Source organism: Psammomys obesus, unplaced genomic scaffold (genome assembly GCF_907164565.1).
Source record: "Psammomys obesus unplaced genomic scaffold, mPsaObe1.curated_primary_1811, whole genome shotgun sequence".
Classification (NCBI taxonomy): Eukaryota; Metazoa; Chordata; class Mammalia; order Rodentia; family Muridae; genus Psammomys; species Psammomys obesus.
The window spans coordinates 2,375,308-2,440,663 of NW_026591711.1; the positions used below are offsets into that span (position 1 = coordinate 2,375,308).

At 46.2% G+C, this 65,356-nt stretch overlaps 1 long non-coding RNA gene and 1 pseudogene across 1 annotated transcript; both read left to right on the top strand.

The window, feature by feature from the left end:
- Positions 1-2,628: 2,628 nt before the first annotated feature.
- LOC129680306 (small nucleolar RNA SNORA17) lies at positions 2,629-2,754 on the top strand (annotated as a pseudogene).
- Positions 2,755-45,920: 43,166 nt separating this feature from the next.
- LOC129680206 (uncharacterized) lies at positions 45,921-51,051 on the top strand. The gene is made up of 3 exons (XR_008720657.1): positions 45,921-46,171; positions 47,096-47,212; positions 50,216-51,051. It is a non-coding gene; the product is annotated as an uncharacterized LOC129680206 (long non-coding RNA).
- The last annotated feature ends 14,305 nt before the right edge of the window (positions 51,052-65,356 follow it).

The window sequence follows — 65,356 nt, forward strand, 5'->3', positions numbered from 1 at the left end:
GTGTGTGTGTGTGTGTGTGTGTGTGTGTGTGTGTGTGTGTGTGTGTGTTATTTTGGCTCATAGCTCTGGCCCAGGACTGGGGCATCTGGTGATGGCCTTTTTCCTGACTGAGTCCTGAGGTGCTACACTGTATTCCATGGCAAGAAAGTGTGAGAGACCTTGCCAAACTCGTTCATAGAAGACACACGCTCAATATAACATTTTACTCTCTTAAACATAGAGCCACTCACTCACGAATACAGAGCCCTCCTCACCGCTGATGGTTCCTGACTCTTAGAATCTTTTCATGGGGATTAAATTTCAACACATTCCTTTCAGAAGGAGCATAGTCAAACCACAGCAGTGATTCATAAATAGGGTCTAAGCCCACATTAAGTAACATTTTATACAGTGGATAAATTTCTAATGTGATGGTTGAGTAGATTAATGCAGCTGCCTTTATCATCCAAGGTCTGATTCTGATACAGTCGTTTATTCTCCATAAAACCTAAGTAATTTCATCTCCTCTCTCTGCTTTGGTTTAAGGTGTAGAGGAGGGTCTGCCTCAGTTGGTTTTGCAGGGCAATAAAAATAACTGTAAAGCACATTTCCAGCACACAGTGCTGTGTAAATGCTTAATGATTTTCTATAATGACAGCGTGGGCCGGGACATTGTACTTTTAGGGGAAATATTTTCACTTGAGTTATAGCACGTAATACTCTAGAGGATCTTGATGGATAGCTGAAATGAAGATCTTTCTTTCTTTTTTTTTTTCTGGACCGGGTAACTTAATATTTTGCCTTCATTTCCAAAAATTACATCTAATTAAATATATTAAAAACTCACAGAAGAGGCCAGTGATGGGCGAGGAATCTTGAGGTCATCATCAGTTTTGCTTATGAATTCGGCTTTGGAGGGAAAATGCTCAGTTGGACTTTTGTTTTTCCAATTCAATTTGACTTATAAAACTCATAGCTTTCCATTACATGGAGTCCTGGCTGGAGTCTCAAGGGTTAGGGGTGGGGATTTACCCTGTGGCACAGGCAGGCCCTTTGCTCTCTGAAGCAGACAAGAGGTTTGGTCAAATGCACCCATCGCCTATGAAGAGGCCTCGTTCTTCATAATAACTGTGGCTAGCGAGTAGCAAGGGAAAGGTGGGGGACAATTTAAGACGAAATGTCTTCAACTTGTTTTGCTGTTATGAGAAGGTGACCATGGCAAACACATCCTAAAATAAGTGCATTTGAGGTGTGCCCTGCTGGGCAGTTCCATAGCTCTCTGCACGTTCCACATGGAAGGTCCTCCCAGGAGCTTTTCCTAGACTCGGGCGCCAACAGTCGGCACCCCCCTACCCCTGGCCCTCACACGACAGTTACACCGTGTGGGGTGCCATCGGATGCGAGCTCATATCCAGGTAGGCCAGCTCGCGCTGGAATCATTTGCTCGGGTGACCAGATGAGGTGTGCGCTCAGTGGAGTTGTCACTGACCCTAAGCCACACTTCGGGACCACCCACGCCCACACTTTCCAGGAAACAGTTTGCTCAGACGAGTGAACTGCTTCCACCAGCACCCAGAGCCCCCGCAGTGTGGCCTGGCTGGGCCTGGCTGCCAGGATTTCCAGTTCTCAGCTGTGCTCTCTCCGCTGCAGACCCTCCTCCAGCTTCAAACATTTTTTTTAAAAGATTCATTTATTGTATGTATACGTGTTCGCCTGCATGTATGGCTGTGCACCCCATTTGTGCCTGGTGCCCGCAGAGACCAGAAGAGCGTGTCAGATCCCCTGGAACTGGAGCCTCGATTGTAAGCCGACGAATAAGTGCTGAAAGCTGAACCCTGGTCCTCTGCAGGACTTCTGCAGGAGTTGCACCCGCTCTAATCACTGCGCTCCAGCTCCGGTCACACTCACAGTCTTTGTTTTAACTTTTTAAATGTTTGTTTGTTTGTGTTTTGGAGACAGGGTCTCACTCTGTAGCCCTGGCTATCCAGGAATTCACTCTGCAGACCAGATGGCTTTGAACTCACAGAGATGCGCCTGCCTCTGCCCCCAAATGCTAGGATCAAATACGTGCGCCGCAACCACCAACTAATTTTTGTTATTTTACATGTATGAATGCTGTGACTGCATGTCCGTGTACAGGTGTAGTGCATTTGTACCCCATGCATGCAGTGCCAGTGGAGGCCTGTAGAGGGTGCCGGATTCCCCTGCACAGACACTGATGGTTTTAAGCCACCCAGTGGGTACTGGGAACGGAAGCCCAGGCCTCTGAAAGAGCAGCCAGTACTCTTGAGTGCTGATCCATGTCTTCGCCCCCCCCAACTCCCAGTCTTTAAAAAATAGCCCACAATCATTAACGTTGCTCTAGGTAATCCGATACACGGATAATTTTAAAATGTGTCAATAAGCTGAAATGGCCGAGTGTTCAGACAGCAAGGCCAGCCCTTGAGTGTATCATTGTGTACTCCATGGAGGGTGAAGAATATCTGCATTTTACAGGGCTGTGTCAGGGTCAACGCTCAGTGCCGAACTGGCCTGACTGGTTCCCGTAAACACTGCATGGTTTCCTGCCTGAGGAGCCTAATAACCTAGTGGATTTTTAGTCTCCTATCCCATATTATTAGGTCAAGGAGGAGAAAAAAAAATTTAAAAAATGCCCCTGGAAGTAATGCAGGTGCGCTGTGTCACATATGTGTCAGTAGGTGGCAGAGGAGAGAGGCTCTGCCTGTGCTCGGTGTCCTGACCCGTGAGCATCTGAATGATTACTAGCCTACCGTTCCCTGAAGAAAAGCTGGCCTGAAACGGCCACCAGTCTGGTGCTACAGAGGCCGAGGCCGCAGTGGCTCCCAGGACCAGGAGCAAGCTGGAGACTAAAAACCACTTCCTGGAACTGAGCCTTGCATGGGGACACTTGGGTGGGCCGTGTGAGGAGTGAGCCGCCAGACTGACCGCACGGGAGCCACCCCGAGACCGCCACTAGCTGGGAGCCACACAGGCCTGGGGTGGGGGGTAGACAGTAACTGAGATGACCCCTGCCCCTCGTCATAATGCATGAGTGGGGAATGGCACTCCTGAGACCACTCCTGAGACGACCCCAGACACTCAGAGACCCCGAACACCACTAAGAGGAACAAGTAGCTGATGGTGCCACCTGGGACCATGGGAGGGTCTTGGCTTGTGCTGCCACTAGGGGCCGTGTCTGGGTCTATGGTCCTGCAGTAGCAGGAGTCTATTACCATCAAAGGCTAGGTGGAACTCCCTGGTCTGAGCTGCCACCCTCACCTGGGCATTGTGGGAAAGCTGGCCCTGGTTCATGAGAGCAGGGGAGCTGACCACACCCCTATCCAGCTGCAGTTCTCAGCAGAGCAGGCCCCTGCACACTGCAGGACTTGCAGGGGAGCCAGCCCCAGAAGGTACAGGTGTGGGAAAGCCGGCCCTACCGCTGGTCTCCCATTCAGTGGCATGAATGAGGGAGAGATGGCCTCCCCCTCTCGCCCCTTGTCACCTATGGTAGGCAGGAGAGCTGGCCCTGCCCCTCACCTAGACAGCACAGTAGAACTGGCCCTAGATGTGAGGCTTGTGGGAGAGCCAGCCCTGTCTCTTGTCTGCTGGGTGGTGGCACAAACAAGGAAGAGATGCCTTCCTTCCCTCCCTGTCCCTTGCTATCTGTGGCAGCCAGGAGACCTAGCCCCGAGGTCATAAGAGTGGGAGAACTGGCCGTGTCCCTCACTGGCTGCAGCACGTCAGAGAGGAGACCAGGCACCGAGCCTGGGCAGCAGGGTAGAGCTGGTTTTGATATTGGGAGTTGCTGGTGAGCTGACACCAAGGGCATGAGAGTGGGAGAGCCGGTGGGCTGACCAGCTTAGATACCTCTCTGGCCCAGATCCAGGAATTTGGATTGGCCCACCCCAACATCTACCCCACTGATGAACTGCTGGAGTGCATGAAGGGGCCGGTCCTTCAGATCCTAAACTATAGGATCTCCACAACACAGGACAACAACAGGATATCTGAGAGGAGTCCAGTGAGGTTCCAGTATTGATAGAGTAGCCGAAGCCAGAGGGCTTGTACCAGACCAGGGAATCATTGCAATGAACATTTGCAAGCAAAGTGTGGACAAAGGGTTGCTTTGGGACCCACTGTGACACACTACAGCTTTCAAAATGAGATTTTTTTCCCCCTCTGTTGAGGGAGAGGTTGCAGTGGTGGAGGGTAGGTATGGGGGGAGGGGGAGGTGAGTGGGATTGAGGTGTATGATGTGAAATTCACAAAGAACCAAGAAAAGGGTCGAAAAGCATTTTAATAAAAAGGGAAATTGATCAAAGACATTGATTCTTCTAATAATATCTTTTCTCTACTCGAATTCTTCATTTGTTCAACATTTTTCCGTGTAACGAAGGACATTTTATTCACTCATCAAATTCATACACCAACTCTTGGCAAAAACACCTCCCATCTATATACACCTATATACACCTCTATAAACGTGGAACACATCACCAAAGCAAATAGACAACCATGGCGGCTCTCACAGAGCTCCCCTTCCAGCTGGGACAGACAGACCACAAATAATAACCACAGTGAATAAGTAAATTACGTATTTGTATTAGGAGAAGATGTGGGTGAGAGGAACACAGAGAGTGAGCATTTGGAGGGGATGGTCACTTTAAAAGGCTAGCCAGAGCTAGCCTCATTGAGCAGGTGAGGGAGCTAGCCCATGACAGGCACAGATGCCAGCACTGTGTGGCCAGTTCTGGAACAGAGGACCAGCACTGCGGATGCAGAGAGAACAGGAGGGAGACTCAGAATGAGTGGCAACTCACAGAGGAGAGGCTCACATCGTGTAGGGCCTTGATATGGAACCTTGTACTCGGAACCTTGTACTCAAGAGTTTTGGTTTCTTAAAAAAAAAAAAAAAACCAACTATGTTGGGAATGTGCTTTTGTTTCAATCCCAGGTGTGGGATACAGCAGCTGGCTTTGATTTATCTCGTGCTCTAGGAGGGGTGTGATTTTGCCAGCTGAAAATAGTTTACATTTGAAATTCTGGAGATTCTTGAGAGGGTATGTGAGTGTGTGTGATCGTGAGCCTTGAGGGATTATAATCCCAGCACTCAGGGAGCCAGAGGAAGGCGGATTGATGTTTGAGGCCAGCCTGGTCTACAAAGCAAGTTCAGGATAGCCCAAGGCTACACAGAGAAACCCTATCTTAAAAAACAAAACAAAACAAGCTGGTGGTTCTTGCTGCTGCTTTTGCTCGTTGGTGATTGCTTTGCCATTCACCCTTTACTGGACTGCTGGTTGCTGGTTGGAGATATTCTGACTCTGAAGGCAGAACTTGTCTCAAGGAATCTGATGCCCCTAATCAGCAGGAAGTAGTCTAAAGAGATCTATGCCCTCTGTCCCCTCTATCCTCCTTTCTCTCCTACCTGATGTTGGGGGGTTGGAAGGGATTGGATGGAGAAGAGTGGTGGGAGAAAGAGTCCAATAAAGTAGCCAAAAGTCTGGCTACAGAGCCTCCTAAATCCCTGTTCAGAAGAAATGGAAGGGCTCTGGCTTTGCTCAAATTAAAATGGAAAGCCCTGAAATGACCTTGGGTGGAAGGATATGGTGGGATTTAGGCTGTAAATGGATCATTTCAACTTTTGGGTTGTGAACATACCTTGGATGTCATGGCAGGAGGCAAAAGAACAATCAGGAAATGCTGAAGTAATTCAGGTGTGAGACGGCAGGCACCCAGACCTTGGCAGAAACAGCCAGTTGGGATAAACAGTTGCCTCATGGGATTATGGGTATCAGAGCTTTCTGAATTAGGGTGGTGGGGAGTGCAGGGTAATGAGTGTAGTGAGCAAAAGTGAAAGGTCTGGGGTGAATCTAAGGTTCTAGTTTGGGACTGCAAGGATGGGGAATTATAGGTTCAGTTCGTACACTGCAGTAAAGTCAGGAGATCAGGTGTGGCCAGGTTTAACGAAAGCAGCCAGGAAATGGAACTGGAGACGTAATTCAAAGCTCTGGCTGCTCTTGCCGAGGACTCTGGTTCGACTCCCAGCACACACAGAGTGGCTGGCAACCATCCTTAACTCCAGTTCCGGGAATCCAGCGCCCTCTTCCGACTTCCATGGGTATTGCATGTGTGGGTGCTCCAGGAGCCATCTCAGCAGGTGGGTAGAGATGGAGGCTTGGAGTCTCAATGTAAGGCCGGGGCTGGAGGGGGAACTTGGGGATTTGCCTTCTCTTAGAAGCCATAAGACTGACAGCGACCATTCTGTGGTCCCGTTCGCTGGCAAAAGTTGGTGGAAACGGTCCACTTACCCAGACAATCTCGTTTTCTCAAAGATGTGCCAAGATAAAATTGCTACAAGTAAAGGGGCTGTTTGAAAAGTATATTTTTAAAGGTCTCAAAACTTTTTTTTTTTTAACTCAAGGAATCAAATTACACTTTTAAATGTTTTATTTCACAAGATGACATGAGCTTCCGTTCAGGAGACTCTCTGTACAGAGAACTCACAAATGCCTAAGTCAGCGGCAAGCACAGACATTCCTGTGTGAGTGACTATAAACACGTTCAAAAAACAAAAACAAAAAACCCCAATCCTCCCCCCTCACAAAAAAAAAAAAAATGAAGAACCCCAAAGGAGTGTCAGAATCCTAAGGTCACAGTCGTCAGGACCGCCTCTGGAAGCCAGCTCTCGGATCCGCAGGACTGGCCCCGTGTCCGTTAAGGGAAGAGGAGGAAGTATGGTGAGAGGGACCCTCACTAACCCCGTGTAACCTTGATGGCACCGGCAGACCTTGGCGTTGCACCGTCAGGCCATCACCTTTGAGGCTGAGGCCTGCCCGCTACACTGACCTCACGATGGAAAAGGTGTTGGGATTGCAGGAGAGCGGGGTCAGACGCGGCGGCACCCTTCCATTAAGCTGTGGAAGGTCATGGCAGCCCCATCCATACTTAAGGGGGACGGCAGCTTGCCCCGCAGGAGGCGGCAGGTTGGAGGTTTCTGGACAACTCCCACCTCTTTGCTCCGGGGCCGAGGCTCCTTCCTCCGCCCTCTGCAGCCCTGACCAATAGGAAGGTTTTGGCGGAGAGTCCAGCAGCTTCAGTGTGCCCCCCGGAAAGTAAACATTCGCAGAGGAATTTGCTCTGCTGCGCCGTTGGTCTGCCGCTGCAGCCGCTGGGCACGGTTGCCCTACTCCCGAGGCTTACAGAGTGAAGTGGTCTAAAGCTTCCTCCAGCACCGCGGGCCTCCTGGTGAGAAACCTGCCCTCTCAAGCTTGTACTGGGCCCTTTGTTCTTCAAGGCTGTCCTTGGGGCCCCAACATCCCAACAGCACACTCTGTGACGTCACAGATGCTGTGTAATGGTGGACCAGTTGCTCCCTGACTTCAGATTCTCTTACAAGCACACGTGGCGGCCCTCTGTGCCACACTCCCATCTTTTTGAGCAGTCCTCCAGGCGTCCGTGCCACTGCCATGACTGCTCACAAAGCCACCCATGGGTGCCTTCTCCAAGCTCCGTAGTTAGTTCCCGGAAAGCCAGAGAGGGCCTTGTTCAGAGCACTGTTAAACCACTGCAGGCTCCCTGCTGGCCTGCTCTGATGCAGCCCTGAGAGTGTGTAGCACATAGTGAGCCAGGCACAAGAAAGCGCCCCGGAGCCGGGCGCGGTGGCACACACCAGTAATCCTGCGAGTTCAAAGCCAGCCTGCTTTACAAAGTAATTCCAAGACAGCCAGGGCTACACAGAGAAACCCTGTCTCCAAAAATAAAACAAAGCAAAAAAGTGCCCAGGAACATACGAGGGACAGATAGCAGGCATGGACTAACACAGGTGCACGGGCCACTGTTCTGTGACAGGGAGACTTGGGACAGGAGCTTCAACTCCTACTGGTCAAGACTGCTTTGCTCCACTTGGTCTTCATCAACTCTCACGTTGGCTGGCTTGTTCCCACAAACACATTTCAGAAAGGTGTGACCAACACATCATGAAACCAGGGGAAGACTCGTCAGGTTGGCGGATGAGCCCTGTTTTCTATGCCCACGAGTAGTTGGAATAATAATGGTAACAGTGACAACGGTTTCAGTAGGGCTTGGCCATTTTGCACGTATTCTCCCAAGAACTCGAAAGGAACAGAGTGATTAAAGAGCCCACTGTTGGGATGTCCCTACATGCCAGGGTGGTAAGCCATGCCTCTCTCTATGTCCAAGTAAAGCTGCGTCTATAAAAGCATGCTGCCTTATATTCAGCAAAGACTAAATGTAGGTGACTATTGACCAGTGAAAGGAACATGTCATTTCCTTATAGTGGACACATTTTGCACACTCTGGAGACATTTTTGTCACCATTCAGGAAGCAGGCGTGTGCTGCTGGCTTGCATCTCATGTGCAGAGGCCGAAGATTCAGCTATACCTCCTACAGTATGACAAACAGCAGCTTGACTTCAAGAAAACATCGCTCATCTCAAAATGTTAACTATGTGAGGCGGAGAAAACCTGTGCCTTGCATGGTGAAGGCCAACAAATAGATCGTTGTTTGCTGGGTGACATTTGTTTAAAAAAAGTGAGCTCATAAAAGAAAGTAGCCAATCCCACAGGACGTGATAGTAGATTGCACATGAGAGTTGGCAGAAATGTGTTTAGTGCGTTCCCGAATCCAGATGAGCCTAGCACTAGAACTAATACCACATACCTTGACGCAGGAGGCCTGGGAAAGCCCGGGCTCATGACATTAAAATGAGAATCAGCTAGCTGCCCCTTCATGTTGAGGGGCATCCCAGTTAACTTCCCAGTATAAAGTCTCAGAGCACAGAACACGGCCCTCCAGGAGCTGACGCTCCTGTAAGGTGCATCCACATGTGGGTCCACATGAGTTTGTCACATGCCAAGAAAGAGATCCTAAGCTCAGATGCAAAGACCCTCATCAAAGAGAGAATGTAGAGAGGACGGACACACGTACAGAAAAGCTGGGCTCGGGTTGGCCACATTCACTCTGCTGGAGGGCACCAACAACCTAACCTGGGTGGTCAGAGCATTTACTGTGTGCAGCACCGGGAGAGGAGAGGTCTGGCTAGTATTGGCTAGTATTGGTAGGTAATCAGGTTGTAGCCATTGGAAGAGGGAGCACGGCTGCTTGCTTTTGCACACACTAGTCAGTTTTCGGTAAACACTTGTACTTGGACCAGAGGAATGCTTTGCCAGCTTCCTGAGCCTGATCAAGGGAAGGCTTTGTCATTTCCATGGGCCTGAGGCACTGGGGTTCTTGATATGGCCAAGATGATGTCAAGAATACATGCACTCATGTTGGCATAATGTTTTTGTGCACTATGTACAGTTTACCCTTGATCATTCAAATGCTTATTTCTCTACCCCACTGTCTGGTTTCAATCCAGACACTGCACTGTGATGTTTATTCTAAGTACCTCCTGTCTCAAGTTTGTGTAAACATGCCCACCATTTTTTCTCTGTATTGCCAATAAAAAGCCAACCAGCCAATGCTGAGCAATACAGAGAATAGGCTTGGACATTCTACTCTTCTGTTCTATTCATCCTATTCTCCTTTCCATCCCCCAAAAGGGGAGGAGAAATAGAGGAAGTGGGAGATGGAGCCATGAGGAGAGGACCGGGAGACATCAGGAGAAATGAACCAGACCTAGGATATGATTAAAAAGCAAGTATAATGTGGGAAATCTGAATGGGAGAAAGGTAGACTGGTTTGGAGGTTTAGGATGGAGTAACTATTGTGCAGCATTGTGCTCTAGGCTGATTCAATAAATCCTAGCCTCTGTGTGGTTATTTGGGTAAGTACCTGGTTTAAGAGCAGCCAGCAGATTACTCAATATATTACTGTATATGACTCAATATTCAATAAAAATAATCTTTCAACATACCCAGGACTTCATCCACTCCCCAGATACAGTGTATGTACACACACTTATGTGAGTCCACATGGAAATGACAATCTAGAGATGTCTATACATGTGTACACACGTGCATATTGTATTTTAGTACTGTTGTTTGCATTACCATCATCAGGCACCAAATTAACAGAGGCTGTATGTCTCTCTCACAAGGAAACTTTAAACCGGTACCAACGACAGAAGAAATTTTAACAAGTTTCCAAGAATTAATAACATATAGAACATGCTCAATGTGCACAACATAAAACTTATTCAACAGTAGAAAAAAATGAGAGCAATTAGAAATAAAAGAATATATAATAACTCACATATTAGAGAATAGTTCATATTACATTACTTGCTTTTAATAGTTTAATCAGCATTTCTCCCTTATCATTTATTCATTCATTCATTCATTCATTCATTCATTCATTCATTCATTCATCTATTATTTGAGACAGCCCTGTCTGTCCTGGAACTCATTCTATAGACCAGGCTGGCCCCAAACTCAGAGATCCACCTGTCTCTGCCTCCCAAGTTCTGGGTCTCTAATATCTCTAAACATGATACTATTTTTAATTTTTGAGAAGCCTCCCACTGATTTTCATGGTAGCTGAACTGGTTTATAGTCGTGTGTTGTGTGTGTGTGTGTGTGTGTGTGTGTGTGTGTGTGTGTGTGTGTCCCGGTCATAAATAAGGCTCTTCCTTTCCTGTGTCCTCAACAGCGTTTATTAGCCTTTGTTTTCTCTAATTTGCATTTTCTTGATGGCTAGACCTGCTCAGCACATTACCCTGTAGCCCTCAGGGCCTAGGTCCTAGAACCCTGACTGGTGGTAATGAGGGAATTAAGAAAGGACAGACACACACACAAACAGCTGGGGGAGGGGTCGTGCATGCACTCTGCTGGCCTAGTACCAGCTACAGCAGCAACCTGCAACCTCACCATGTTTATTATATACGAGGGGCGGGGGGGGGTGTAGCTGGTCTTGGTAGTAGGTGTCGGTAGGCGAGTTGTCTCAGGTTGTAAACATCCAGGGCAAGGAAGCGACAGTTGCTTGTTCTTGTACACACTGGTCAGTCTTTATTCACCTGAGGAAGGCTTCACCATCCTTCTGGGCCTTCCCTGGAGGAGGCTTTGCCATTCCCAAGGGCTGAGGCATTGGGGTCCCTAACAACTGGAGTGAGGACCTCGCTCACTCGAGAGTCCACTTGTTCAGGGCTCCACTGGCTCCCTACAACTCTAAAAAGCATCTATTGGCCACTCTATTTCCACTTTTGAGAACCACCTGTTTAATTCATTGAATTCGATCTGTTGTTTGGCAGCTTTGTTTTCTTCTTTGTGTCAGCAGCTCTAGAGCTCCTGGGCGTATATCCACAGACTCTTGGGTCATCACTGACACTTGCAAATCCATGTTCATTGCTGCTGTTTCCATAAGAGCCAGTAAATTGTATTGATATAAACTTCTATCGGTTGATGAATGGGCAGTGAAAATGGGTACATAGACACAATAAAAATTTATATATTGATAAAGAAAACTGAAATCTGCAGGGAAATGAAACAACCCAGAATATTACATTAAGCAAAGTAATCAGGATTATACTGACAAAATTTCCATGTTCTCTCAAATACATACATACATATATATATATATCATGATATATATAGTAATACACTAGTATATATAATATATTTATGTATAGTATAATACATACTAATCTGTAGTATAGATAATATACTATGTTATATAATATAGTAATTATATATTATTACTATGTGTACGCATTTAGGTGGGAATAAGTGTGGGTAGAGACCAGGAAATCAGGTAGGGACCATCGGGAGAGGGGAAAAGGAACTTTAAGGGACAGGGCTGCAGAGGTCAATAGAACAATGTGATATGAGAGTAGAAAGGGAAACTCTGGCAGTAGAAGGGTACATACGGTAGGGATAGAAGCCAAGGAGCTGGGAGAGGGGGAGCAACCAAACCTAAGTATGTATAAAAACTACATAAAACTGTTACTTTGTATGCTAATTGGAAATTAAATAAATTTGTTTTTAAATGAGACTAGCCATTTTTGCTACCCTTACGTATTTCTTGTTTGTTTGTTTGTTTGTTTTAAACTATACAAATGCTACAACGAACATAAGCATTCCTGTTTCCCCCTCCCTCCCTCCCCTCCCTCCGTTCCTTTCTTCTGTTGCAGGCTGGGACCTGAGCCCAGGCGAGCACCCTGCCACTGACCTTCAGACTCATGTGTGCTGTGAGCAGCACTGGGACTACTGTTTCTTAGTTAGAATGTTCCAAGTCAGAACCCAGTTGTATGTTCCATCTGGAGGAAGAACACTCATTTAAAAAGCAAGTCAGGGAGATGCTGGATCTGAATCTTTCTAGAAATATCGGCTTGCTCCAGGAAAAATCAAGTCGCATGATACAGGTTTGCATCACCTTTTCAGAAATAACGGGGGGAAATTACAGTATCTGCAATCTCCATGCCGGGTTATCTAACTCCACCGCTGCCGCTCTCGATCTCACACGTGGATGAAAATAGCAGGTTGTCTCTGAAACTGAAGTACACGCTGTCTGTAGAGAGCTGGGAGACAAAGACAAGAAATCACATGACACATGTTTCATTTAACACTGAGAAAACGAGAGTGTTTTCAGATAGCTACACATCATGCAAGATAAATGGTGCTATAAATGGAGAGTGGATGAGTGAAATAAGACTCAAAGGAAGAAAACAGGGCGGTGTTTATCAGGACTGAAAATACTAGCGGTGCCAGGTCAGGGGGCATCAGCTGAGGAACACAGTGAGCTGCTGTGGGCTCTGGGCAGGTCTGCCTGAGGACGGGCCTCTGTGGAGACAGCAGGAGTGCTGGCAGCCTAACCTGGCCGGAAACTGCCTTTGATGGAGCTGGCAGAGCTGAATGGTCTTAGCCAAGTTCTCTTAGGATTAATTTGCTCACCTTGAAGATGACGACAATATGATGGGCTGTTACATACAATACGCTTTTGTTTGCTTTCTGTCGCTGGGATAAACAATGACCAAATGCAACTTCAGAAGGAAAGAGTTTATTTCACCCTGCAGGTGACATTACAGAAAGAAACCAGGGCAAGAACTCAGGGCAGGAGCTTGAAGCAGAAACCGTGGAGGGAACGCTTTTTACTGGCTTGTTCCCAGGCTCATGTCCAGTTACCTTTGTCATACAGGCCAAATATACCTGCCTAGGGATGGCATCACCCATGGTGAGCCTGTTCCTTCTACATCAATAAACAACCAAGAAAATGCCCCACGGACATATCCATGGGGCAGTTTGATGGAGCTAATTCTTCAGCTGAGGTTCACTCTTCCCAGGTGTGTCAAATTGACCAAGATGAGCCAACATAAATATATGTTACATATCCAGAATATATATCCTAAATACATATATAATGGATATAATGTACTCTCAGTAAGCTTCTACCTCGTTAGGATGCTTTAAAAATTAACTGTAAAAACTAATGTAAATAAAAAGTTTTTCATGGGCTGACAATATGGCCCAGTAGGTGTGCTGGCTAGATTTTGGGTTTTGGTTTTTGGGGTGTTGTTTTGTTTGTTTGTTTGTTTTTGTATTTTGGGTTTTTGTTTTGTTTTGTTTTTGTCAATTTGACACTAGCTGAAGTAATCTGAGAGAAGGGAACCTCACTGACAGAATGAGATAAGAGCAGGCTTTGGGCCAGGCTGTAGAATATTTTCTTAATGAGTGATTGATGGGGGAGGGCGCGGGCCATTGTGGGTGCTGCCATCCCTGGGCTGGGGGTTCTGGGTCCTATACAAAAGCAGGCTCAGCAAGCCACAAGGAGCAAGCCACAAACGGAGTTCCTCCATGGCCTCTGCATCAGCTCCTAGCTCCGGGTTCCTGTCCTGACGTCCCTGGATGACGGACTCTGATGAGCTTAGTTGCTTTTGGTCATGTTTTTTAATTATTATTTTATTTTTTTCCACACCAACAGAAACCTAAGACTAAGTGTAAATGTGTTTGCCACCAAGCCTGACAGCCAATATTTTAGCATCTTGCCTTTATTAGTTACTTTTGAATAGTTCTGACCAGACAACTTACAAAGAAGGTTTGTCTTGACTTGTGTTTTCAAAGGATTCCCTTCCCTTCTGGAGAAGATTCACTGAGCAAAGACCTGCCCTGAATACCTGTGGGACCATTTCATGCAGTAGGGACCCAGAAAGAGCAGACGGCAAACATGGAGAAGACAGTTTGTTTCCAGCACTCTGCATGAGGAGACTGGGTGCTCTCCTCCAAGCCAAGTCCACCGTGAACCATCTGAAGCCACGAGTCAAAATAAATACTGCCCCCTTGGAAGCTGCTCTGTCTGAGGTTTTGATCAGAGCCACGCAAAAGTAACCAATACAGCGTGCATACTAAAATATTGCTTCCTGGTTTGTTTATTTTTAATAAGAATTTTTGGCTTTAGAATATGGAAATCCCCATGATGATAGTCTACTTGGCAAGAACTCAATAGTTATCCACCCCAAAAAATCCCCTCCCCCACTGTATCCATAAACCCTTTCAATTAGAGATGGCTTCCATAGTCATCCAGTCAAAATTCTGTCTGTTAGTGAACGACCTCCACCATTTCTACTGGTTATCTTTTAACAGAGCCGATAGATTCATCTTTCCATGCTTGAAACAAGCCTTGCCTCTTTGTTCTCAGATTCCAAATTCATTCTACAAGTCTATGAAACAATGCAAGCAGCTATTGTCAAGCAAGGGGAGGTACCTGGCTCCCAATGCTGCTCCTGGAGACATCTCCTTGGAGAAGGAGACTCTTCTGGAGGACACAGTGAGGCAGGGGCTCTGCGGCTTCCTTCAGCCATTCCTGTGCTAAGATCTGGTTAGACTCTCTGCCTGGGCAGAGAACAGCATCATCTGCTCTAATGCTGACCTGTGGTATCTTGTTCACATTTTAAATCTTTTATCCTCTGTGGCTCCAATGAGGTTTTCTCCTTCTGTTCCTCTATACCCCCTCAAGTATTGATTCTGTATTTTGCCAAAAGGTGAGGAGCCCTCCCTCTCCTTTGACACGGTTGCAGAGAATCTGACTGTCATTTTCCTTCCCACAAAAGAGTTATCTATAGCCATTTAATTATGTAGTTTATTTTTAAATGGCGACTAAAAGAACCAGGGATCATCGTTTGCTTAAATTAAGCTTAGCGTGCTCTCAGAGCGTCCGCCTTTCCCATCCCTTCAGTTACTGCAATGGGCGGCCTCATCGCAGAGAAATGAATGCACTTGGTTTTCCCCAACATAATGTCACAGATCTTATGGTGCACTGTTTTCTTTTGTCAGACAGAAATAGAGTCCATAACCTCAAACGCTGTCAAAAGGAAATAAATATGCTCTGTGGGAAAAATAGCAACCCTCAGACAGTCCAGCTGCCGAATAAATTCTATATCTTCCACCAGACACAGCCTGTACGTACAAGGCGCCCAGCACTGCCTCGATGCCCTAACAGACGCTGCTCTTGAGTTTATGTTTAGAAGAAACAGAAGCATCCTCTGACAAGTGACTTTTGGTGCAATAGAAAAAAAAAATTACTTATTGGTAAGATTTTTAAAAAAAAAAAACATAGGAAGGAATGTATGTAACAATTTATGTTGCCAAAAGCCGAAGTAAATGTGTGTATCCAGAGAAAATGGGCATCTAGATAGGAAAGAAATGCTTCTTGAAGTGGAGGGCCTGTCCTGAACATCCAGAGGCTCGGAGCTCATCGTGCCTTTCGCTCCACAGCCATCCTCTGTACACTCAAGAAACACATATATGGACAGACAGACACACACACACACACATACACACACACCCTTGAGGACTTGATCCCCCAGGCGCCCCCAGTCGCTAGGTGAATGCACAGAGCTTCGACATACAGCGGCTGATTTAAAAGCGGTCTACAACTGCAGAGGGAGGCTGAATCCTGCTGGAGGGGTGCTCCCATCCCACACAATGAAAGGATGGTGTCAGTCTGGCCTTCTCTCATTCTGCACTACCCCAAGGATGTCTGCGGATCTTGAAGTTTTTGGAAATGCCGGAAATTTTACACTATGACCAATGCAACCTCAGTTCTTCTGGGTCGCCCACACACCCACACTTTCCATTGTATAAAGCCACACAAAGAAATGGGGGTTTGAGGCGCACGCTGGCTGTGGACAGTGTCTCCTCAGATGCCCGCTCCACATCCCAGTACTGTCTGAATGGCAGCAAATGCCAGTTTAAAAGACCCCCACCCCCACCTGAAGGGAAAAGAATGTGCGTGATTTAGAGACACACGGCTAGGACAGAGCCAGCAAAACAGCAAGACATCTGTCCTTAGGATAGCCAGGCAGAAGTGGTTCCAGATGTAGACTCCAGCATGAAAGTGCTGGGCCCAGGGAATGGTGAGGTCTTCCTGCTGGTTTGAGAGGTTCTTGGTAATGATAGTAATTTAATTACAGGTTGACAGACACCAGGGGCAGTCACTATGCTGGGCAGCCTGTCTCAGTGGAGGTTCTCAGGCCTTCCTGCCTCTCAGGTTATTTCTGGAAAGCCCCAGTGAGCGTCACATTTACCAGGTACAAGTTCTTGTGGGAGCCAGGGAGCCACTGAGAACAGGCCACACCTCACTCTGGGTTTCTGTGAGCTGGAGGGCGAAAACTTTTTCTGTCGTGCATGGTGGGTGCCACTGCTTTTCTTCACTCTGCCAGAGGCTGACCATGTCTCCCTCACAGAAACAGAGATGCCATTTCCGCCTAGGACTTAACCCTCACGAGGAGCCGCATGGACAAATGGGCCTCTCATATCTGCAAGCACCATCTTTCTCAAAGAGTCTCTGTCCTTAAGGGTCTTCTGGAACAGGAATCGCCTATGGATCTTGTAAGAGAACAGGTCCAGGGCCTGGGAAATGGCTCAGCTGGAAAAGTGTTTCCAATGCATGAAGACCTGAGTATGATCCCCAACACACACACACACACACACACACACACACACACACACACACACACGATAAAGCCCCAAGAGATGCTGATTCATAGCTTTGATGAAAGGCTGTTGAGTCTTCCTTGAAACATACTCCTTGAATGATCCTGAAGCAGGTGGCTTGGATGACACTCTGAAAAAATGAAAAGAGACCACAAATGATTGGGAAAATCCATAGTGAAGAATGCCATGTATAAAACCTGTTGTGCATATAGGGCCAAGACAATGGGGGGGGGGGGGAGTGTTAAAATGGCAACAGAAAGAACAAAACAATTAAGATCATAGCAAAGGGACAAAAGAGTGACTAGAAAGCCTGGAAAAATCAGTGGAACTATGCACTCTTCCCAACAGTTGGCCATAAGTCTCAGTGTCTGCTTTGATAGTCTGCAGGGCAGAGCCTTTTAGAGGCCCTATGTGGCAGGTTTCTAGGTTGTTTCCTGTTTTCTTCTTCTTCTGATGTCCATCCTCTTTGCCTTTCAGTATGGGGATTGAGCATTTTAGTCAGGGTCCTCTCTCTTAATTAATTTCTTTAGATGTACAGATTTTAGTAGGTTTATCCTATGTTATATGTCTATATGAGTGAGGGGCATCTGGGCTGTTTCCAGCTTCTGGCTATTACAAATAAAGCTGCTACAAACATGGTTGAGCAAATGTCCTTATTGTGTACTTGAGCCTCTTTTGGATATATGCCTAAGAATGGTATGGCTGGATCTTGAGGAAGCGCTATTCCTAGTTGTCTGAGAAAGCACCAGATTGATTTCCAGAGTGGTTGTAAAAGTTTACATTCCCACCAGCAGTGGAGGAGGGTTCCCCTTTCTTCACAACCTCTCCAGCATGTGTTGTCACTTGAGTTTTTCATCTTGGCCATTCTGATGTGTGTAAGGTGAAATCTCAGGGTCATTTTGATTTGCATTTCTCTAATGGCTATTGACGTTGAGCATTTTTTTAAGTGTTTCTCTGCCATTCAATATTCCTCTACAGAGTATTCTCTGTTTAGCTCTGTCCCCCGTTTTTTAATTGGATTATTTGGTTTGCTGCTGGAAATAGTAAGATCTGGAGAGGACAGGAACCCCACAAGGAGAGCAATAGAACCAGAAAATTTGAGCACAGGGGTCTTCCCAGAGACTCATACTCCAACCGAATACCAGGCATGGAGATAACCTAAAACCCCTGCACAGATGTAGCCCATGGCAGTTCGGTGTCCAAGTGGGTTACATAGTAATGGCAAGAGGGACTGTCTCTGACATGAACTGATTGGCCTGTTCTTTGATCACCTCCCCCTGAGGGGGGAGCAGCCTTACCAGGCCACAGAAGATGACAATGCAGCCACTCCTGATGTGATCTGATAGACTAAGATCAGAAGGAAGGAGAGGAGGACCTCCCCTATCAATGGACTTGGGGAGGGGCATGCGTGAAGAAGGGGGGAGGGAAGGGACTGGGAGGGGAGGAGAGAGGGGCTTATGGGGGGGATACAAAGTGAATAAAGTGTAATTAATAAAATAAAATAAAATTTAAAAAAATCAGTGGAAGCAAAATGACAATATCAACAAAACTGGTGAAATTTCAGCTTGTTTGGAAACAAATTAAATTTGTTTGGACAACTGGAATCCACATGAGGGTAGAGTATAAGTGATTTTCCAGAAATATGAAGGATTGTAAGAGTGCTGAGAACAACTGCACAGCAACAAATGAATTGGCCGGATAAAGTGAAATAGATCTCAGTAGGACCATACAAGCTGCTGAGCTTGGAGGAGATGACCTTGGCAGGGCTGTAACTCGGAAGGAGAGTGGTGGGGTGCTCAAAGGCCTCCCGATAAAGAAGAACCCCGGACCTTCTATGGCTTTACTGGTAAATTCTACCAAACAGCAGGGAAAGGACCGACGACAGTTTTTAAACTTCCAGAACTTGCGTAAGAGCGATCACGTCCAAGTCATTCCAGGATGCACAGGCCAGCCAGACAAATGTAACTGAACTGCAGAAGGGATGAACTACAGTGACAAAGATTAGAGAGACAAAGCTATAGGCCGACACCCGTGACGGACATACATGCAAATCCTAAAAGCAATGCTGGAAAACTCCTCAGCAGTGCCTTTAAAGACTGCACTAACACAAGGAAGCAGAATTTATTCCTTCGATGCACAGATGGTTCAATGTATGAAAATCAAATAATACACTACAATACATCAATCACATAAACAGACTGAAGTAAAAAAAAATTCATTTTTATCTCAGTTGACATCGAAAAATCATTTAACAAAATTCAACACATTTTCTTTATTATTTTTAAAAGATTTATTTATTTATTATGTATACAATGTTCTGCCTGCATGTGTGCCTGCATGCATGTGAGATCTGCATGCGCCAGATCTCATTACAGATGGTTGGGAACCACCCTGTGGTTGCTGGGAACTGAACTCAGGACCTCTGGAAGAGGCAGCCAGTACTCTTAACCTCTGAGCCATTTCTCTAGCCCTCAACGCATTTTCAATTTCAAAAATTATCAACAAACTACAAACTGAAGACAACATAGGAAATATTTAGAGCCAAGACCATGCTCAATGGGGAAAGACCGAAGCTTTTCCTCAGAAAGGGGTGTCTCTGAGGTGATCCTAAAATCTAATCCAGTTGACAATAAGGATTAGCCTCACACGGCAGAAGCAACCCATGTCCATCAACAGATAGGCCATGGTGAATACAAAGAACATAACAGAGATCAGCCTTAGAAAGAAAGGTCGTTTCGACTCGCTCCCACTTGGATGAGTTCAGCAAGCCACACACAAAAGGACAAACGCTTTGGAATCCCATGCACATGAGGTACCCCAAGGATTCAAGTTTATAGGCAGGAAGCAGAATGGTGGTTGCCATGGGCAAAAGAGAATCAATCGGAAAGGATCATCTAATAGTTAATGGAGTCTGAGTTTTTCATGATGGAAAGAGTTCCAGAGGTGGATATTATGGTGAGATGTACACAGCTCTGTGGATGTACTTCATGCCACTAAGTTACACTCTTAGCAGTAAAAAGCTAATTCTCATGTTTTTTTCACCACAATCATTTTAAGTGCAGAACACGGATGGCTCTAATTTGTGTCAAGTTGACATAAATTGAGCCAGCACACACCCATACCCTGTGAGGCAGAATTTTGCAAGTTCTGGCTAAATCACATTAAATAGGGGGCCAATGTGGCAGTTCTACACTTGTCAGCTCTAAGACAAGAACACGTTTAAGTCGAGGATGAATGGTTCATGTTGAAACTGACTCCTAATGCTTGCATCCACAGTACCTTGTGTGCCAAGAACCCAGCACACACGCACATATTTTACCTTGTGGCCTATTCAGCAACCTAGCAAAGTAGGCATGTTTATTCCTGTTTAAGATGAGAAAAGAGGTACCACAAATTTCCAAGTAATTAACCCGAGATCACAAAGTGAAAAGGAAGTGAGGACAGAGCAGGACTCCCCCTTACATCATAGTGCCCTGGCATGCGACAGTCATCACACAGGGGGCATTATTTATACTACTTTGTCTTGCACTTACACTAGAGATGGTAGAGGAGCCAATAAATTACTTCAAAAATATAAGAATATTCATAATTAAAAAAAATAGAGGATAAAGAGAGATAGCCACAAATTTTGAAGCCATTAGAAGCAGAAACTAAAAAAAAAAAAAAAAAAGTTCAGTCAGTGGAAGGTCTCATGAGATGAGTTAACCACGGATTCTGAAGGCACCTGATGGGCTCAGAAAAGTTATCTTAGTTATGGTTACTATTTCTGTGACAAGACAGCAATAAGGATCTGACGTCACCTTTAATGTCAACATCTCTTTCTTGTGTACCCAGCCAGTGGGACACAGCCTCCTTGCTAGTGTTAAGCACTTGAAAGTAGGGGATCCCTTTTGGCCAAAAAAGAAAAGCCACCGAAGGCTCTCAGTAGCTGCGGGTGATTGTTTTTACCAGGGCTCGAATGAAGTTGCCTGTGGCTCAGTCCTCAGGGGAGAATTCTCCTTGGATGGAGACCACTGTTTCATCCACCTTCTCTAAGTGTGTATTTCAATACACTTTGGGATGTTGGCGTAAGAACGGCCCACATGGGCTCATCTATGCTTGCTCAGTCACCAGGGAGGGGAGCTCTTTGCAAGGATTAACAGGGTTGGGGGGTGTGGCCTTGTTGGAGAAAGTGTGTAACTGGGGGTGGGCTCTGAGGTTTCAGAAGCCCATGCCAGGCCCAGGGTCCCTCTCTGCCTATGTACGGCTGAGGATTGCCTGCATGTTGCCATGCTCTCCATCCTGATAGGGGATGAGCCGTCTGAAACTGCAAGCAAGCCCTCAATTAAGTGACCTTTTATGGGAGTTGCCTTGGCTGTGGTGTCTCTTCACGGCAATAGGACAGTGACTAAGACACCTGTCTTCTTGTAATCTTTCTTTATGACTTGTTTATTACGGTCGGGTTATTTTACGATTCTTTGTGTGTGTATGTGTCCACATGTGTGTTTGCATGCGTGTGTACGTGTGTTTGGATGTGGGGCTGCCCATGTGTATATGTGTGTACAAGTACTTACGCACATGTGCCTGTGGGGGTCAGAGGACAACCTCAAATGTCCTCGGTGCCTTTGATCTTTTTGCTCGAGCTGGAATCAGTTATAGCTTATCTTCCTGGAACTACACAAAGCACACTAGGCCAGATGGACAGCACAGTCCAGAGATCTGCCTGTCTCCACCTTCAGTTTCTGATTATGCGTATGCCAACATGCCAATATTGTCACAGGGATTTGGGGGATGCAAACCCATGGTCCCAGGCTTGCAACAAGACAATAGCTTTACTGACAGAGCCACCTCTCCAGCTTCTGTTTATAATTCTCAAAATACTTGCCATGTACTGCCAAAGAGGACTTAATCAATATAAAACCCCGAGTTGTTTCCAGGAGGTCTTAAAATCTCCATCCTAGCTAAGTATTTAGCACCACAAATAAGTAAAGGCACCTCTCAACATCTTTTGGTATGAAGGAGTTAATGTGGATTTGGCAAGACTGCAACACAACTCATATTATTTTTCCCTCAGGGTTTCAAGAGTGAATACTTTCCACTACCAAGATCTGTAGTTACAAATGAAATCCAGGAGTCACTAAATCCTCGTTTCAAAGCTGATTACAACACACCAGTGAAAGAAGGAAGTGGATTTTGTTGCAGAGATGTGAATGTTTTACAAAATACAGAAGTCAAGATGATAAGTGGGAGTTTTCGTGTTCATGCTAAACCCAGCTGAGCTTAGGGTAGGTGGGTTCTCACAGGAGGTACCATGGACTGAGACAAGAAAGCTCGGCTCTGGTCCCCACTCTACCTCTTCTAGTCTGTGTGGCTTTGGATTCTGTTCAGTAAAACTGAGATGACTGCATTTTTGCCTTCCACTTTGTTGAACTGTTATGAAGAGAAGACAAAATATTGCAATATTATATGCCCAGGAAACAACATTCTGCCCTGTCAAAGGCAGAACTGGCCTTGCAAAGGCTGCTAGCGTTTACATTGCAGTAAGGGATGGCAGAACTTTATCCACTCAGTTAATCCTTTAATCACTTGCTATCAGGTCCCCATTTCTATCTTCCACACCATTCAGAAGACTGTCTCAACTCAGACGTTGAGAGACTATGGAAGTAAAGTCACAAATTAACCAAAAATTAAACTTCCATGTTCGCATGGATTCAGGACCTACTCCCGCCCCCAAATGCCCATGGAATATGTGTTTTAAAATTCAAATAATTTTTATTTATTCATGTGTGTGTATGTATGTGCATACATGTGTGGACATGCATGCAATGCATACCACAGAATGTGTTGAAGTCAGAGGGCAGCTTTCAGGAGTTAGTTACCTACTTCCAGGGACTGAACTCAGGTCTGGGTTATCAGATTTATACAGGCTGAGTCATCTCGCCATCCTGAAACCATATTTTAAATATATAGTGTACATTCTAATTTATGTTTGTTGCTGTGATAAACCATCATAACAAAAGCGACTTATAGAATAAAGAGTTTGTGTTGGCTCACAGTTATAAAGGGAGAATCCGTAATGGTGGCATATATGGCAGCAGATGGCCAGAGCAGGAAGCTGAGAGATCCTATCGCCATTCATACATAGGAAGCAGAGAGAATGAACTGGACGTGGGCGAGGATATAAATTCTCAAAGTTCTGCCTCAATGATACTTCCTCCCGCATGTCTTCACATCCTGAAAGTTCCATAACTGTAGGCTTAGATTTTTCACCAAACCTACTTTATTTAGGGTTTTCAAACACCTTTCCTCCCTTCCAACAACCGCCCCCTCCCCATTCTTAGATAGAAGATTAGTCGGGAAAAGTGCTGTAGACTTCTTTCATTTACTTCCTGCTGATTAGGGTCGATGGGTCTTTAGGGGATTACCAAACTCAATTGTCAGGATACCAACAGTCCAGTCCAAAATGCCAACACCAAGCAGCAACATGAATCAGCATGACAAGTCAAGCAAAGCCACAAGACTCAGAAGGATTGTCCTGGGAAGTTCTCTGGAACATTTCTCTCTGTGAAGTCAAGTGTTGAAGCACGAAGATCACTTCAGTGATGTCGATCCAAAAAACAATGTCTCACTGTGCATGGACCTCTATATAACTCTTCTTTGTATTTTTCTGGAGTAATCTGTAGCCCCCCAATTTGGCAGAATTTTTTTGTGATTTCTTAAACATTTTCTCTAAAGTATCTACATCAGAATCGGCCAACAAAATATCATGATATATGATAGATTGAGGAAATTGCCTACAAATTACTTCTAACAGTTGTTGCACAAAATATTAACATAAAGTTGGACTATTTAACATTACCTGTGGTAGTCCCTTCCAATAGTATCTTTTTATGGGACCACTATTCTTCAGATGAGTTACTGAGAAAGCAAACCTTTCTCTCATGCAAGGGTATTGTGAAAAGGCAATCTTTCACGTAAATTATTATATCATACACCATGATCTAGGTAACAAAGAAGGTAAAGAAAGTCCAGGCTGTAAAGGACCCATGGATTAAATTACTATATTGACTGCTCTTAAATCCCCAAGCAGCATCACCAACTGACGTGGGAGGAGGATCACCAAGTGTTCAAACACATGAGCCTATGGAGGGACATTCCTCATTCAGACCACCACATTGGGCTAGTTTACTTTAAAGGGGCACACAGTGGTCAGTCCTGGAAAATGAATCTTCATCCTTATCTTCTGTGTAATGCAGACCTCCGTATCCTGTGTCTACCTGAACTCTAGACATATTTGAACTAAGTAAGCCCCAGAAGTCAGTTACCTCTCACCTTCAGCTAGTACACCATGGTTCTCAATGGACAATACTTCTCCAGCAGTAGTTGCCAACAAAGAAGGCAGTGGATCAGGTCCTACGCTTCAGGGGTAACGGGCACACAAGAGGAGTGGACTTTTAGAGCTCTAACACTCATGAAGATGTTGTGTCCCTAAAGCTTTGTAACTGCCCAGGGTACTGTATTTTAATTCTAACAGTTTTTTTTTAAACTGTAGGTGTATAGGGGCAGAAGTTTTATTTTCTAGTAAGTATATAATTTACCTGTGTAAAAGTACTCTATAAATGCTACACAAGCATGAGCTGCTAGACCAAATTTTCAGAGAAAGGAAGCAATACATCTGTCTAAGTTAGGGTTTCCACTGCGGTAAACCGTAACCAAAGCAATTTAGGGAGTAAAAGGTTGATTTCATCTCAGACCTCTCAAGTAACACTCTATCACTGGAGGAAGAGGGGCCAGAAATTCAAGTATCTTCCAACGGTATCTTTTTACGGGACCACTATTGTTCAGATTAGGTGGGAAATGAAGCAAAGTCCATAAAGGAACACTGCTTTCCAGCTTGTTCTTCATGACTCTCAGCCTCATTTTTTCATGCATCTTAGGACTACCCGCCCACTCACATAAATCAGTAATCAACACAGTACCCCACAGACTTGCCTCTATACCATTTTCTTCTTTTATTGAAAATAGATTTTTTTCAAACAATATATTCTGATTACAGTTTCCCCTCTCAGCTCTCCCTCATCCTTTCTGACTCTTGTTAGAAAACAAACAGGCATCTAAGGAATAATACTAAAATACAATAAGATAAAACAAAAACAAATTAGAATAGGATAAAACATCCAGACATAAAAAAGAGCCAAGTAAAAAGCACAAGAAACCTAAATAAACACAGGGACACATAAGTTTGCACTTATGGGAATTCTATAAAAACACAAAAGTGGAAGCCAAAGTATATACTCAAAGGACCTGCAAGGTTTAAAAAAAAAAGTGCCCTGACAACATTATGAAACAAGGAACTTCCAAAGATGCTATAGAGTAATTCATTTTGTGTTGGCCATATACTCGTTAGCATCCAGTGGTAGTTATTTTCCCAATGAGACTCCACTGGAGAAAGCTAATTTTTTGTTTGCAAGGGGCTATCAAATGGAGATAGCTTTGGGTTAGGGATGAGGGCTTAACCACTTCTCCTTTCAGTATGAGGACTCAGCTTGGTACAGACCCATGCAAGCCCTATGTGTGCTGCTACAGTCTCTGCCAGACTATGTGTGCCAGTCCTTTGTGTTTAAAAGGCCTTATTCCTTGATGTGCTCAACCCTTCTACCTCTTACACTCCTTATGCCTCCTCTTCCAGGGTTCCCTGAGTCCCAAGGGGAGGGATTTTATAAAGACATTCCCACTGAGAGCTGAGTATTACAAAGTCTCTCATTCTGTGCATATTGTCTTGTTGTGGGTTTTGTTCCCATCTGCTGGAACAGATTATTCTCTGATAATGGCTGAGTGAGGCACTCATCTGCGATTATAGCAGAATGTCATTAGGAGTCATTTCATTGCTGTGTTCCTTTAACAGAATAACAGTATTTGGTTTTCCCCTAGGTCTCTGACTGAATCATCACTTTGGTAAATAAAATGCCATGGATATGAATAAAGACCATTATACGGGGTCCTCTTTCCTCCTGCATCTTTCTCCATTCCAAATTACTTTGCCATCAGTCCTCTTCCTCCTCCTTCTCGTCAACAGAATCTGGCTGCATTATCTAAGCTGTCCTCAAACTCGCAACCTCCTACTTCACCCTTTGAGTTCTGGCATTGCAGGCATATGCCACAGCCTTCAGTTTATCAGCATTGCTTCTGCAGAATTGCCCGTTGGTCTGTCAGCCTCAGGAATAGCGACCAATACTGGTTTAAAATAACCTGGGATTTGTTTCAGTCAAACACAATAAGAAATGTGGGCATGGCTGTTATAAAGGAAGTCTTTTTAAAAATATTCTTACATATCTTTAGGAACAGGAGGCATGGAACACCATGCAGGGCTGCCTGGGAAACACAAGAGTTAGTCAGGAACCAGCAGGAATGAAAAAAAAAAAAAAAAACATGGGCCTTGATTGTGCTTTTCACAGGAAGATATGAGCAGGGCAGAAAGGTTCAAATTTGGCTAGCTGAAATAATCTTTGTGGGCTCTGGAGAGTAGGGCTGTCCCTAGCTGTCTTATATTTAGTTGGTGACTAAGACAGGGAACAGTTGGCCATAATGCAAGAGGTCAATAGAGGAGGTGGTTGAGTTTCTTGATTGGCCAGTTGCCTGTGGAAGGTACTCTCAAGATGAGCTGTTTGTTATGCGTAGAAGTTAGCCAGCCGTTGTAAAGGCAGCCTATCTTTGGTTAGTATTATGATTTGTATATCAATGTCCTCCAGACTCATGTACATGAATATCTGTGCCCCAGATGCTGGTGCTGTTTTGGGACATGTGCAGCCTTTGAGAATGGAGCCTTGTATAAACATACGCCGATAGGGGTAGGACTCCAAAGGTTGTACCCATCTCTGGGTCTGGGTAGCACTCTGCTCCCTGAGCCACTATGAGTTAAATATGAACACTGCAAGTTCCAGCTGCCAGGGACTGAGCCACTCCAGACACTGCTTCCTCCAGCATAGCGGACTGAACATTCTGAACTGTGAGCCAAAATAAACCTTTCTCCCCTGAAGTTCTGGCAGGCTGTTTGTCACAACAGCACGAAGAGAAACTCTGCAGCCAACAAAACACAAACGGTCAAAGCAGCAAAAATACAGGATTAAAAGACATGACTAGTCAACACACCAACTATAACGCTCTAGAATCGTATGGGAAGTCAAGGGTTGGATCCAAACTCTCCACATCGGTCACTTCACCTGTCCAAGAGTCTTCCCAAGAACTTGCTGGGAATCATTGAAGTCATGGAATTCACTAAGACCTTTCATTCTTTAGAACCACTCATGTGAATGATAATGCTAAGAAGTTCCCAAAAATAAAGATTTACCAACCCCAAAGCAAAGTTGTCAGTTAATGAAACTAAGCTCAGACACACATCTGTAAACAACAAAAATCCTTGTCTTTTTTGGCATAAAGTCTTCAAGCAGCTAGGTGAGAACAGACATAACACACTGCGTCTCTAAGAGTCCATGATCCTTGGAATTCAGGCTGAACTATCCCAGGATCTTCTTTTCTTCATGCTCCAAGACGGAGGCAATCATGCTTCAAATGGCAAGACTGAGGAAGAATAAAGATTAAAAAGGAGTAGATGTACGAGAGTACATCTTTCAAAAATGGTTCCTGAAGTTATCATATGACACTTTAGTTTTTATCTAACTAGCCTATACACACACACACACACACACACACACACACACACACACACACATATGCAAACATTTTATATATATACACACACACACACACACACACAAACAACCCTGAAAAAAAAAACCCGTTATTGCTATTTAGTTAAATAAAAGGCTCTTGAGATTAGATTTTAGAGATAATTTACAGTCCTCCTCACATACCATGCTTTGAGCTTTTGTCACCCTTCAACATTCTCCTTATTCTCTTCTATGCCACCAATTCTAAAATTAGTAGGTCAGATGCTTTTCAAGCTAGAAATCTATTATCTTAAATGTTCACTTCTCTTACTCTTCAGCATCAGGCCAAGACTTAAGCCTGGTTTATTCTACATTAGTCTCTCTTGAGCAGTTTCAGAGAGGAATTCTGCCATCTGGCCTACCATCATCCTAGCTTGCTGATTCTTCCTCTACCCAGTACCGCACACCCCTTTCAGATCACGTCCTTTTCCGGAGCAGGAGACGTTTCCTGAATGCTCGGCTGGCTATGTCTCACTCCACAGGGATCCTGTTGGCTTTCATCATAACGTCCAAAGCGCAGATGCAAAGCAGCAGGCCCTACATGATGTGTGGTCCCTGACTGTCCCTTTCACTTTATCCCCCTTGTTCCCATTCTGACAAGTCCATACGACCACAACTGCATAAGATCCCAAGCCTGACACGGGGCTCATTGACCCCATGCATTTGTGCACGCTGAGTTATCCAGAATGTTCTCTCACCTCCAGGAAGTGTTGAAAGACTTTCGCCATCGTTCAAGACCTATGCCTATAAAGCTTTTATTCACCCTGACATCTGGCACCAGATAGACACTGCTTCTTTGGTGTCATCCCAGCCTTGTCCTATGTGCCACAATGGTTCATCTACACATTCATCCATCCTACCAGGGTCTGAGTTTCTGCAGGGCAGGAACCACACCTTAGTCATCTCTGCAGAACTAATACTGATTATCTGCCAAGTAACCAGCCCTTAGTAATCAGCCACAAAGCAAAGCCCTGACTGCGAGGAGGTGCCCTCTGAACCTGTTGCCCTACAGCACATATGCAAGCCTGCACTTGCTGTCTCTCTGCCCTTGAGTAGCAATTGGCAGGTATTTCTGGCTAGAATCTCAACTGTGACCTGGGCTATACACTACTTGGCCACAGTTCTGGCACCAGAGATGGCTTTTGGGAGGCACAACCATTTGCTTGTGTGCTCATATGTAAAACAAGCAAGCCAAAAGCCACCATTCACACCAAACTTTTCAAAGTCAAATGACCACACATACGGATGAAAGACCTAGTCTTAGCTTACAGTGTAGTTAAATGGTGGCCCTACCTTAAACCCGCCATGGTCATAACAGCATCACAACAATTTGTGTGCCCTCTTGTTAAGATATAAAATAATGACAAAACATGAAAGATTTCTAAATATCTGTGGACATAGATGTCTTAGGTTAATGGCTTTCTGTAACATATTATTTCAAACAGGAAAATAAGGGGTGCCACTCAGCTGTAGAGTGTTTGCCTGGCCTGCATGGGACCTGGGTTTCATCCCTAACACAGGAAAAAAGGGGATGGGTGGGGAGATGAAAAGCATGAGGGGAGAAGCAAAAGGGGAAAGGGAAGGAGGGGGGAAATAACTGAAAAATTATATTTGAATACAAGAAGGCATAATGTATACAATTATAAATAAGGTGAGGCTACCAGACAGCTGTCCACAGGGAATTCTAAGAATCTCTGGATCCTAACAGAACCCCATGAAGCCTAACAGTATCCCACTTACACACCAATGTGACCTAAGGTGTCACTGACCTATGCAGATACAGCTTTGATATTTCATCCCTTTAGCTTTGGCCCAGATGCAAATGAAGTTAATGAAGGTTTAAGTAAATAATAAAAAAGACTGGTTCTCTGTGAACTCTCTACTCCACCCTCACCCCAATCCTTAAAACACCTGCAGCATGTTTTTTGTCTATTAGTGTATGCTGTGACAACACTGCGGGTGTTATTTATTTACTTTTGGTCCTAGGGACTGAACCCAGGGCCTTGTGTGTGTTAGCGCATGCTCTACCACTAGCCCAGCTGTCCTCCAGTAAAGGTTTGAAGCTGGCATGGCATAGTAGGTTGCCGTTCAGGTTCTGATAGCAATGCAGTGACAGAGTAAAAGGTGGCCCAGAAGGTCCCAAGGATGGACTCTTGCTTCTGATGATAGATTGAGTCTGTCCACTCCTCCAGGCGCCAGCTCTCTGGCCCTCTGCTGTATGCCGCAAGGAGTTCCTCTAGGATTTAGATGGGAACCTGGCTTTGTCATTTGCCAGCTCTGAAATACTTAACTCTTTTATGCCTCTACTTTCTTATACATTGGGGGTGATACAAGAATGACTTCCCTATGAAAATTAACTGATGATCCGGATAAAGTGTCTAACATAAAACCTGATGCAGGTAAGTGCTCCATAAACTCTTATTTGTATTATAATTAAGAATAAAGCCATTGTTCTCATTAGCACAATGGTGAGTATCTTTACCTGTTACTCAGGGGATGGGTTCAATTCCCTGATAGAAAGGTGTATGGCTAGTTTTTGTCAACTTGACACAAGCTGAAGTTCCTGAGGTGAGAAAAACCACAATTGAGACGATGTCTCCGTAAGACTGGCCTGCAGACAAGCCTTGACCTTCTTAATTAGGAATTGAGAGGGCCTAGCCCACTGTGGGCGGCGTCTTCCCTGGGATGGTGATTGTGGAGTGTGTGTGTGTGTGTGTGTGTGTGTGTGTGTGTGTGTGTATCAGAGTAAGCCATGGAAAACAAGCCAATAGGCAGCAGCCTTCCATGGCTTCTGCCTCAGGACCTGCCTCTAGGTTCCTGCCTTGGGGTGAGTTCCTATCCTGACTTCCCTCAGTGATGGCCTATGATGTGGAACTGTGAACAGAAATAAACCTTTTTCTCCTCAAGTTGCTTTTTGCCATGGTATTTAATCACAGCAACAGAAACCCTAAGACAGGAGTCAAGCCAGGAATAGTGGCTCACACCTTTAATCTCAGCACTTGGGAGGCAGAGGCAGGTGAATCTTTGGATGTTACAGGTTTACCAGCTAGTGAGACCCCGTCTCATTTGTATGTGTGCGTGAGAGAGACAGACAGAGACTGTCTGGAATTGACTCCTGCCTCTATCATTTAATAGTGATGTGTCACAGAAAAAAACTGTTTAATGTCACTGTGTCTCAGGTACCTACTCTACAGAAGTATTATTAAGCTATTGTGAGAATAAATAAACTTAGCCAGGTAACATGCTGAACATTATTTTTTTAAATCTTCTAGGTTGTTACTCTTTCCAATAGTGCCTTTGAATAGGACACACAGGGTATGGGGAGTGAGACTGAGTGAATTGGGGTAGAAACTGATACCAGAAGGGTTAGTAAGCCACAGCATTACATTTCCATGACTGATAACAGGATACATACTCTTCAGACCTAATCTGTTCAGCTGCCCAGCACAGTACTTGGCACACGTCTGTGCTCACTGAATTCCTGCTGCATGAACTACACTTTAAACCCATTTCAGCTTTTTGGGATGTTCAGTAAACGGTGTAAAGTCACTCTACTGTCAATGGCACACCAGGACTGCCTGCACCTATCTCAGTGACTCAGACCCACCAACCAACCTCTTCTCCTCATGATTCCCACTGCTCTTCCCCAATTCTGGTCAGCATCCTTCTAATGTCGACTGAAGCCAAATCTTTTAGATTTCACACATGAGTGTGCTCACTCGGCACTTCTCTTCCTACTCCCGGCTTGTTTCACTTTATGCAGTGATCTCTGTTTCCTTTCACGTTGCAGCACATGATGAGGCTCGTTAGGCCTGAGCAGTGTTTCACTGTGCACAGGGCACACTTTCTTCAGCCTCTCTCAGTTGATGACCTTTATGTTTTGTGCGCAGCTTGGCTTTTGAGAATTGGGCTGCAGCAAACTCGGGAGTTTATACACCTTTTCAGGATACTGGCTTTCCTTCATTTCCTTTGAGCACACACCCAGGATCGAGTGCTTGATCACACAGAACGGCAGTTATTAAGTCAGTATTATGAAGACTCTTCATGCTTCTTTTCCTAATTGTTGAGAATAATCTCTGGAAGTTTCCAGCTAAACACTGATTGTATCGGTCAATAGTGTCACGAATTGACTCTGTCATTCCATCTATCACCTTCCTTTTAAATATTTGCACAGCTGCCCCCCTTTCACCACAAGAATCTTGGGAAATTATTTTCCCAGCACATATTTAAGTACATACACAACATTTTTCCTTAGTTGCAACACATGTACTTTCTGGAAACTAAAAATACTGAAATCTTAAAATAGTGGCATTCATTAAAATATGTGTCAAAAAAATGTAAATGTCCCAGTGATTTGCTACCAACAATTATACATTTTAAAGTATATAAATAAGCTCTTGTTTAATCATTAGACTCTACAGTTTTCCCTTTTTTCCCCAAAATTATTTGATGATGTAATGTATATATTGAGGCTTTTTATTATTATATTATTATATTATTCTTGTGAAGTATTCAGTGAAAATGCAAATGTGAATTGTGATTTAAATTTGATTAAAATTGTGATTTAAACTTCCCATTATCATGATTCACTAAGCATTAAGCATTTTTCTATAGATTGAGTTCTTATTAAATTTTTATAATTGTACAGTTGGACAGACAGATACAAATATAAGTTTTATAATATAAAGTATAATAAATATGTTTGTTAAGTAATTACTAAAACACAAAAGAAAACTCTTTTTATTGCTCTCCCTCTTCTTTTACCTGTACAGATTTTTACCAGGACAGATTTTTTTTACCTGTATAGATTTTTACCAGGTGTCCTTTTACCAGGACACCATGTACAGTGTCCTAGGTTAAAATCTATGGTCCCAAACTAAGTAGATGCCCAGAGGCATCCTTCCAGTCCTTGATGTAATGCCTGGCTGAGAAGGAGCTCATGCAGCCATGGCCCTACACGTGGCAAAGCCACTGACCAGCTGTGGAAACGCTCAGATTGACACAAGCCAATTGGACTAGCTCAGCAAATGTTCAATAGGATCAGGCAGAGAGGACCAACTGCCATGCCAAGGCTCATCTTGATCCGCAAATAAACCTAGTGATGGTCCAAACTGAAAATATACAGACAAGGAAAACTTCAGCCAGGCATAGAAGCACATGCCTGTCATCACAACACTCTGAAAGCTGAGGCAGGAGCAATGCAAGTTTGAGGCCAGCCTGGGCTACATGATGAGAACCTTCATCGAAGAAGTGAATAAGAAAAAAAAAACATTTCCAAATGAGGTCAGTGGAAAAATTAGAGGGTCTTAGTTAAAAGAAATACACCTTTTTGTTAATCGGCCATAAATGGAGAGTGCAGGAGTAGATGGAAGCCCCATAGGAAAGAGTGCATGCCCTATTGCCTAGAACTGGGCCTGGCACATAGCAGCCCTTCAGGGTGTGTGGTCAGGTGAGTTGTCCCTATGACATCACCAGGGTTTTAATTCCTGGGTAAAGCACTTTAGAGTGCTGTGGGATGGCACAGGGCAATGATTCCTCTATAACTATAGGAATTTGTTTACAGCAAAGGGGAGGACAAATAACTGATCTCTTCACAAAGACGTCTATGCCGCAGGCTAGCCTTGCCGGAGGCTGGTGACTGGAGCTTTAGAACAGTTGTCTGGCTACATGGCAGTTGTTCTGGGGATGAAGCTGTTGGCTTCAAGAAGAAAAGATTCTTTCAATGTCATCATTCTAGGCTGGACACTTCCCAAGCCAGAATCAACCTAAAAAGAAATGCCGGGCGAGACGCGTGCTTAACTCACACTACAGAAGAGCTTGGAAAGCAGCTGCGTGGAAGGGTGTGGCTATCTCAGCTTCAACCAACAGCAGTGGTAAATGCTGAAGTGACATAACTTTCAAAGTCAAAATACAGAGAGATAGACACACAGAGAGAGACACACAGACAGAAGGACCCACAACCTCATTCAGGACATTCAGATAGCTGTGGTTGTGGGATGACCGCTGTGTGCCTGGTGCAGTGCTGGACGCCAGAACATGCCACCAAAATCATACAAAATACATTTGCCAAGTGGAGGCCTGAAGTGGGAGCTGTGTGGCATTGTTTGAGGCATTGCGTGCACTCTCTGTCTGTCTCTCTCTGTCTCTGACACACACGCACACACAGCCAAGGGCTATAGCACTGAGCTCCACCCCCAGCTCTTTCTTTCCCATAAATTCTACTGGGGCAAAAGAAGCAGCTACTGGCAGCTAGAAGCCTCCCACTGTGCTCCAGGTTTGTGAGCAGACAGACCTTTCCAAGGTAAAAGCCATAATCTACTGCATAGTCCGGCGCCTCAGGTGACTTCAGATCTTCTCCAGCAGAACAGCCTGACGGGACACAGGTTCCAATTTCCAGCTGCCCAGATAAATTCTTATCAGCTGTTCACATTAGAAGGCATAAGCTGAGAGTGGGGCTTGCTTTCCTCTCTGATCTCCCACCGTGGCAGCACAGCACCCAACAAACCAGTTCTCAGTAGCCTTGCAAAAGCACAATCAGTATCTCCCCACCCTAACCCCCAGAGAGGAAGGGAGAGGGGTGGAGGAAGAGGAAGGGGGCAGGGGAGGGAGGACAAAGAAGGAAGAGGGAGGGGGAGAAAGGGAGGGAAGAGTAGGAGGGGAGGGAGGACAAGGAAGAGAGAGGGAGGAGGAAGAAGGAGGGGAAGGGGAGAGGGAAGGGGAGAAAGGAGAGGGAAGGGAAAAGAACAGGAAAGAAGGGGGATAGGAGGAGGGAAGAGGGAGATGGGGAGACAGAGCAGAGAGAGGGAAGGGAGAGGGAGGGGGAAGAGAGGGAAGAGGAGGAGGAAAGAAGGGGAGGGGAGAGAGAGTATAGAGAAGGAAGAAGGAGGGGAAAGAGGAGAGGAGGAGGGAAAAGGGAGAGGAAGGGAGATGGGGAGAGATTGATTAAGGAAGAATGAAGAGTTACATGTTTTCCACAACATTTAGCTCATGAAAATATCAGTACAGATGTTAACTCCCTATAAAACAGCAGCCAAGTGGAAGTGGCGTTCAGAAAGGAGCACAAAGCAAGGCCCTCTAGCACTTGTCCTTTTCCTGCTACTGTGGGGGCCCCCTTGGCCTGGAGGACTGAGCACATCTGTTTGATAGCCCATGACACCACCACAGAAGGGTGTCTGCAGATGGTCTAACTGCAGTGCTGAAGACCAGGCCCCCTCAGAAGTCTGTGGCAGACACCAGCCCCTCCCAACCCGAATGTAAACAGCCCATCCCCTCATATAAGCTCCCCAGCCCGCCAGGTCCCCCATACTTTCCCAAAGACCCAGCCTGTACAAGCAAACCTTCCAGGAAGACACGGGTGACTTTTCACTTTGATTAGAAGCTTTTCAAGATAATCACCTCTTCCTGTGCAGTCCTCTGGCAAGGGCTCCCTTCCTTCAGAGTGACTGTTCCAACTCTGAGAAAATCCACAAGTAGAAACTAGGAACACTACAGAAAATGTGGTGCATAGCAAATTCTGTTGTCTTTTTCTCTCCAGGCCCCTTGCCATTGAAAGAAGCATGGGCAAAGAAGAAGAAGGTAGGGAAGAAACACTATGGAAATGAGGATATGAATTTGAAAGCTTACAGGTCTTTGGAAAGCAGTGGCTCTGTTTAAAAGCACAGAGAAGGACCAATGAAAGCACCAGAAAAGGTCAGCTTAGACAGATTAGACACCAAGGAACCATAAATCCTGGAAGCAGAACTGGTTGAGGCTCCGTGCTCTGCCTCTTTTCATGTGATAGGGAAGCTCTACTTCCCTCACCTATCCCTTAGTTTTAACCACAGAATCATGGCCTAAGGTCTATGTCCTACGTTTACTAAGTGCTGAATCAATATAGATGAAAATGTTCCTGTGTTAGAACACATTTTCCCCCATGACTATAACAAAATTCCAAAGACTGGCTAAGTTACAGATGAAAGAAGTTTGTTCTGGCTTACAGTTCTAGAGGTAAGAAAGTGCAAGAACGTGCTGCCTGCTCAGCTGCTGGTGACATGACAACATGGCAGAACAGGGGATGGAAACAGGTTCGTATCAGGGGCCGTGTGTGGGAGAGATGGCAGAGCTCAGCCTGCTCCTAGCCCACTCTTGGAGGGATCTAAGGGACTCTTGACAAAGACATTCACTCTGGGCTAGTGCCATATAATGCCACGCCCCTTACATTTCTGCTGCCATCAGAGACCAGGGTTCCAGCGCACAAGCCCTCGAGGAAGAGACTGTACCTAGACCATAGTGGTTCCCAGTGGCAATTCAATAAATAACTTCATTGACAGTTTATCAAGTTCAGGGCACCAAGCAAATTCAATCTGTCTAACAATTCTGTGAGCCACACACTACCACTCTGACTGCTTTAGTGACTTGGAAAGCTGAGTACAAAGAGGTGAGATATCTGTCACAGAACCATGAGAAGACCAAGCCTACACCTAGACACGAGGCAGTGGCCAGCAGCAAGCTGCCCAGCGGGCCTCTGTGCAGTGGATTTCATGCTTTCCAACAAGGTAGCCTCAAACTGTGTGTGCGTCTGTTGGGCATTTCATTCACTTATCCAATCATGCATGTAGTCATTTTGTTTTTCAGAGATCTTCCAACATAACTCAGGCTGACTTCAAACTCCTAATTCAAGTGAGCCTCCTGTCTCAACCCCAAAGAAGCTAGAAACACAGGTGTTCGCCACCGCACCAACAAGATTTAGTTTCTAAAAATTTGTAGTTTCAGTATTTGTTGAACTCAAGTTCCTTAGTCAAAGGAACTGATTTTTCTTAATTTTATTTAATTTTTAAGAAACTTAAATTTAAATAGCCACATGCAGTTAGCTGTTATCACTTCAGGGAGCGCAGCTCAAGAGGCCAAACTCGACTAAACAGTAAACAGCCTTGACAAACACTAGAGATGAATGTTTCTGATGTGGGTAAGAGATAATAAAGTTAGGACAAGCGTCTTTACACACACAATACGGGAGATGTGTTCCATCAAGCTACTAGTGGAAATGGATTAGACCCATTTGTCGCTCTATAACGTTCTCTGTTGGAAGCACTTCCTCCAGCTTCCATTTTGGCTGTACATGAACCTGATTCACTTTCCAGTGTGTGTCTGAGTCAAATTTAACTCTTCCTCTATCAGTGGATACCTTAATTCTGTAGTTTTTGCCTTTAAAGTTGATGCAGCAAAGAGTGTCAGTCACCACAGAGTTCAGTTTTGTGAGACTGCTCCCTTAGAGGACCTTCAGAAGACCCTGCTACTAAGCCCCCATCTCTCCACCTCTTCTTTGCTAGTACTAATAGAACTAACTTAGTTTTTGTTCACTCAACACCCCGGGCCTCAGACTGAAATTGCTTTGGGTCAACCAGATGATCCCATTCCCATTGCCAGTGATCAGTTGGTTAATGCCTACGCATCCTGTGCAATTCTGGAAAAGAGCAGAAAGTAGCTAACAGTCTCGGGGAAAACAAGGCACATAGGGAGGGACGTTCTGCAAGGCCATCCTGCAGAGTGCTGCTTCTGCCACCAGAGAACCTAGTAAGAGAATGAGGCAAAGAAGCTGAAGATGTGTGTGTGTGTGTGTGTGTGCGTGCTCGAGAGTGCGTGCGTATGTTCAGGTGGGGGGTGGGGAGTGGCAGAAAAAACTCTGAACTGCAAAGCACTTGCGAGCTGCCAGGTTAACTAGTCCTGGAGCATTGCTACCTCTAGAGTCTTAAAAGTGGTTTTCTTTCAGGTAATTGAGGTAAATTAGGTTTATATTATAGCCAAGAGCTACAACAGATACAAGTGCAATTGCTGTTTCAAAGGCAACATACAGATTTCATTGTGCCAGGAATCCCAAACTAGCTTCTCTTTCCCCTTGTAGCATAATGTTCCAAAGGTCTGGCTGTGCCTTCCATCCTCTGGAGTGGCAGCTTTCCTGCCCTGGAAGGCGAGACAGTGCCCTGGAAGGTGGTGCAGTGAGCCATCGGGTCCCCCTGCCTACTGATCCACACCAATGATACTGAATTAAACATAAGCCCAGAAGTCGAACCAGGCCCAAGAAGGAGCTCCGCCGGGTGTGCTTCTCAGCCTTGCTTATATCACATCGCAGGCAGAAAATGATCACAGTTTAGGATACACTGGGGTAAGAGGGCAATGTGATTCAGAGACAATCACTCTCAGCCTAAGGATTTCAGTTGCCTTACTTAAGTACTCTGTGGTCTCCCTGGGGAAGGATGAGAGCAAGTTTGGGACCCAGTGAAAACTCACTCATGGGCCACTGGTTTTGAGGGAGTCTTTAAAATTATTTACTACGTTTAACTGATCCTAACATAGCTCTCTTCTCTCTCTCTTCCTCTCTCTCTCTCTCACACACACACACATTCTGACATCGCTGAAATTCAGACTCCTCTCAAAAATTTTCTCATAAGTGGTGTCATCCAAGAATCACGTCACTACTACCTCTTACCCTCACAGAAATTCACTCTGTTGCCTGCCTCGGGTGAGGGCAAGGAAACCTCATTGTCCCTGAGTGTTATTGTTATACATGGACAGATCTAAAGTCTGACCTAATAAAAATGAATTTCTGCAGGTGGCCGATAGTACTGATTGCACAGCCAACACGGCAAAGGCACGAAGCTCAACCCTGCCCAGAAAGCGGCATGCTTTGTGCAGCAGTACAAGTGTCAGTGGCTTGGCCACAGCAACGGGGGGCTGGAAAGATGGCTCACCAGCCGAGAGCACTTGCTGCTCTAGCAGAGGACCCAGCTTTCATTCCCAGCACCCATATGGTAGTCCATGAACACCCATAACTCCAGCTCCAGGGTAACTGAACCCTCTTCTCGATGTCAAAAGGCATGCATACATGCAAAGCACTCACGCACATGAAAATAAATCTAAGATTGTGATTTAAATACTGCACCGGTAACTTCATGCCTCTGACGACACAGAAGATGATGCAATGTGGCAAAAACAAACAAACAAACAAACAAAAATTAGAAGCAGACACCTGAGCTTTTGTTTAGTTCTGTTTTGCTTTGTTTTGTTTTTTGAGACAGGGTTTCTTCATATAGCCATGGCTATCCAGAAACTCTTTTTGTAAACCAGGCTGCCCTCAAACTCATAGAGATCCACCTGCCTCTGCCTCCTGAGGGCTGGGATCAAAGGTGTGCCCAGGCTGGAAGCTGGGCTTTTAATAATGCTCCAATAGTGATTCATCTTATAATTCTTCTCTTTATTTTTCACCAGAGTGGCAGAAAATCAAGACAATAAATTCCTGGCAATTCCCCATCTGTCTCTCAGATCACTGTTCATTCCTGGCAATTCCCCATCTGTCTCTCAGATCACTGTTCACACCGGCCACCGGCCACCGAGGCTGTTCAGGTGTGCTAAATGCCCCTGGTCTCCAGCTGTGCCTAGCGAGTGGGAGGAGAATGGAGAGGCACCGAGTGTGCACTCCCCAGCAACCTGCTGCCTAACTGTGGGTTAGCTGTGACTACGTTCCCCACAAAAGGACATCACTCGTGCCTGTAGAGGTGGACAGCCGTCTTCCTCCAGCCTCCATTCCCACGGGGGGGGGGGGGGGCCCTCTCCCAGCTGGGGCGCTGAGTGGCAACAGCTGCCCCCCTTCCTCCTTGATTCAGCCCTACCCTGGTCTCTGAGGCCACCCTCCTCTTTAAACCAACAGTTCTCAGCCAGAACAACCCTTTCACGGCCGTTGCCTAAGAGCATCGGAAAACACAAATATTCACATTATGCTCCGTAACAGTAGCAAAATTACAGTTTTAAAGTACCAACAAAAATAATTTTATGATTTGGGGGGGGTCACCACAACATGAGAAACTGTAATGAAGGACCACAGCCTTAGAAAGGCTGAGAACCACTGTTTTAGACTTACTCCTTACAAAAGCCATCTCCAGGCTCCACCTGCAGCTCAGACACTCTTTGTATCTTGTATCTTTGACGTGCTTTGGCAATAGGTAATTCTTTGGATTTCACCAACCAAGTGAAATTTCCAATATGCCATCAAGGGGTAAAGAAATATTTCTAAGAATTAAGAGATGATTACAGCCAAGCCCAGTCTAATGTTTGGAAACTGTATCCCCAGTGTGCTTGAGTGTGGTGTCTCTGAGTGAGTACTAACGGGAATACATACAAAAGGGACTCACAAGCAGGCTGCCTTGGGTGTCCTTCTATGCAGCCATCTCTCATCCTACGTCTGGCTGTGTACGCTGCACGCCTCTGGCTGCCTCCACGTCTGCCCCAGGTTTCTCTCTCCACTTCAGAGCTGGGATTAGAGCTTCCAAACATTGCTCTTCTCTCTCTTTCCCTGATGTCAGATGTTTTCCATGAATCGGGGCCAGGAGCGCCTTTTCTGTGTTTAAGATCTTTCATCGCTCTCCCAGCCCCGCAGGACCAGTTCACACTTTTAATTGTAACACACGGGGCGCTCGTGGTTTCCCCCTGCCAATCTCCTGTGCCCTGTTCCCTGCTGCTCACACGTGCCCTTTACGCCTGCCACATGTAAAGGCTTGCTGACTCCTGAGCACATCACACGGGCGCATAGCTCCGTGAGTCTGCACCTGCTGTCCTGGTGACTAGAATGCCCTTCCTTCCCTCTGCCCAGGTAGTTAGTATTCAGCTCCATTATCATCTCCTTTGGGAAGTCTTGCTGGACACCTCCAACCGACGGAGCCACATTCTGCGTGTGTACCTCTCCTGAAATGTCTCACACCAGGGTTTTTGATGCCTGGTAAGAACTCAAGGGCTGTTGAATGAACCGCATTAATACTGTTGCCTAGTCTTTTTTTTTTTTTTTCATATTGTTTTAACCAGGACACCTGTTGAAGAAATTGTCATTCTTCTCAACATTCAGTTCTGTCCAGCGGCGACGTGGGCAGTCCACTTAAAACGGTACAACAATCCACAAAATAGTGCTATCACCGCCATGGAAAGCCACCTCCCACACTAAAGAGAGACTAACCTTTGCATTGAGCCAATACCTGGTTGTCAGCACCGTTAGCTGTGAACCCGGGCTCCCAGGACTCGCATACAGCACCATAGTTAGGCATGGACACACTAACCACTGCATGCTGTGGCTCTCAACCTTTCTAATGCTGTACCCCTTTAATACAGCGCCTTACTTTGTGGTGACCCCCAACCATAACGTCATTTTATTACTATTTCATAACTGTAAAGTTGCTACTGTAATGAACCACAATGTAAAAATCTGCGTGTGACCTCTGTGACAGGGTCGTTCAATCCCCAGGTTGAAAACCACGGCAGCACGGCTATTCAGGGCAGACTCTAACTTCGCATGGAATGCCGGCTGGGATGGCTGACCTTGGTAGTCAGTTTGACACACACAAGTAGAACGAACTTCATCTGAGGTATTGCCTCCATCAGATTGGCCTGAGGGCCTGTCTATGGGAGGTTTCTTGCCTGTTGATTGGTATAGATGGACCAGCGTGAGTGGTGCCATCCCTAGGAGGAAAGAAGGAAGGAAGGAAGGAAGGAAGGAAGGAAGGAAGGAAGGAAAGAAGGAAGGCTGAATGAGCAAGCCAGGAAGAGCAAGGCTCCATGGTTTCTGTTTCAGTTCCTGTCTTGGCTTCCCTTGATGGAGGGCTGTAAATTATAAGGCAAACAAAGTCTTTCATCTCTCAAATTGCTTTTGGTCACTGTCTTATCATGGCAACAGAGAACCAAACTAGAACTGAAGTTTTAATTTACCATATTAAGGCAGCCAGGACAACTCCTCCGGTGAGGATCCTTGCTCAGATTCCAATTTGTGGCAAATTGACATTAAAACCAACATATGGTTTGCACCTGACTCCAGCCAGGCTAGCTGGGAGCCTGGGTTAAATTATTTAATCTGTTTATGCCTCAGCTTCCTCATCTGTCACATGGCAATGAACAACTGCGTGAATTTAACATCGGAATGCTTCTAAGGGTACCCACCACAATTAAGTACAGTACAAGTGTGCTGGGCTCAAATTAAGGGCTGTATAACTACACTGGTTTCTTTTCCTATGAACCAGCAGCAGGAGACTAGCTAAGCAGCGGAGTGAAGAAGCCATCTTGGCACTGGCTTTTTCCTCAGGGGAAGCATCTGCTCATGTCCCTAGAATCGAGTTCGTTAGCGTGTAAATCACAATCACGAGAATCCTCACCAGTATTACCAGGTGTCTGCTGAAGGGCCACCATCTTCCTCCATCCGTCTCCAAGGCTACCATATGGTTTTTAGTCCTTACCTGTCACCAATAGCAGTATGACCAACTTTCTTCCCATTTCCCCTTTTGCATTTTTACAAGACTTCAACCTGTTTCTATAGTGATGAATCTGAGGAAGACCCTGTCCATCCTGTCCACTGAGAACACTCTAAGTCATGTAATGAGAAAAGCTAAGCAAGCGCTTTCTGAGCATCACACAGGGACATAACAGCAGCACACCGGTGGCTCCTGGACCAACCAGGAAAAGAGCTCCCACCCTGGGGGGCTAGAGAGATGGTTCAGCGGCTAAAAGCGAATGCTGTTCTTAAAGTAGGACCCGAGTTCAGTTCCCATCACCCATGTTGAGCTCACAACTGCTTGTTAATTCCAGCTCGAGGGAACCCATGCCTCTGGTCTTGCAGGGCATTGATAATTATGGGCATATAGCCACAGACACGTAATTAAAATAAGTTTAAAAGTCCCTAAGGAGTATCTGAATACAGGGAGCTTTTAGAACATTTTTTTTTTTTTTTGAAATTCAAGGGTATCCAAAATCCTAGTTTATCAACAATCAGTGTTCCAGTGGCATAGTGCCCTAGTTCCTCACTCTTCAGGTACCTGCTAGAACCACACTCAAGTTTTCCCAACCTTTTCATTTGAGAATAAAAATGCTTGTTAAATAGTGAAAGGCTACTGGCATTCCGTGACATCTAATTCAGCTGCACCTTTCATTCAGTTCATTTACTGGGAATTTAGGAGGGCCTGATCCATGTAAATTGGGCAGCTGGTGACAGTACTGTTTGGTTCAGCAAGCTGGATTAAAATGATACTCAGCCTTTCCAGCACTGCCTGTCCACCCTTCCCTGACATGCTTACCACCTTTCTGGATGCTGGTGGCACTGCCAACCTCTAACTGGAGAAGGAACTCGGGAACCTGGCACCTGACCCCTGATGTTCGGTGAGTGACACGGTTCCGCTTGCTCAACGACTAACGTCCATGAGAGGATGCTATCTTTACAGCATATCCAGCCCACTGGTTTTCCCAGACCCTACTCCTGGCAAGCACAGCACCAGCATAAGCCACAAGCCTTCCTGTCTGGCTGGTCCTTTCTCTCACTCATGGCCACAGGCAGGGGACAAAGCAAGACTTTTAACCAAATCATGATTATAATGAGGTCAAACCAGATGGACCCATGTGAGGGACTCCAAGCCAGGCTCTTTCCTGAAAGTGAAGTGCTGACCTAATCCTTTGCACAGATGAACACTCGCCCAGCCAACCACTCCACCCTGCCTACCCCAAAGGGCTAACAGCATTCTCGTAAAAGTTGGAAAGAAAATTCTCCTTACTGGGAAGCATAGCTTATGTCTTAAATGAAAACAAAAAGAACCTGCGTTTGCATCACTTTATTTAACTGCAAAACTATAATTCAGCTACCTCATGGGTAGAAAGCTGAAGACGTGAAGCTCAGTGGCCATTGACTGGAAGGAAAGAGAATGGGTAACAGTCTCAGACAAGCGCCTGACCATGGGCCCAGATACAGGTGAAAACCAATTGCAAAGTCCTTCTGTCAGGCTCCAAAACTCTTCCCATTGGCCCTCCCTCCATTATCTTGACTCCAAACTAACCAGAATATACTAAGAAATAAAGGTGGTGGGGTTTCATTTTTCAGATCAGGACCTCCCAGAGACACAAAAAAAGGCGATCCCAGGGTTTCTGGAACATTCTACAAATTGTACTGGGAGGTCCTTCCAGAATTTCCTTGTCTGTGTGCAAGGGACACAGGAGGCTTCATTCCTTTTTGCTCATCCCCAGGTGGCACAGCCTGGCACGCGTGTGTCAGGTGATCACCTTTGTTCATGGAGGTTGATTCCTTGACACCATCAGCTCTCCAGCCAGACACTCATAAAAGTCAGAATAGGGCAATGATCATGGAGCAAGATTCAGCTCAGTGCCAGTCACTGCCAGCTGCACAGAGGAGACTTCTGACTGCAACGGGCTAACCACAACCCACATTCCATCAGGGTCCAGGAGTGCCATTTCCCCGTGTACAGTATCTCACAGGTCCCAAGTATAAACACTCATCTCATAAATGACTGTCAAAAATGCTTTCTTAGGAAAAAAAAAAAAAAAAACAACACACACACACACACACACTTCCTTTCCATTAACAAAACCCACTTGGAAGAAAGAAAGAAAGAAAAGTGAACTGGGCCTAAATCAGACTCAGAACTGAAACCAAATCCCCAAGCCCAGTTCTTGCAGGCTCATTTATCTAACAGAACATTTGAGTAAAAGGAGCATTATCTGTGGCTTTTGGCACAGATGCATTTCCTTCTTTTAGGGTACAGTTTGAACACACCAACACACCCATCAATAAACTTGTGGCCTCTTCTCCTTGCTCAGTAAGTGAAGCCATACCATTTTAGTACTTTAAAAAGACCCTTGAAGAAAATGCAATCAAGAAGTCCACCAGGGTAAGAAGAAAATGGGGGGGGGGAAGGCAGCTACTCCGTTTATGTGATCTAACCCATTGACTTTAAAGGGGCTTGTCGAGTTCTTCACCGGGCACTTATGCCCCCCTCTGGCCTGCCCCTCCCCCAAAGGAAAGGTGCACCGACGTGGCCAACAGGGCGACCAGCTTGGCGTCCAGGGCCCGGTGCAGGGCCCTCGCGGAGAGGCGGCGACCACAGCCTCTAGAGACAAAGTTCTGTAGTGCACTGACTTCTATCATACTCAGAGTCGGAGTGTCTCAGAACTTTGCCTCAAAAGACCAAACCGGCTGTCTTCCTCTAGGAGTTTCGTCCTGCAGGTGTGTTCCCCGCCGCCACCACCCCTCGCCCCCAGCGAAGGTAAAGAACTCATTAGAGGCAATTTCGCTCAGGATGAGACCAACAGTGGGAAGGATCATTAATTATGGAAAATTACTGCCACAGTCAGCAGGAGTAAAAGCCCGGTAGAAACGGTGTTCTGAGAGAGACTTCGGCGGCAATGTCACTGCAAACAGCTGGAATCCCACAATGCCCCCTCCTTCCTACCCACCCCACACAAGAATCCATGGCCGCTCCAGCCCCCACCTTCTCCGGGCCTGTTACTCGACTTTGGCATGAAGCGAACCTACTCCATCTAAGTTGTGGTAACTTTTTACCTTCCCATCTGGAAAGCTGGTGGGGGCGGGGGGGGAGGGTGGAACTGCATGAGGACGAATTCCTGGAGCCCGGAGTCAAAGCCGGCGAACACAGGCAGGAGGGAGCCGTTTCCCGCAGATGGGACGTCCCGGGAAAGCCAGGCTCTCCACGGCCTCCCCTTCCCCCAGCCGTTCTCACCACGCTAGTCCGGTTATCCAGCTGCCCGCGCACAGCCCCGGGAATCGGCGTCCACGCAGCCCCGGCGTGGCTGCCCCTCGGCGCCACCCACCCACTCTCCCGGCTTCCCTCTGTGCGCTCGGGCAGCGCCTCCGCACCGGTCTGCGTGCGGTCCACGACACAGGCCCGGCGCTCCCGGCCCGCCCACCCCCGACCACCCTGCGGGGTCCCGAACACCTCCCCACGCACCGCGCGCAAGCAGCTGTTGCGCGCGTGCAACAGGTCCGCAGAGTGCAGTCCCCATCCAGCCCGGCTGCTGCGCGTGGCCGACAGAGCCGGGGGCTCCAGAGCTCCGGAGCTGCGGCCGGGGGTTGCCTCGGCCGATCTGGCCTGGCCGCCCTCCCAAGGGGGTCCCCCGCACGCCGCAGCCCAGCCCTCTGCGCCCCGGGCCGCTGAAGAAGGCGCCCACTGAGCGCTCCGCTCCGCTCCCTTCCATCTTGACTTTTGCCGACGTGGAAATTTTGGGTTTGGAGACGACCTGCGCTCTTATTGGCTGCCGGCGGGCGGGGTCGGAGGTCACGGCTGCTCTTGCTATTCCGCGCCAAGGGGAGCTGCAAAACGGCTCGTGTCAAGTCAGCAGGTTCCCTCCGCCTCCCCGGGGTCACGTGCGCGCCGGGCGGGGCCCGGAGCCGCCTCCTTATGCAAATAGAGCGAAGAAAGGGGGTATCAGGAGAGAGGGGCGGGGCCATCGTGCAGGGGGCGGGGCGCAGGCGGGGCCTGAGCTGGGCGGGGCGCGACGCTCCAGGTGGCCACCTGGCTGCAAGTCCAGCCCCGCCCGGCCTCTGGGTTCAGCCCCATGCAGCAGTCCTGCCGGACGCCGTCTCCCGCCCGCCCGCGCGCGAGACGACGCGGAACGGAGCATTGCCCGCAGCCCCTTCCGCTAGGCCAGGCCAGAGCCCAGTTCGGGCCTGGGTCTCTGCTGGGTGGGGGAAGACGAGGCTGCCTCCTAAACAGAGTGGGAAACGGAAACCTGGAGGACACTTTGCCTGCCCCTGGGGCTGAGTGTTCCAAGAACTGACAGCGAGATTCTCGGTAAGAGAATTCTGGGACAAAGCTTAATCAAGAATTCATCCAAGTTAAAAGCCCATCCTTTTAAATTAGCTGCCCACTGCCCATCTCTGAGTAAAAAGAGGCCATGAGCTACCTGAAAGTATCCAAAATACCAGTTTTTTTAACGTCTACAGGGACTGTCTGCACTCTGACCCTTGCTAGACGTTAGGCACGGGGAAAGTGGAACCTGGAGGATCCCGCATCCCAAGGCGGTGTAACTCAAGGTGCTCAGAATTGCCCATGCCCTGGAGGGTAAAGGACGAAGTCTGTACGTGGTTTCCCAAGCACTCATGAAGGAAGGCTTTTGTAGAAAAAAGAGGAATAATTAGGGACCACGTGACTTTCTCCCCCCCCCACACACACACACCTTTCCCCGCGCCACAAGAAGACAGCAGTGTCAACGTGCAGGTAGAGACCAGGTTAGTGTGAAAACCACAGCCTTTGACTACCAAAGGGAACTGCGTCTTTTAAAATATAGATGTTTCTCAGAACAGGCCTGATTTCTCTTTGTGATAAAGCGTTTTTGCCCCCCCCCCCCTTCTTAAGTCTGTCTGGACGATACAGAAAATGAAAGGAACATTTTCATGGGAAGATTCTTACCTGGAAAATTCTTCCCTTCCTGTCTTCTTAATTTACTCGTCCCTTCTCCCCTTTTCCCCCTATGGAAAGACAAATCCTTGCTCCTTTCAACTGTTTATCCTCGGGGATCTTCCCACTTGCATACTTGCGTGTTTACCTGACCCTTCCTGGCTTGGGGAGCCTCTCCCCAGGCATTGTCTCCTCCAACCCCCGCCCCCTACTCTGCCAAGGCCTGCCAGCAGTGCCCGCTGGGCCTCAGAGTTGGTCCGGGCTCTGCCGCAGGTTCTGTCGTGTGCGCTGGAGTATTGATTTTTTTTTTTTTTTCAGTGTGTGTGCACCGCTCTGTAAAAAAATCAATATTTCAGTAGCTCCAGCACAGCGCAGGGCAGTGTAATGGAGCCAGCCTGCCGGTGTAACGTGCGGGGTCCACGCTCGGCTATTGAGGTCAGTCAGAGAACGGCAGTGCGTTTTTCCTATTTCATTGTTTGCTCCGAGGGCAGGGAGGGGGTTGGCCAATGTTTGTGTACATCAGATGCCAAGCTCCTAGGTGGCACGGGAACCAAGTTAGGAAAAACAAAAAAACGGCTAAAGGTGATAACTGCAAACGTCCTGTCACCCGTTTATGTGAGAACTCTTACATGAAAGAGTAGGCGATGTGGCGTTACTCTCAGTTATCAGTTTACCAATGTCACAATGAACAAAAGAAAATAGGCTTTGCTCCAGGACAAGCCTCGGGTTTACCTTTTAGTACTGGCTGTACGGCAGCTTCTTATCCTTCTGTCCCATAACGTGCCTCTGTTTAAAAAGCAAGAGATTTCTCCTATAATTTCAAAGGGGGAAACAGATCAATAAGTGTTGCTGGGGGTGGGGGGGACTACCTTCATGACCTCTACAGCTGATGAGCCTGCTGAACCTGAGTGAGACACGGTGGTCCTCTAGGCATTCCCACTATGAGAGAATGAGCCCTCATGAATGAGCCCAGGTAAATCTGTTCGCCTTCACCAGCCTCCCCATTGTTACCTGTAAGTAGAAGGGCTAATTCCGTGGCTTCTGAATGCCCTCTCTAACAACTACGGTTCTGCAGAAGAAAGGACAGAAGCATAATTATGTCGAGTGTGGATCTTAGACATGAAAATGTGTTAATACCGAGAACGTTGTGAAAGCGGAAGATGGATCTTACCAATGCTGGTTGTCTTTGTTTTAAATTATGTTTCGTTGCGATCTTTTTGGAGGGTAATTTGGCCGTTTTCTAAAATACACTTTTTTTTTTTTGATGCAGCTTTTTTCATTCTAGGAGTCTTCCCTAAAGAAATCCTGTTACTTAAAAAGAAGTTTATCACTTGCAATTTTGCACCGTTGAAACACTGGAAATGTCTTAGCGACATGGCACCCATTACATAAAACACAGTAATGACCTCACATTCATTCAGTGGGGTGCAGGCATTTCACAGAGGTGGACATGCGTGTGCTACTGGGATTTCTATCTGCCCAGGAGTGTGTGTCCCGGTGGCCAGGGAAATGGGCTCTGCGGTTCTCTGGATTGGGTTGAAATCCCATCTCCATCACTAGCGAGCTCTGCATTCGCTCTAAACTAAGTGTGTTGGGAAGCAGGCTTGAAGTAGCACTAATCCATATCTTGCAAGTGACCAGAGTAGCTTTCAACTGGAAAAAAAGGGGGGGGCTGGGCCTTGCTCCCTCCAGAAGCACTAAGAACAACTTGTTTCTTTACCTCTCCTGGAGGCCTCTTGACCCCATGGCTACAAGGTTGCCCAGTACAGACCTCCAAACTCTGTTTTGGTCATGTCTTCCCCTACGTCTGACCCTCCTGCCTCCTTGTGTAAGGAGCTCTGTGCTGAGATCAGATTGCCTGATTAATGGAGAGTCACCTCCCCTAACCAAGAGTCTCTTGGTACCCCATGTTGGCCATTATTGGGGCTTACCCATTATTGAGCTGACATAGAGATGTCTGCAGGGGTATATTTCTTCCTGAGAACTCCTGGAGAGAGTCCCTGCCTGTAAGAGGCTGTGCACATTTCCTTTGGCCAGCAATGGGGTTGAATCTTCCCCACGTCTCAGGCCTCTGACACCGATTCTTTGGTCTCAGCTCCTCTTCCCTTGTGGTCATACTGGGAACAGATAGGACACTGAGGATAATCTCCATATTTTGAGGTGCAACCAAATATATCAAATTCATTCTGTTTGCAACCGTATATTTTCTATGTCAAGTAACAAGACACTTGACATAGTCACATGTTCCTGGGATAAGGAGTGAGAAGTGTCTCTGAGTTTGAGGCCAGCCAGGGCGATATTCTGAGACCCTATCTAAGAAATAAAGACATAAATAAAGGATGCAGATATCTTAGGATCGCCTGCCACAGTCAAGAGTAGAGGGCTAACTCTCCCCATCAGAAAGTTGTGAGACCAAGTGAAATGAAGTATGTAAGATGCTTAGCATCATGCCTCTGTGTAGCAAGCACTGAACAGTAACTTCGAAGAACAAGTGCTCCGCAGTGACTCTCTGCCTAGGATTACCTGGAAAGGAAAGTCACGCTGTACCAGCTGCATCTAGTAGAAGGAGCAATTAAAACTGGTTTAAAGGTTTCTCATTTTGCAAATGTTTTGTTTTCCTTTTTTCTATCAGGAACATGCATGACTTGAACATTAAAAAATTTAATGAAATTTAGCCAGGCGGTGGTGGGGCACACCTTTAATCCCAGCACTCTGGAGGCAACGGCAGATGAGTTTGAGTGGAGTCTGGTCTACAGAGCAAGTTCCAGGACAGCCAAGTCTACACAGAGAAACCCTGTCTCGACAATAAATAAAAAAAAAATTAATGAAATGAGACAAATAAATAAGAGGGCATCATGGTACAATTGTAAAATAGTTGAAATGGGATCTGAATGGCCCAGGTGCTAGCCTCAGTACGGCAACAAATGATGAACTGTGGCATCAGGCAAGTTATTTTAACCTTCCTACTCTCATTTTCATCTTGGGGAATGTGAGGGGATGTGAAGGAAAGGCACATTGTATTTCAAAAAGATCTTTCTAGTTCTAAATGCAATAGTTCTAAAAAGTTTGAAGGTCAATAAACTGACAGCAAAAAACAAAGCATTGTTATAAAAAGAAATCCTGTAGTATCTTAAAAAAAAAAACAAAAAACAGAGCCCTATAGAGACAAAACATGACAAAAGTATAAATAAACCCTGCAAAGAACACCACCATGACAAACAAAATAAATGGCAAACAAGCATAAAGACATTAATCCTTTTTAGTGACAGGAAATGCAAGTTAAAACTTCCGTGAAGCCATAATTAGAGCACATACCTATAATCACAGGACTCAGGAGGCTAAGACCAGAGAAACACAAGTTTCAGTCCAGCTTAGATGACATGGTGAAAAACCATCTTCAAAAAAGAAAAAAATACATAAATATTTTATTCTCCCCAGGCTGGCCAAAATGCGCAGATCTGGCGACAAAACCAGACATGGCTGATGCGCAGCAATGACAGCTGACATTTCTTCACATAGCAGGCCATTGAGTAACAGTAAACATGAATGACAGCTCCTCACAGCGTCATGACTGGAGCCTCAAAACGTGATGGGGGAAAGCAGGAGGCAAGTCCCGGAGACCACAGACACTTTGCCATCTGTATAAAGGTCAACCATGAGCAAACCTAAATATGTATTGGAGGCATTCGTGAAGTGAAAGCAAAGTGGGAAAAGGGTCATGATAGCATCTAGGAAAGTGGTTAGTGGTAGGATGTGGAGAGAAGAGGAGGGGCAGCCCAAAGGCAGCCGCAGCCGCTTAGACTCTAAATCTCAAGCTGGATGGAACACTCGTGCGCCCAGTTGTCCACTGCATTATGCTTCACAAGTGCATTTGTGGGAGGAAGTGGGAGGCGGGAGGAAGGCGGTCTTAGCAGTGTCAGTGGTACCCAGCCTCTAGCTATCAACATTTATCTCTGGAGATCGAATGCGACAGATGCTCCCACGGACTGGGTGACGTGCTAGGCTTTGAACACTCACTAGTAAAGGTGGAATGGCCCCTAATCTTTAACGAGCCACTTCGCAAGAGATCTTCAGTCTTAAAGACAAAGCTGTTGTTTTTTAAAACTTTTTGACGAAGCTGGAGAAATGGCTCAGCAGTTAGAAGTATATACTGCTTCTGCAGAAGACTGGAGTGACATTCAGGGGTTCACAACCACCCCTAACTCTAGCTTGGGGTTTGTTCTAACCTTTGGGGTCATTTGTATTTACAGGTATATATCTATACACAGATATGTAATAAAAAATAAATTTGAAAAAAAAAAAACTTTTGTAGTGAAAGATTGCCAAAACTCAAAAAGAAAAAAATCCAGTCTCAGTATATCCTACACAATATATATAAAATTATGTAGGGGTTCTCTTAGGATTTTACTGCTGTGATAAAGACCATGGCAATAGGCAACGTGGGTAGGAGAGGGGTTGCTTCTATGTGTTGCCTTGGTCATAGTGTCACATCGCAGCAATAGGAAAGCAACTAAAACACCAGAGGAAGGAAGGAGGACTTGCCCCATGGCACTCTGGAGGAAGCACAGGGACTTTGCGTGGAGCCTTTGAAGATGAATGAGACTGACCATGCCATGCGAAAGCTGTAGTGAAATATGACATCTGGTAAGTAATAAGCACACACGCAAGATCAGCTTGTGAAGAGTGAAGATTTGGGCGCAGGCTATGGAGGTTCAGGCTGGGTGAACTCAAGGCTTTGGCTCTCTGGTAGGACTGCTGGATGGCAACGTCAAGGAGTACAAGGGGGAGCAAATTGCTCAAATCATGGTAATGGAGCAAAATCACAAATAGGAAGGGGCCAGCATCTCCCAATCCCCTTTGAGTACATGCTTACAATCGCCTAACCTCCTGTCACTAGGCTCCACCTCCTAAAGATCCCACCACCTCCCAGAATTACCACTCTGGAATACACAGGGACATTCAAGGATCACTCACCATCCAAACTGTAGCAACAGTTCTGTGATCTTGCACACACATTGTTTCTCTTTTATTAACAGGTAAGTTGAGGCTCTGAGCAATTCATCAGCTTGCCAGGAACTACTTGATTTGAACCCAGAAAAACAGGACTCAGTGGAACTCATACCCACTACGTTCGACTGCTTTTGAAGTGAAAAGACTATTCCAGGAGGGAGGAATACCAGAAATAGATGGGAAAGTGTATTAGGCACAAGGAATGAGCAATAACATCAGATGGGTGAAGCCAGTATAAGGACGGACCTTGCCTTAGCAGGCAGTGAGAAACCAAAGGTCCTTAGTGTTGGAGGTTTGTAGTGGGCTTCTGGATTTCAAGAGACTGCAGTGACGTGAGGGATTGCCATTTTAAAGCATGGTCCCACCTTCCTTCCTGACAGCCGCCCCCTCCAGCCCCTGAAGGGCACATCACTGTCTATCTGCGTCTACACCATGGCATACACGCCACATGCCGAGGAGAATCTACGTCATTCTCATTTTTTAATCTCCCATGGAAATTGGCTTAATACTCACTTCAGGCACTTGAGACTCTGGCTGAATAAGTGGGTATTAAACTACGTAAAACCATATCAAATCATTGATATTTGACCCTTTCGACCTACAAAACAGCAAGTCATTATGGCCTCAATCTGTTTTAAGAGTTGTATTACAGTCATGCTACAGAGATAGGCTAATAGGGAAATTCAAGTGCATACCACAAAAGGGATTAAAGTAGCAGTTAGAAATGATAAGCAACCATTCTTCACTTACAAACAATGAACAGACTGAAACTAGAATGAACACGTACGTATATACATATATACATATTACGTATATGAAGAGAGATATGGAAGCCTGTCAGTAGGTTTTCTCTGCAAGGATTAGAACCATTTAGGATGATCCCAACGTCAAATCATAAGCTGAAATTCTATTTGAAATGGGTTTATAACCTTCAGATAAAACTCAGTACAGTAGATCCGATATGCAGGAAGGAAATAGGCAATGTGACAAATAGAAAAACCTTATCCAACAGAACAGAGCTTTATGGGGATTCTTGTGCAGTGGATGAGCAAAGGTCATTTGTAGGCCTCAACCAAGAAACTAGAAAACCAAGACGTTAGTCAAGTGTGGGTTACATTAGAGACAATGCTATCAATCAAAGAAAGAAGACAAGCTTATGTCGGTGTCCTTATTAAAACGAGAGAATTGTCTACATTCATCCCTAGACCTCTTGAGGTCCCTGAATGGCCGGTTTTATGCAGGTCCAATAGTCAAAATAACACCCGAAGGATGGCCATTGCCTGTGCGGTTTCAGCAGGAGAAGCAGCCAGTAAGTGGAGTTCCATGTGGGGACTTAGAGTAACTGAACCCAGTGAGCCTGTCTTATCTTGGGTTGTTTGTTCAGTGTAATTGAGCAGCAGAACATAAGGAAGTTTATTTCTGAAGTAGCTCAGACCTGCTTGTTTGCTGACTCTTCTGAAACAGCCCTACCCCTGGCACAGACTTTTCCTCAAGGTTCTGTATGAATAGAGTGCTCTAAACGACCTGTTCAGTGAAGATTATTGTGCCCGGCTGTAAGAAGTAGATGGTTAGAGCTAGAAGGGAGAATCATGTAGCTGTCAGATCTGCACACTGAGGGTTCATAAGGGCCCCCAAGATGAGACGTGAAGAACCTTCCACCTGAGAAAATGTATCGATCCGATGTAACTTACCTTTGCAAACCACACGGAAATTCTTTCACAGTGTCAAGCTATTTTGCTTTGGTTGCACAGCTTCATGTCCATCGCTAGTGTGACGCCTTTCAATACTAACCACATAAGCAATCTGCAGTGTCGCCTACTATCACTCTGCTAGATGTGCACAGGCCCTCCTCACAGAAGTTTTGGGAGCTGTCACCTACCTTCAGGGGACCACAGGTACATCTTCACCATCTTTGATAGCCTTCCATCCATCCAGGACATCTCTGCTAGAATCACACTCTTTTATTCCAGGTTTTGTTCTGACCCTGGAAGTCTGCATGACAACGGAAGAGAGAGTGTACTCTTGACACCAGGACGTCAGCTCCTGGGTCTTCATAGTCACTGTGGACAATTATACAGAGGGATGACCTGTCTGTCACTGTAGTCTGTGACTTGAGTCTACTCTGTGCTTGTTCTCCCCTTACTGGAAGGAGGACCTGTTTTTCTTGCTGCTTTCTCTTCCAGAAGGCATCAGAAACTGCCATGGACTCTTAAGAAATCACAGGACTTCATAAGGAAGGGTCTTGGAACTGTCATCCGTGCTTTTCAGTCTGCCTGCTGTCTGGGTTCCTTTTCCAGCCTCCTTTGGTGCCCCAGCTCTGCATGGGGTTCATTTCCTGGATCCCCATCACTCCCCAAACATACGCCTATTTTCCTTCTTTAATTAAAAAATATTTTCTTTTTTAATTATTTGTATAAGTGTGAGTTTTTTGCACATGGGCACAGTGCTTGTGGAAGCCAGAAGAGGGTGTCTGTCAGGTCCACCGGAAGCTAGACTTTATGGGCAGCTGCAAGCCTGCTAAGGTGGGTGCTGGGAACTGAACCTGGGGCCTCTGAATGATCAGCAAGCGCCCTTAACCGGTGAGCCCTCCCCAGACCCTCCTCTTTAGCTTTGCAATAACGTAGCATCGCTTTTAGAACTGTGCGAAATGATCCCCTGCCCCAGCACACAGCTCACGCCCCTTGCACCTTGCCACCTGACATCCAACACATGCGTCCTTTGTCTTGTAGTCTCTGCTGCCCCCAGGACTACAGGCTCCCCGAGGGCAGGACTTTTAGGACAAGGCTTTTTCACCGATACATCCTCAGAACAGTTTTTGTGAAACTGACTCTTTAAGGGGTTGGAGAACCACTTCCAAAGAAGCACTAAAACTGTCAAGAACATACTGGCCTTGACCGACAGTATAGGAAGGGGGAAAACCTACTTTTGCCTTTAAATATCTACTGCAGCCTGGCATTCTTGGTAGGGATTTTCTATATATAGAACCATCTTATTTAAGGCTAAGTTAGGCCACTGAACTCCAGGCTCTCCTTTCTTTGTGTGAGAGGCCTCAGCCAGCACCGAGCAGAGGTACCCCCTTATTGATCCTTCTGGACAAGGCTTCACCAAAGCACACGTTCCTCTTTTAGGCAGTATCATTTTAAACGAGACGTACTCAAGCCGACGGCGCTTTCTAAGGGCTTCTGAGTGAGAAGGCAGCTTGTTTTTCTCAAACAGTACAAGAATGGTTAACCTGTGCCAGCAATTCACATTTCCTAATGTCATTTCCCCATACTCCCCTAGTGGAGTATCTGATTTGCCTAAGGTCACTCTGTCTCAGCTCTGGAGTCAGTTACTACTGTGAGTGTCAGTGGGGGCAAGACTAATCAGGCTTGCTTCTGCTGTGGATGGACCCTCACCTGTGAGATTCACAGACATCAAACCCTAACACACACACACACACACACACACACACACACACACACACACACACACACAAGAAGTAAAAAACTGTGACGGTAATGCAGCGCTCAGAATGTTCCAGACACTCGGCCTTTGCTCCTCCTGCCCAGAATCCTGACTTTCCCACACACCAGGCAACTGTTTTCCTCCTTCAGGAACCACTTCTGACGAGCCTTCACCCAGCCCCACTACAGGGGTTTGCCACCAGTAATTTACCCCTGGGCTACTCCTAGCTCATATGGCCCATGTGTCTGTCAGTCAGAGGAAGATTCACATTGGTGAGTTAGGAAAGATGAGATAACACAAATAAGATCCGTTTATTCAGTTTAGAAAGAAAAGTAGGGCAAGAAGCAGCAGTCACCACCCCCTCCTTGCAGGCCGCTACCTATACCATGAAACAGGAGACCGATTTGGCACTTGCAAAATCGGTTGCTTGGTCTAGTTGCAAGATGTATCTGGTTAACGGTGGCGAATGTTTTTTGCTTCAAGACAAAAGCTCTTCCAGAACAGAGGAGCCAGGTCAACAATCTGTGTGAGGAACACATTTTTTCTCCCTCTCCAAATGCATGATCTATAGGTCATCAGCCACTCATTGGCCACTTACGTTTTAAAGGTTGGTTGACTGATGGTGATGATGGTGGATCCTGGGGTCTCTGTGAAATCAAGAGCAAAATGCAAGGAGGCCATTTGTCACTTCTCCCCGCTGCATGCCCTCGTGGAGGGAGACAGTGGAGGGGAGGCAGGAAGAAAGAAGAGATGATTGCTATAAGGGTCTCAGTAATCCCCTGAAAATGCAGTCTGGCGGGACTGGAGGCCCTTCTCCCTGGCCTTGACTGAACAGGCAATAGAGGACATGCTTCCTCTCTCCCAGGTACCCCTTCTGTAGCTGAGCATCTCCTCACGAGAGTGTGCAGGCTCCTCCACTTTCTTCTCAGCCCTGCCTTGAGCACTTTGCTCATAGATGCTAATGAGCATTTGGAGGAGAGCTGCTTCAGGGAACGGGGCTTTGAACCTGAAGGGACCCACACATAATCTCTTGCAATGTTTTCAAGCTTTTTAAACCTCACTTCGGAGCTGAGGCTAAGCTTCCGCACGGTGGCCATATAGCTAGGCAAACCTGTACATGCATATCTGAAATGAAAGCTTTCAGAAATAACGGGTCACACAACATGATATGCGCCCCCAACATTTTTAATTCTATTTTTTTTTTATGTTGACTGCAGCTCGCTGAGTTACTTTTGTGGTTTCTAATGAGTCAAGGATGACAGTTTGATGCTCACTCTTCATGCCAATGCAGAAAATTGAAGTTAAGAAAGGTGAAATGACCTGGCCAAGGTCACACAGCTACTGCCTCGTGTGAGAGCCAGTACAGAACACAGGTATTCAGACTGTCTAGCTAATTGTTGTTGTTATCATTATTATTACTAATCTCTACTCTTGAAAATAATGTTTCAATACTGTGAAGGGCACATACCATTAACTACAAAAACATAGGTGTGCTTTTATTGGTAGAAAATGAAAGTCACCCAAAGGGGGGAAAAAAACAACAAATAAGATCTCTTTCTCCAATTCTCATGTACAGATAATTTTCAGTTTCAAACTCAAATGTCAAGAGAACTGTCTATATAAATATATATAGAGTGAGTCTGTCTATTTTACAAATGTTTTCAATTATGCCTGTAATTTGGCTCTAATGTTCCGGCTTGTGTAAATGTCTAGACTTCCCTGACTTCTCCATCAGAAGAGGAAAGGCCTGCATAGCCGGTTCTTCCCAAAGTGGTGGGCTCTGTCTGCTTGGCCACAGGAGGGCCAGTGGACACCTTTGTGACAATCGGGGCCTCTCAGTTGCTGCTCTCATACAGGGCATAGCACTCTCAGCAAAGCCCATCCATCTCCTAAGTTATCCTTCGTAGACAGCTTCCACTCCAGACACCCACAGGCACTGCCTCCGCCTGTGGTCTCACCAGCCCTGTAGGAGCAATGTTTCCATTAATCTGCATTAGTCTGTGAGAGTGCAGCCCTCACTGTTAGTAACCAGCATACTTTCCTCTGATAAAGGCATGGGTGCCTTCCTGTTCTCCCTATTTTTAGCTTGTTTTAAAAATGTCTCCCTCAGCCAAAGCAAACACACCCTTCATCCCCCTCCCCGTCCCCCTCCAGCATTAAGGCTGGTTGCAAGCCCGCCCAGGATATGTAACACAGGGTGTAGGGTGCCTGCTCCTACCTCTTGTGTTATTTCATTTTTCTTGTTGTCGTTCACTGGTCCCTATGTCAGCTCATGAAAGCAGCTATGACCTTTTACAACAATTGGCCTCTGTCTTTACATTGGCTGTCCTCACTCACTGGGACCCACTGGGATTACCTTGGGGGCTCCTTTCAACCTACCCTGTGAAATGGAAGAAGGTGACAGCAAAGCAAAGGTGTGGCATCCAAGGACGCACTGGCATAGTTCGTTCCAAGTGTGACTGTGAAAATGTCACAGGTCGTTTCTGAGCGTGTTCTAGCTGGAAGCTTAAAAAAAAAATGCTTCGGGATGAACATATGGAGCACGTGTGCAGAAACACTGAAAATCCGGCGTGAACTACCCCGGATCCCTGCTCTGGAGAATGGGAGTTGCTCTGGGGTTTGAGGTTCTGGCTCACTTTCTGAGATCCACAGCCCCTTCCCATAACCCCCCTCCCTCCTTCGATCTCCCCTAGAACACAGTGGAGGTAGGGCCTGCTTCCGAGGCCTCCCTGCTCAAGGACAAACTGCTTAAAATGTGGTCCTTACGAGGCAACAGGAAGGACAGGCCAGAGGGCATGGTTTTAACATTTAAAATTCAGTTTTAAAAATTGGCATCTTCTCATACTGTCTAAAGACCCAACCCAGGGCCAAACTTGTTTATTTTGGCAGGCACGTGGGTTTCTCCTGTAGTGGGCAGGTGTCTGTAGTATTCCATATTTATAGCAAATACTCATTTGCCTCTCATTCTTGTTTTTTATTTGTTTGTTAGGTTGGTTGGTTTGGTTTGGTTTGGTTTGGTTTGGTTTGGTTTGGTTTGGTTTGGTTTGGTTTGGTTTGGTTTTTTCAAGACAGGGTTTCTCTGTGTAACCCTGACTGTCCTGGAACTCACTTTGTAGACCAGGCTAGCCTCGAGCCCACGGAGATCTGCCTGCCCCAGCCTCCCAAACCCTGGGATTAAGGATGGACATCACCAATGCCTAACTCCCTCTTGTTTTCTTGTTTCACCTTTTTCCAAAGACTGGCATAGAAATTGCCATGAAATAGAGAATAATTTCTCAGAAGAAAAAAAAATAGCATTGCAGCTCTCACATCTGGGGAGAAGGATGGTCTATGCAATCTGTTCTGTAGTACAATGTAACGCAACGTAGTACCCCACAGTTCCATGCGGCATTTTGGAGGAGGACCGCCACCATGGTGGGGAGTGGCCCATAAGTTGGATCTCCTGCCAACAACATCAAGCAATTCAGTAACATTGAAAATTGTCAGGCGTGACGGTAGGGGAGAGGGTGGACTGTGAGTTATTTCCAAAAGGGCTGACGATCTTCGAGGCAATCATGGTGCTGTCTGTTGTCTCTTCCTTCATGATCCAGCTTATCCCTAACACACTGAAAAACCTGGGGCAGAAATGTGAACAAAATACTTTCTTTAGGACCAATCCCAGGGGGAAGGAAAGCAACTAGGAGGAACATGAGCCTGGATGACTTTAATAGTCTCTGTAACAGCTTCTGGCTGTGGTTACTTCAGCGGGCCTTTACTGATGGGTTGTGCTCAAAACTAAATTGCGCATCTAGAATACAGGATTCAGGTTTGCTGTCTACAAATGTAGAGTTGCACACGCACAATTTCCAGACAAACTGACACATCTAGAAGTGTAGCCTGTTTGGTGGCACCAAGAGAGGCCAAGTATGTGAGACCCACAGAGAAGTAATTGGCCTTAGGAAATCCATCCAAGATCAAAACAACTTCCTGTCAATCAGTCCAGAAAGATGGAGCCACAGAGGGAGAGAAGGCAAGAAAAGAAAAAAAGAAGGGAGGGGAGGAGAAGGAGGGAGGAAAGGGAAAGAGAGGAAGAGCAGTCATCTCTGAGGTGGCCTTCAATGATCTTGCTGATGTCCATGCTTGTTGACCACGCCCTGGGACACTTCTTCTTGATCATGAGCTGGAGATACTATCAACTCATTTCTGATCCATAGATTATCTGAAACATGACAGGAAGCTATGGTTTCTGTCCTGGGTCCTTTCAGCCTTGGTCCAACCACAAAAGCAAAGAACTGTTTTGATTTTCAGGACTCAACAAAGCTAAGCTGCTACTGGAGTGTGGCAAGGCCACCCAGAGATTAGCAGGAGCAGGAGGGTACTATCCAAATGAGGAAAGACAGGGAAAATCGAGGGTGCTACCAGCTGCTGTGAAAGTTGGACCAAAGGGGCCTTTGCCCCAGGGTCAGTAGCGATAGAGTGCTGCCATGCCTGCTAAGACAAGGAAGTCAAGGGAAGACTCGGCTTCTCTCTCCTTCCCGAGGTCCACTGGCCAAACTGTCCCCAAACTGACCCAAGATCCTAGGGAGATCAACCCTCTGGACACAGCCTCCTGCAATACAAAGAAGAGCTGAGGAGGTCAAGAAATAGACCGGCAAGCTTCCAGCCTTGCCCTGCACAATAGCCAGCAAACTGAACCGAAAGGATAAAGTCAACCTAAGTCCTCCCAGGTACGACAAGAAGTGGCTCCTTATTGCCTCTGGGCACAGGGACCGGTCAGGGTCAACATGAAAAACCAAACTACTCAACAACAAAGTAATGATCCTGGTCAACAATTCAAAGCACATTGCCACCGGTCAAACACGGGTCCTGGCCTGGAATCTGCTGGGCTGGGGTAGGGGGGAGGAGAGAAGCCATATCAGAAGCATATTAGAAGAAAGCAGAACAGGGCACACTGAAGACCTTGGAGAAAGCAGGAAACATGCAGGTATTAGGAACACACACACAGATGGACACGGACACACACATACACGGACAGACACAGACAGACAGACATGCGTGAGTGCAGACTCATACACACAATCATCACAGTCAAAAACAGAATGACACTCCAGGAAAGTATACACCTTTTGTGGGAGAAGGGTGCAGGTGTGAGTGACGGGGCTCTCCCACAGAGACGCAGACGCGCCACAGGGAGTTTCCTGACCAGGTGCAGTGATACTGTAAAGTTTGACAATGAATGGAAAGGCAAACAAACAAACAAACAAACAAAAGCCTTCAAGGTGGCAAAAACCCGCTATGAAAGCTGAGCAACGAGAAAGTAGCCGCAACAGCAGAGACCAAGAATCTGAACCACGATGGGCTTCTGCCAGAGCTGAGGCAGGACCTGACCACACGCTGTCCTCACACAGCGAGAACCTCCACCGAGGTCTGGCCCACAGGTGCTTGGTGCGCAGCTGCTGGATGAGTGAGCTAGCCAAAGCGAAACCTCAGCCCGTGGGAGGGGCAGAAGCACACAGAGCTTGGGGAAGGAGCTCTGAGGTGAGGTGGCAGCGTGGTGGCCCTCTGGAAAACCCCGGCGGCAGCCAGAACAGTGTGGGCAGCTACCACCCAAAATGAGATGGTTCTTTTAGGGCAAATGTGCCGAGTCATAAATAGCTTAGACCTATGCAAATCGCCACAGCTGCACAGCAAAGGGCTGGAATGTGGGCCCCGCATGGAACACTCTCCAGCCCACTGGGCTCTTCCCGGCGATCGCCCTCCTAGCAGCGGGACCAGGCTGCCATAGTGAGGGGAGCCATCGGGCAGGTCAGCATTCTGTTCAAGGAAGCTTTATGCCTCCGATGTCACTTGCCTGGTGGCAGTGTCCCATCTTAGAAGATGGTTTCATTTCAGAAACGACCCCTGTATAAGTGTCAGGCCACGTGACATCTGAGAGTCTTAGTCTTCACTGCCGGCTTAACTGAATCGGAAATCACCTATGAGACTCACCCATACGTATGTGTGAAGCTGTGTCCAGCCAGGCTTAGCTGAAGAGAGAGGCCCCACCCCAAATGTGTGTGGCACTGTCCCATGGGGGGAGGGGTCTCCCAACAAATATAAAGGGAATATTGGGAAAGCCAACTGAACACCAGCATTCCTCTCTCTACTCCCTGGTTGCAAACAGAATACAACCACCTCCCTTGGAGTCCCTCCCTCCTCCTTCTTTTCCCACCACAACGAACTAGATCTTCCCTTAAGCTGTGAGCCAAAAAAATCCAACCGCAAACCTCCCTGAAGTTGCTCCTGATGGATATTTTTCACAGTAATGAAAAAGAAGTTGTTAGTACAACATCCTTAATTTGGGAAAGTTTTAGTGGGACCCTCAGTTTTTATTCCTGTAACACCTCCTTCATAAGAGTGTGTTAGCAGGAAAAACTACCTACAGTGTCAGTGCCTTAAAACCTCTCACCAGAGCCAAGACAAAGATGAGTCCTTTAACAAGGCCAGGGAGAAGACATAGCTACTTATTAGCATTTTGAGGAGGAGGAGAAGTAGGGGAGGAGGAGAAAAAGAAGGAGAAGAGGAGGAGGAGGACAAATAGGAGGAAGAGGAGGGAGGGGAGGGAGGGGAGGAGCACCTCACTCATAATCCTCTCAAGCTTCCTTTCCTATTGTCAAGAATCTAGCTCAGCACTGCCTTGACGCATACACTCAAGTGTCTGTCAATGAAAAGATCGTGTTGGAAAACTGTGACAGTTCTCTTACTCAGATACTAAAGTAAACTTTAAAGTGCAGCTCATACTTAGTTATAATAACAATGGCGACCATTACAATTACTACTGACGACAAGTTGAGTGGGAAGGAAGTTCTAGGGACTGCAAAAGTTAATGCAATAGCTAGGCTACCCTGGTGTACCCTGTAGCAATTCACAAGCCTCACTCGGGAGGCTGGTTCGTTGTAATTCAGACCCCAGTGGCATTTTTATTAATCTATTCTCCACCTTTTTCTTAAAATGACTTGAAGTGGCTTGCAGAAATATATTCATCAAAATATGATTTTTTTTTTTTTTAAAAAAAGCATAGTTTACTAGAGTTGGCATGACAGAGCTGGGTGGATTGCAAACAGAATTGTTGTCATGGTTCTGGAGGCAGGAGGCCAAGACTGGACTGTGCTAAGGGTCGGTTCTTTTCTGAGGGATCCAGGAAAGGATCTTCTCCTCTTCCCGAGGTTTGTGGCTCTTTAGCGCCCGCCTCCGGTACATCCATCCCTGTATCCATCTTCAGTGACATTCTTCCTGTGTGTCCCTGTGCCCATTTTTACATATGTTCTTTCTGTGCAGGCCAGTGCCCAAAATTTCCCCTGTATGAGGATGGTAGCTGTGTTGGTTGGAGCTCACCCAGCTCCAGTGTGACATCATCATTAAGGTCAACATTACGTGTTCAAAGAAGGTCAATCTGCAGTACTGCAGGTTACAAGCCAAGCGCATGAAGTTGAGGAGACATGATGCAATCCATAAGGGAGCGGGGGAAGAAGAAGCATGGGGAGACTAGAAAGATGGCTCGGCCTGTGAGAGTACTTGTTGCTCTTGCAGAGGATTGGGTTCAGTTCCCAGAACCCATAGGGAGGCTCACACCCATCTGGAACTCTAGTTCTAGGGGATCTGAGACCTCTGACCCCCACAGGTTCCCTCATATACCTCATGCGCTCAGGCACACGTGTACACACATAGCATAAAATAATTATTTTTAAAGGAAACCGTGGACTGATCCGTGGAAACTGAGCGTACACCTTGTCTGCTGGATGCAGGACAGGCAGCTGGAGGGCATGATGCGGACATGGATCACTTTTCCTCTCCTCCATACTTCCAGATGGCCGGCTTTCCCTGTACAGCCTCCTGGAAAAAGCAGAGGCTTGTTATTTCACAGGCTGAATAGAGGACACTCAACCCAGAGGGCACCAGACCTATAGGACCGCTGAGGTGGGGTGGGGGTAGACAGATGAGTCAGGATCTTGAGATAAAAGCTCGCCTGGCTGTGGGCTAGGGAGCTGAAGAACCCTCTTTATCTGCTTGCACTTAGAACACCAGCAGTCGGGACTAGGATTACAAAGCCAGGAGGAGGGGAGAGCCACACTAGAGATCTAAACAGCACCCAGGGGAATGGCCTGCCCTACTGCTGTTCAGGGTCCCCAGGAGAAGGCTAGTTCCCTCCTCATTGTTCTATACTCTTCTGTTTCCAGAATTTCAAGTGTGGTTCCTACCCTCCCATTCTTGCATCTAAAAAGTCAACCAAACACTAGGATGAGCCTTCAGCCTGGGGCCCTAAAGACCAGACTGACAAAAGGACCCAGAGGACACGATTTTTTTTAATAGAGAACGTTTTTTAAAATATAATTAATGTCCTAAGTGAGATATGGAAGAACAGAATTTAATGAAAAGAGAATGGAGGAGCAGAAAAGGCTTCTTAGTCACTAAGACATGAACACAGAACCCATCCAGACCATGCAGTGATGAAGATAAGAAAACCTTTTAGAAAGCAGAAGCAAGTGCCCAAACATTAGAAAAGAATACAAACAATAAACTTGTGGACTCTGGCCAGAGAAGCAGGAATGCTAACTGCAGAGTTCTACCTCTTTCTCCATTCCTCGAAGTCCAATCCCCCAGTCTCATAGCCAGCTCTGTAGAAGGCCACCTACTCCCCTCTCGCTCTCTGCCTCCGTTTCTAGCCCCCTAGGAATGGACTAGGGACAAGGTGGAACACCCTGCTTTCCTTCCTCCTATAGACTCCCTGACACTCCTCCCCCATCATAGCTCATCCCCATTCCTAAGAGTCAGCTCCCAATACCTAGAACCACACTTTACCTGAAATCCCCAGTGGCCACACCTATCAGAATCCCAGAAGAACTTCCTACCAGGAAACACACGGCTAGCACGCATTTTGAAGAACCAGAGAGGGCAACAGAAACCAAGGAACAAAACACCCACCCAACAAAGACAAGACTAGATATCAGAACCTAAAATTATAATCTTTCCAAACCCAGATCCATAAAACACAATCAATAACAGCCAGGGTAACGTCTACACTAGAGCCCAGCAACCAGGCCCTGAGAAAGGCAATGTGGCTGAGGAACAAGAAAAAAGACCTCAAAACAACCTTTATGAATATGATACGGGTCCTTAAAGAGGAAATTAATAAATCCATTAAAGAAATCTATGAAAACACGAACAGTGGAAGAAAATTAATAAAACAGTGGCAATAGAATCAATAAAGAAATCCCAAACTGAGGGAAATCTTGAATGAGAAATTTAGGAACTCAAACAAGAACATCAGAGGCAAGCCTCACCAACAAATATAAGAGATTGAAGAGAGACTCTCAGGCACTGAAGACAAGATAGAAGAAATGGAAACCTTGGTCAAAGAAACTGTCAAATCTAGCAAGCCCCTGTCACATGCTGATATTCGTGGTTCATGCTGCTGGGAGCCATGCTGATGTGTGTAGTCCTGCTGCTGCTGGGGACCATATAGATGTCCTTGGCCCATGTTACTACCAAAGGCCATGAGGATATTCACTGCCACCAAAGACCATGTTGATGTCCATGGTCCGCACTGCTGCCAAGGGCCATTGTAGTGTCCATGGTCCATGCTACAGCTGAGGGTCACATTGCTATCCATGGTCTGTATGGCCACCGGAGAACATGATGAGGTCTGTTCTCCGTGCTAATGCCCGAGGCTGCGAGGATGATTTGTGCTGTCAGCAGATCACGTGGAAGTCCATGATCTGTGCTGCCAAGGACTGTGAAGGACAGGAAAACATCTTCTGCAGTGGTATCAATGACTGAAGACTCACAGTTGAGAAGACTGTGAGAGAAGACTCACAGAAGGTTTCTGTGGCAACCTCTCCCCAACCCCTAGAAACAGAGAGTCTAGACAGGAAGCCATTGAAGAGAACTCTTTAAAATTGTGATAAGGATCCTGATGTGTAGCTCTTCACAGCTGATCGCTTCTGGGGGTGAGGGGGAGGAGAAGGCCTCAGTTATTCTTAAGGGGCTGGCCACTGGAAGTTTGACACTGCTCCAGTGAGTATATGAGTAACACAAATTGGACTTGGCTTTCTTCTTCTTCTTCTTCTTCTTCTTCTTCTTCTTCTTCTTCTTCTTCTTCTTCTT